Source organism: Lagopus leucura, unplaced genomic scaffold (assembly GCF_019238085.1).
Source record: "Lagopus leucura isolate 7727_CA_CO unplaced genomic scaffold, USGS_WTPT01 Super-Scaffold_100052, whole genome shotgun sequence".
In the NCBI taxonomy this organism is placed as follows: Eukaryota; Metazoa; Chordata; class Aves; order Galliformes; family Phasianidae; genus Lagopus; species Lagopus leucura.
This window is the reverse complement of record NW_024962298.1, coordinates 281,080-335,625: the sequence shown is the minus strand read 5'-3', so window position 1 is coordinate 335,625 and position 54,546 is coordinate 281,080. Positions and strand designations below refer to the sequence as shown.

The window sequence follows — 54,546 nt, the reverse complement described above, 5'->3', positions numbered from 1 at the left end:
GGGGCCGCCCCCCCCCACCCCCCCCTTTTCCACCCCCTGCGGTGCCCGCCGGGCCGCTCCCCCCTCCTCCCCTCCCCCTCTCGAGCGTTAAGGCCGGGACCCCCGCGCCCCCCGCGGCCGTTGTGGCCCCGAACCGCCCCTCGGCGGCCGTTGGTGCCGGGACCCTTCCGCCGCCCCCCGTCCCGACCCCGTTCCCAACGGCTCCCGGCCCCCCGCCGCCCCCCCGCGTGACCCCGCGTTCCCCGCGGCCGCCGTTCGGCCCCCGGTTGCGGGACGGTTCTGCCCGGGCCGGGGGTCGCTGCCCGGTTCGGTCCCGCGTTTCCCCGCCGGCCGGAGCGCCGCATCGAGCCGCTCCCGCGGCGCTGCCCGCTCCCTCCATTGTGTACACGGGAAGGTCACCGGTTCGGGCCCCGTCTGTCACGCCGCCCCCCCGCGCCTCTCCCCGCGGTGCCGTGTCGCGGCGGGTTGTGCTCGCGGCCTTCCTCCCCGCCTCCCCCCGTTCCCCCTGTGGTGCGGGGCCCGCGGGGCCGCTCCGCGCTTTGTGCGTGGCTCCGCCGTAGGACTGCGCCGCGCATTTCTGCTCTTTGTTGGCAGCGCACGGCCGCGCGCGGCGCTGGGAGAGCCGCTCGGCTCCCATTGATCCGCGCCGGGAGTTCGGCCGTGGGGGGGCTGCGGACGGAGCGCCGTCCCCTTCGCGCCCCGCTCCCGTAGAGGCTCCTTCGGCCCCGTCCGCCCGCGGCGCGATGCGGTGCTTCGGCAGAAGCGGCCCCTCGTCGGGGCCGGCCGGGAGGAGGTCGCTGATGGAGCGAGGTGCCGTGACCTGTAATGGAGCGTGGCCGGGGCTTTTGGGCTCGGCCTCTGCCCCCGGACCGCTCAGCTTTCTGAAACGCATTTAGTTGTGAAGAAACGGCTCGCTGAGCACAAGAGCGGCCGACAGACGCGTACTGCGTTGGTGCCGGTAGCGTCCCGGGGCTCAGCGGTGGCGTCGGCAGCTCCTTCCAATTGCCTGGGGACCTTCCCCCGCGTGCGGGACCCGTCCCCCGAGCGGGGCCTTTCCTTGCTTTCCCATGGCGGCGGTAGGAAGATCCTCTCTGCATCGCATTGCTCTCGGCCTCGGGCAGGCGTTCCCACGCGCGGCCACACTCTGATTCGGATTAAAGCGCTGCTGATGCAACGCGGGTGCCAGATGTAAGGCGGTAAGCCTCTTTGTCCCTTTTATCCAGAGCCTTATGTAAAGAGGATGGTATTTATGGTCCCAGGTACATCGTTTTGGGGATGCGTGGCGGCACGTGCTCAGATGCTCTTATGCGGTGCGTAAGGGAAACGTGGGCTTTGGGGTCTGCGAGGTGTGGGGCAGCTCCCTGCTGAGCTCCAGGTGAGGTCGGTGCTTGGTTGCACAGCAAAGCCATCTCCCTGACTTTGGGTTGGGAGGGAGATGGGGCTGCCCACAGCCCGGCCCAGCTGGCTGCCGGTGGGATGGCTTGGAGCCGTTTGGGTGCATGCCTTCCCAAAGCCCAGGGAGGCGGCCCGTGCGAGTTGTTCTCCCGTGGCGCCCTTATTGGGATGCTCCACAGGCACCCTGTGCGGTGGTCCGTCTCCCTGGGGCGCTGTGCTTCCATCGGGCGGCTGCGGCGGTGGGCTCCGCTGGTCCTGTGGTTAGAACGGGATGGAAGCTCACCCCGTGACTTCAGCTCTCCTGGGGTGTTTTTGTGCATTTTTTTTTGAAGGAAATGTCCATCTTGCTTCTGGCAAAAAATCTGTTTGCTAATTGCAGCCAAGGTGTTGTTTTGTTTTTGCTGCACTGAGCATCCCTCACGTGCTAAGAAAGTTGGCCTCACCTGAGCACCAGGTGTGCGGGCAGGCAGGAGGGCTGTGGGTCAGCTCAGGAAAATCTTACGGTGTTAATTAAACTCCTGACTTCTGCAGTTTGTTTCCTACTTTCTGGAGTGAGAAACAAAAAGGAGAGGAGAGAGTATGTTGTGCTTTTACACAGTGGGCACGGGCAGGCTTTGCAGCATGGGATTTCCGTTGAGCTGCCATGGGCCGCTTGGCCTCGTGGCAGCCCGAGGATGACGTCTGCGTGCCGCGCTCCGTCGGATGTGACGTCGCTTTGCGCCAGGACGGCGATGTATCGATACAAAACAAGGTGATTTGGGGACCATTTCCATAAATGTGATGTGCCCTTCCTCGGGGCTGATGGAATGGAACCTCTCTGGAAGGAGCCGACATGCTGCTGGCACAGCGATGGGAGCCGGGGCTCTCCAGCTTCCTGCAGAACGGTGCCTCTGCAGACAGGCTCTGCGGCGGGACTCCTCGTCCTGCAGATTTCCTCTGTATTCTTCTGGTTTCTACATTCTTTCTCTTTGTGCCCATTGCCACAAGTAATTAAAACTGGACTACAGCTCGAAAATAGGCCGAGTACACTTTGATGCATGATTCTAGCTTTTTTTTATTGTGTTCCATTACATGCTGGCTAATTCACAAAACTCGGTCATTTGCAATGGGCCATTAGTGTGAATTAGCAACTTTCTGATGTATATCATAGCATTGCAAATGGGCTTTATTAATCTGCGAAACACACCTATTTATTATCCTTCCCATAAGAAGGAGAAAGGAAGGGGGGGGGAGGTAGAAAAAAAGTGCTGTTGGGATTTCTTGCTCCGATCCTCAGTGTGCCGCGTTTGTCACTGCTTGCATGTCTCCTCCTGCGCTTTGCAGCCTGGCTGGCTTTTCCCAAAGCGTTCCCAGGCTGGTGCCTTGACAGCAAGAGGGATTGCAGCTGCACCTCCGGTCTTCTGCTGCAAATGAAGCCTCTGCTCGTCTCGCCAAGTTGCCCTAATTACTTATTGAGTGAGGGGAATTAAAGGCGTTAATAGGAGAAGTGGCAGCTCCTTCATTTTTGGAGTGGCAGAGAGGTGTTCTTTGTCCTCCGAAGGCTGAGGTGTGTAAGCCCTGGGGTAGCTCCAGGCGCTCTCCAGTGGGTGAGGACAGGCTGCCCGTTGTACGTGGGGCTTTGCAAGGGTGTAGCCAGACCGGTTTGCAATCCGCACAGCTGCCTTGGTTCCAGTTTCCTGATGGAGAGGGAGAACCAACCCCCAGATTTGTCCCGTATGTCCCTGTGGGAAGCGTCACGATGCGCTGCTCAGTGCCAGGCTTTGCTCAGATGACCCTTCTCCAGTGTCTGATGGTATTTTTGGCATTCGGTGGGAGCAAACTGTGGGGCGCGAAGAGAGCACCTGCACCGGGTCCAGAGCATTCCCAAGCTCATCCTGGCTGCACGTTGCTTGCAGGGGTGCAGATTTTGGGTGAGGACGGTGCTGTGATTCTTGATGGTTTTGAACCACCACATTGAGGCTGCCCAGAGCTGTGGGTGCCCCATTCCCCAGAAGTGACACGGCTATGGATGGACCCTGAGCAGTCTGAGCTGCGGGTGGGCGGCCCACAGCAGGGCTGGGAGCTGAGCTCCATGGTCTCTGTGGTCCCTTCCAACCTGAGCCATTTTGTGGTTCTGTCCCTGGTTCTGGACAGATGGGAGAGCTGAGCTCCTGGGAAGGGAGCTGCTCCCTTGTTCCCCTGCTTGTTCCTCATGGCAAGGTTTCTCAGCTCCTCTTTCCCAATACAGCCACGTGTTGGGAGCACTGGGCGCTGCATGGATGTGGACCTGTGGATCTGGGTGAAGCTCTTGGATGTGTTCAGCTCTCAGATTTTGAGTTCTGTGAGGCCGTACCTGCGGCAGGACCTCAAGACAGTGATTTTGGCCATGGGGTTGCATCCATCCATCCCCACACTGGGGGGAGGGAGGGTGAGAAGAACATTTGTCTGTTGTCCTACATGGGAGGGAGAGGAAGTGATGCTAGGTGCCTTCACGTGGCTCTGCAGGCATCAGTGTGCCTTCCATTGACAGTGTCATTTCCCAGACATGGGTTTGTGCTCTTAAAGTAGGAAGTTCTTGGATTTCCCTGCATGTTGGTAGAGAAAACCTGAGAGGTGTTTGATTTGGTGTGGGGTAGGCAGCTGGGAAACAATGCCATGGCTGCGAAGCGCCGGAACAAAGTAATTGTGAATCTGGAGGTGTGTGTGCTCGGGGCGAACGAAAAACGGTGACTTTGGTGCTGACACTCCCAAAAGCCATTTGAGGATGAAAGAAGAGTTGTTCCCGTTTTTCCCATCTCAAGACACTAGAGAAGGCCTGAGACGTTTTGTCCCTTTCCTTTCCCCCTCTCTGTGTGCCTCACACCGGTGACGTCGCTGCCGGTGACGCCGGGCTGTTGGGGCTGAGGGGCACGCGGTGCTCTGGGCTCTGGCTTTGCTCGGTGCCTCCTTTGGGATGCTGGGCTTTGTCAGCCACCCACTGGGCTCCTCCTGAGCTGTGCTGCGTGCTGGAGCGGAGTAAGCATCAGAGGGGAGAAGAGTTTTGGCTAACACAGCAAAACCTGCTCTTCAGATCTCATGCCGTGTGCCCGTATCTCCTCGTATCTATGGATTCCTTGTAGTAATTTACGTTCCACCTTGCTGCAGGGTTGTGTTTTGGGGTTACCAGCAGGCTGGGGAGGGGTGGATGCGAGCTTGAGTTCTGGTCTGAACCACAGCTTTTGCCTGCTGGTGTGCGTTACGTTGGCGTGCAGTGTGTGTTTGGAAGTGGGTGGGTGTCACGGCGGATAGATCTGCTAAACTCTGCTCTGCAGCCCTCCTGCCCCCCCGCACCGCTCGGCTCTCGCAGCTCCCTGCTTTTGCACTGCCCACGTTCGGCTTTCCCCAGGAACGCCAGCACATGACTCAGCCGCTGGCTGCCCCGTGTCAGGTTCATCCCCGGTGCCACAGCTCCGCCGGCGGAAACTTGGAGTCCCGGCGTAAGTTTCTGGAGCGCTCGCTGGGCTGCGGTGCATGCTGGAAGATGTAGTCTCGCTGGGGTGCACCTCCATATTAAACGAGGAGGCTTTGGCTCCATTTTATTCAAATGGGGCTCAGCCTGCTGGCTTCTGGCAGCGTGCCCGCGCCATCCCGCTCCAGCCGGGAGCTGCCAGAGTTGTGCTGGTGCCCGGTGGGAGCGCGGCTCCTTCGCGTCGCTGGGTGCGCCTGGCGACGGCGCAGGGCGAGCGTGGAGCCCTGCTGCCCTGGGTGGCACTCGAGGAGGGTGTCATGGCCAGGCGCCTTTGTCTGCTGCGCCTCGAGTGATGCACGGGGGAGAGCAAGCCCTCCTCCCTGCTGGATTTCTGGAGCTGAAAGCAGCAAGTGAGTGAGGAAGCTCCTTTGTGCAGATTTCGTCTCCTCTTGTGTGTGCCAGCTGGCTCTCATTCAACATTTCTCTTTTTTTTTTTTCCTTTTTTTTTTTTTTTTTTTTTCCTTTTTCCCTCCCCCATCTCTAGAGAGAGGGGGCGGGGAGAAAGGGAACATCTTAAAAAGAGATCGGCAGAAAAAGACACAGGAGTTTCTTCACAAAGATCCAACCCAAACAAGCCCAGCCGGGGGATTATGAGCGAGCACAGCGGCCCTGAGAAGGGGAACGCGTCCCCTCGGAGCTCACTTTGCTCGTAAAAGGAAACAAAAAGGGATCTGGTGCTGGGATGGCATGCGGGGAGAAGGGGCTGGGGGCATGCCTTGTGGCCAGGCCCCTCGGGCCCCCGGCTTTCTGTCCCCTTCGCCTCTTCTCGCTTCCTGAAAGTTATGCAGGGTGAAAAGTAGCAGTCAGTCGTGTCTAGGAGCCACCAGAGGCTGCTCCTGGACGGGGATGAGCCAGCCCTTCTCCGTTGGGGCAGGAGCAGCACTTCCTCCAGCATCCCGCCACCCCTCCCTGGGTTCCAGTACCACGGTGCAGGGCTCGGCCAGACCCGGCGTGCTGGAGCACTAAGAGCTGGGGCTTGTGCAGCTTCCCGGCTCTCTGCTGGGTGCTTTTTGAAGTGCTCTGTTTGAATAGTTTCCTCTAGGTGTGTTTGCAGTTGGCTGCTTGCTCCCAGAGTGAACTTTCAGGTTTGTCTCTAATACGCTGGCTCCTTCCCAGCACGGAGATGTGGATTGGAGAGGTCTCAGGCACCTAATGGAGCTGAATTATTCATGTCTGGTGCTGCGTGTGCGCAGCATTCCCAAGCAGAAAGCTGTCTCCTTGTTGGATCTGTGCACCAGGACTGCTCTTAAAATGCTGTGCTGGCAAGGCTCCAGCCAACAAGTGAGCACACGCTGCTCGTGGTGCACGGGGATCCATCCGGCAATGGCTGGAGGTAAGTGGCAGTGTGAGGCGTGGGGACCTGGACAACATTTGGGGCTGTGGGAACCACTTTACCTCCTTGTGTGTGGGTTGGCTTGCAGGGAACCACCCCGCATTGCAGTTTGGGGTCGCGGGCTGGGACGCGCCGCTTCTTCCCCATTCCTCTTTGCGGTGCCTTCAGAGCCCAGCCCGTTCCAGTTGGTCCTGTTTGAGCTCTTCCCTTCTTGGCAGGGCCTGGGCAGCCTCCTCTGTCGGGTGCTTGTGTTCTCCCCCTGTTTGCTGAACCTGTTTGCTCCTGGCTCTCTGAGGAGCCGGCTGACTTTTGGGCTCCTTCCGCCTTTTGTTGTGGGAGGTATCAGCAGCCGTGGTCGCCCATTGCTGCCGTTTGCACAGCTTCAGACCTAAGTCCTCGTCTGCTGCCTGTGTTCTCAATATTGCACCATGGCATGGAGCATTGGGGCGCTGTGGGGCCGGCTGTGCTGCCGTGCCCCTCTGCACACAGGGCACGGGGCCACGGCTCCAGCATGGGAAAGGAAGGGCCTGGGTGCAGGGTGCAGAGCGGGATGCTCCAGCCGTGTGTGCAGGAAGGTGGGCAGGAGGAGGAGGAAGGTGAGAGCAGCGCGGGGAGGCTTGGTGCGGCCGTCAGCACACACGGAGCTCCTGATTCGGCACTTTCTGCCGCTGAAATGAGAGGTCAGTGCTTTTCATTTCCAGCCTGCGTGCTCACCCCTGGCTCCTGGGGTTCAAGCTCTCCGTAATGACCTGTCAGAGAGTGGATTATTGGCTGCGCGGAGCCAGGGATGCTGTGGGGAGCAGATGGAAAATGGTCTGGCTGCGGCAGCCTGTCTGATGAAAGAATCCTTGGCATTTTTACAGTGTTTGCATCTCTGGAAACGCACCATGAAGCTGCTTTCCAGGCTCCTGCTTGCTGGAGTTTGAAGAAATCTGTGTGTATGTTGTTTTTTGGTTTTTGGTTTTTTTTTCTTTTTCCCCTTGTTTCTCTTGAAGTCACCTGTTTTTGAAGTGCTGCTCATCAATAGCAGCAGGCCTCAGGCACAGCAGAGCTGGAGGGGGGCCTCATCCAGATGGGGCTCAGGGCTTCCTCCCAGCTCTGCAGCTGCACGGCCGGGTGCGGTGCTGTGGCCCTGCACAGTGCTCCTGCCCCGCTCCGTGCCGCCCTGCTCCCTGCCGTCTCTGTGCCGTCGTCCTCCGTAGCCATGTGGCCCAGGGCTGGGATTTATTTCCCAGGGAGGCACTGAGCCCCGTGCCTGGCAAGGGAGCAGCCCCCCCAGGCAGCCCGGCCGTGGGTGGCATCGGCAGGAGAGGAATCAATCCTCCATCCCAGGGCCGCGCTCAATAATTCAGAGGGAAATGGCGAGCAGGGAATGTGTGAGTAATGTCTTGTTGGAGCCGGGAGCTGTGACCTGCCAGGGCCTCGCATCGATCGAGGGACCGCTGCCAGATGGCTCCTGCTGCTGCAGGGACGTGAGGACGGTCGAGGGGACTCGCACCCTGTCGCCGGCTGGGGCGTGCGGTGGCGGTGGGGCGAGAGCTGGGTGCGGCTGCCCCTGTGTGCCATCCTCCACATGTAACTCCTCTCTCTGCTCTCCCTTCCAGCAGCGATGCCGTCACCTGGGCAGACCCCGAGCGCCGGCAGCCCGAGGACGTCGTAGCGCTGCGGACCCCGGGCAGGAGGCAGGGAAGAGCCTTGAACCGTGAGGGGCTGTTAACTCTAAGATGTCCTTGAGCAGCGGAGCTTCCGGAGGGAAAGGAATCGATGCGAACCCGGTAGATACGTACGACAGCGGGGATGAATGGGACATTGGCGTAGGGAATCTCATCATTGATCTGGACGCTGATTTGGAGAAGGATCAGCAGAAGTTGGAAATGTCGGGCTCCAAGGAGGTGGGGCTCCCGGCGCCCAACGCGGTGGCGACCCTACCTGACAACATCAAGTTTGTGAGCCCGGTGCCGGGCCCGCAAGGCAAGGAGGGCAAATCCAAGTCGAAAAGGAGCAAGAGCGGCAAGGACAGTGGCAAACCGGCCCCGGGCAGCTCCTTGTTCACGGCCGGTGAGGGAGCTGGGGGCAAGAAGGAGGCTCAAGGACGCTCTGGGGATGGCGCGAACTCGGGGGGTTTGGGGTCTGCCGTCACCCCCAAGGGCTCAGAGAAGTCGGCCAAGGCGTCTCGCAGCGTGGCCGGCTCCAAGAAGGACAAGGAGGGCGGTTCGTCCAAAAGCAAGAAGGAAAGGAGTGAGGGTGCGGGGGCTCCGACGGAGAAGGAGCCTGGTGTGCTGCAGCCCCTGGCCCTGGCTGTGAGGGTGGGACAGTACGATGGTGGCCAGGGGACGGAGCCTGCTGCTGCCACCGAGCAGCTTGGGAGTATAGCTATTGACACAGGAGCTGCGCTCAACCCCTTGGGAGTTAAGTCAGAGCTGGAGGATGGGGAAGGAGAGTGCCGGCAGCTGAAAAAGGTCAAATCGGAGAAGGTAAGGAAGGTTCAGGCTGCGAAGGAGCGGTGGCAGTGACAGAGGTTGTTGCGCTCCACAGTGTGCTGCTGCGTGTGGTGAAGGAGCAGGAGTGGCTCCTGTGAACTTCCCTGGTCCCCACGGCCCAGCAGGAGGAGCCCGGAGGGATGCGTAGCTCTGTGCCACCTCCGGCTCTTGGCACAGTGGGCACTGTGGGCTTCCAGCCTGTTGTCAGCCACAGCAGCCTTGCTGTGTGTGTCAGAGCTGCCTGTGGTTCCCCAAGAACTTCTTTTTTCCCTTGCATCGTTTGCTGATGAGGAGACCTTCGTGTGCTGGTAAATGTGGGATCTGCACAGGTGTGTGGGGCTGACAGGAGCCTCCTCACGTGGGGTGTGGGCTTTGACTTGCAGCAACAGTCAGCCTGTGGCCACTGCCCTGCTGTGGGTGGTTCTCGTGCATTTCTCCTCTGCTGCTGCGTGGCACTGGTGCTGTGGCTGGGCAGGAGCAGCATATGGGCACACCCTGCAGTTCAATTCCAGGAGCCCTGTGGGTTGCAGTGGCAGAGTGTGCCTGATCTGTCTGAGAGCCTGAGCGGTGGTCTGAGCGCCCTCGGATGCACAGCTCTGTGTGCTCATGCCTACCGAAGCCCCTTTGTGCTGGTGGCGCCGTGCTCCTGCACTGGGGAGGTGTGCGGGATTGGATTTGTGGTTGGCGATGTGGAAGCTGATGTGTTTCCTCTCTGGTTCTGACTTGCAGATTTTGGACACCGGGGGGGGGGGAAGGACCGGGGGGGTGTTGGAGGGAGGATGGGGAGAGCTGCTGATGTCAGCAAGAATGGGGAAATGTCTGCGAAAGTAGAGCATAGAGCTATGAAAATACAGGCAGAAGGCTGGGGGAGAGAACAGGGAATGGAGTGAGTGGCTCCAGGGTCAGTCAGGAAAACAGGCCTGTGGGGCCATCAGCTGAAGCTTGTGAAATTAAGGAGTGGTGTGGAGAAGGTGTGCTATTTCATGTCCCTCCCAGCACCAAAACCCAGGTGAATGATGCTGGGAAGAGGAGCAGATGCTCTTTTGCATGATGGATTTGAATGGCTGCAAGTTGGGCTTGTGGAGGAGAAGCCCATTGGGCACTTGTGTGGGGCAACCTCTTCAGCTTGAGGAAGCTCTGAGGCCAATTCCCATCTGGGGAGGGAGAGAGGGGAAAAACGAGGGGTAGGGATCCCCCTGCATGCGGCCACCTCTTGCCGAGCTCCCCTGCCCTCCTTTGACTTGGTCTGTGAGTCCCTCCTGCATCCTCAGCAGAGATGTGGGGGACAGGAAGGGGGCTCAGTTCCTGCATGGAGCCTTGTGCTGAGCCTTGCACGTGGCCCAGCTGCTGAGGTGCAGCATTTGGGGGGAGCAGCGGTGCTGGCCAGCCAGGGGATGTTAAGCATTAAACAAAAGAGCCTCCCAGCTCTTGGCTGCTGCTCCGGCTTTGTTTTGATTGAGAGCTTGTTCAGCAGGAGGAGGTGGTTTTTTTCTTTCTTTTTTTTCTTTCCCTGATGATTGTCCAGATGTGACGCTGCTGCAAACAAGGAAAAGGCAAACAGGAGCTGCTGGAGGCTTGGTTCTGCACAAAATCTTCTCTGCATCACGTGCACTGCAGTTTCGGGCAGAAGGCCTTGTTTGTTCCCCTGCGGATGCCATCGCTGCATTTTCATCCCATGTTCTCTCTCCTGAAGTCAGTGTAGCTTTGCTCTGAGCGTGCTGGTGCTGATCTGAGGGTGAGGGGACATGGTAAGGGGATCCAAACTGTGCCTCTGCTCTGTCTCATCTCCGCCCTGGCACTCATCTTCTTGTTTGTCTTCTTTGCTAGCGGGTAGCACAGCAGGTTCACAGTGCTTGGAACTTCCAGCTCCATGCACCATTTTAGGTTTTGGTATTTCCTCCTGTGTGGGCAGCTCTTTTGCCGTGATGCAGAACTACCTGGGCAGCTTCTCTGCCTGAAGCTTGGAGGAGCCCTTGGAGCCCTTGTGCCCATCTGTACCCCACTGAGGTCTTGGTGCATGTCCTGCTGGCAGTAGGAGCTGCAGTCGCACCAGTTCCACTCTTGCAAAAAAAAAAAAAAAAAAGCCCAGAGTGGCCTTCTTACCTAAAAATTATTGTTTTTCTTGGCTCACTGCTGCACCGTGCGGGGGTTCAGCAAAGCCCAGGCTGCTCTGTGGTGAGGATGAATGGGCTCGAGATGGTGGATTTGCAAGCAGATACGGCCAAGCAGGGATGAGGCATTGTGCGCCCAGCCCCAGCCTCGTGCTTCAGCATCAGATTCCGAGCCCAGTGCCACGGGGGTGGTGATGGGCAGCGCCCATTGTGGCTTTGCTCTTCTCAGGGCTGAAGCAAAGAACACCCCTAGAAGGACATGGCCAGGTGCTTTACAGGCGCTGCGGAGCAGTCTGTGTCCATCCCCTCTCTCCTTTTTCACCGTGGTTTTAGGGCACGCAGGGCGTCCAAACCCAACACTCCGAGGTGCTCATGGCTGAGGCTTCCCACCCTTGCTCCAGCTCTTTCCAGGGATCAGCAGCTTGGCAGCCCCAGCCGGGGCCGAGCCAAGGGCAGCCAGGGAGCGCACGGCGCAGCTGCCGCCTCTTCTCGCCGCGGTTTCCTTTCTCCAGCCATGCTCGAGTAAGCCGCCTCCGGAGCTGCTGACAGGGCTGCCTTTGGAGGCCTTGGAAATTACACTGCTCGTTTCCTTATCGTCCCCTGACCCGCAGTGCAGAGCCTTCTGCTGCAGGAACAAGGCGAGGAGGGGGCACGCAGCCAACATGTGTCAAGAGCTACAAAGGAGGAAATTGGACTTGTTCACTTAAAACCATGGGGTTAGGCTCTGAGTTTTGGCTCCTGCTGAGAGGTTATTTATATGTGTGTGCTTTTTGTTTTTTTTTCTTTCTGAAGGCTGCTAGCAGTCTGGGAGCTTCAGCTGATCCCACTTCGCAAGGCATTGTAGCAGAGCAGGGGAAATCGTGTCTCCTCCTGCTGGGTTTCCCACAGGGCACAGCTGAAGGACAGGTTAGGGGCTGCGTTAGCTTCATGCACAGCTCGTTTGCATCACCGGCTCCAATTTAAGAGCTGATTCGCAGGGCAGCCCCGTCTCCATCTCACGGTGCAATTCCCCAGTGCTCTGGAAGCCGAGGCCGGCGGCTCCCTGTCAAGGACACGGCGGCACAAGCACCGCCGAGCAACCCGCTCCTGTTTGCCAAGCACGAGAGTGGAATGACAATGCAGGAACGAGGAGCGTGCGGGAGGGGGAACTGCTCCCCGTTAAGGGACTTTGCACCGGGCTCACGGCGCTTCCTTGGCTGGGAGAAGCCATAAATGCGTGGCGTTGTGCGCTCCGTGTCTCCCCAGCCTCACAGTGGCCAGAGATGTGGCCGCCATGTGCCCCTGCGTGCTCACCCACCTGCCCGGCTTCTCCACCAAAGGAGACTCCTTGGCAGATGGTGGCTGCTTTAGATGGGTCAGATGGTGAGGCTAACTGGCTTTGGTGGATTCTCTTGTGTCTGTTGCCTTGCTTCCAGGCTGACAGTGGCTGCTTATTAGCCTAATGACCCCTGCTGCACAGCACCATTTATCTGGCTGAGCGAGATTTCTTGAAAGGAAGATTCGCCGGCGTCTCCAGCGCCTTGCAGCCTCGAAGGCTTCAAAACCGTGAGCTGCTCTTACAGCCCTTCTGGGGAGCTGATGCACGGGGAGTGTGCCAGAAATAATCCACTAATGAGCAAATCTGCCGCTCCACCTGGCAGCCCACCGTGCCCAGCACTCTGCTGGCCCTCCCTGTGCCTTTCCAGGCTGCCTTGGTGCGCAGGGTTGCTCGTCCTCTTTGTGGTCACCATGCTCTGCTGTGGGCACTTAGGGCTGGAGCTGGAGCCCTTCCATAAGTACAGCTTCAGAGCATCCCTGTAACGCCACGGGCATGCACTGGCTGGCTGGCTGGGCTTTGAAAGGACGGGGAGGTGTCTGCAGCCTGCTGATGTGCTGTTTCTGATGGCAGTGTCTGCTGGAGGTATTGCTATCCCTGTTACTTGGCCCTGCCTGGGGCTGTGCAGGGAGCTGAGGGGTGGCAATAAACACACCTGGGGCTTTTGAGGGTGACACTGGGTTGTGTGCGGGCGCGCTGGTGGGAGAGGAACGGCATGCCACCAAATGCGGCGGGATGCACGCCTGGTGCTGGCAGGTGCTGCAGGTGGAGTCGCAGCTACAAATGGTGGTTAGGCTTTTTGTGTCTGTGTGTGTGTCTCCTTTTTTTTTTTTTTTTTTTTTTTTTTTTTTTCTTCCCTGTGCCAGAAAGCAATCTTGTTCCAGGAAGCTCGCTCCCCCAATTAGCGATGTAAATGCTGTGCTGTGATTTTTCCCAGGTGCTATGCAAACGAGCGCAGTCCCGCTCGCCTCCATCTCCGCTTCCAGCTGGGAGCAGCCCTGCTCATCCCCCTCACCCCGGTGAGCTGAGCCCAGAGTGGGGCTTGGCAGAAGGGGACGAGGGCAGGGCGGAGGATTGAGGCTGGGCAGGTTGCTTCTGAGGGCTGGAAAGGATCCAGTGAGGGGAGCGTTGGCGAGGTGCCAACGAGCTCTTTGAGGTGGAAACGAAGTGATCAGCCAGCTCGGATGCCATCCTGGTGCAGGGAGACCAGCACATCTGTAGGATGCCTTGTAGGGAGAGCGGCGTTGCAGAGCTTCGAGTGCTGTTTGCTCTTCTGTGGCTTGGAAGGGAGGAAAGCAAGCGTGTGTATATATATCACAGCTGTTTGCTAACAGGAAGGCTGCTTTTTTTCTTTTTTTGCTTAGCTTACATTTCAAGGCACAGGAACTCTTTAGATATTTGGTGTTTTATGGTCTTTCAGGCCGGCTATTAATACTACACTTTGTGTATGAGGGTGAAGGGAGCTGTTAGGGCGGACCTGTGCAAGAAGGCCTCTGTGTGTCCCTTTGGAGGAAAAAACGCTACAGCCACGAGCAGAGCATTCTGTAACTGCTGGGAGATGAGCCGCAGGCCTGGTGTGAGGAAAGCTGCATGTGGAGCTGCCCTCCAGTGTGCCCACGTGTGCCCATGTGGTCTGCGTGGGGTTGGTGGATCCCAGCACAGGACTCACAGCCTCAACTCCTCTTAGGTCTGCCCTGCAACAAGAGAAGGGAGGTATTCCCTGATGGAGAACCTGATGGGTGGGGGCTCAGACCCACTTGTGGGTGAGCCTTCCCACAGGTGGATTCAGTGGTCTCCAAGGGTGCTTGTGGAATTAAAAAATGGGGTTTGGGGACTGATGGCAGTTGTGCTTCTCCCTGTGGGGCCCTTCAGGTGTGGAGGACAGGGTGGAGAGGGCAGGTGCTGGATTTTCTGGTTTGAGTGAAGTGTTTTGGGGTTCCCATTGCATTGCCTCCATAGGCAGTGTGCAGGAGACCTCAGGTCAAGGGAGAAGAGGACGGAGAAAGGCGTCATCCATCGGCGTTTCAAACTCAGCACTGAAGCGATACCCACAGCGGTGGTGCAGCGTGAAACATGCCCACACTGACAGCGATCCGAGCGTGGTACGAGCAGGGCTATTAAAACCCAACCTCCTCTGGGAGCTGGTGGTCTGATAGGGGAGATGGGAAGAGAATTGCTTTCAATTTCCCATTGATCCTAACGAGCCTGCGTGGGAGACCGAGATGGCCCGGCTGCGTCGGCGGCTATTAACGCTGGCACTCAGTGCTGCGCTCAGGACTGCTTTACTTCTCAGTTCTAGGAAATGGAATCAAGAGAAAACCACTTAGGAGGATTTTAATCAGAACTTGGCAGAAGAATTTAAGGAAAGCGGAGAAATTTGACGAACCTGCGTTGCGCTGAGGCTGCCGATGAATGGAAAGGGCAAAAATGGGGGAGCGTGTGGGTGGGTTGGGTTTCATGTGGCCCGTTTAATCGGATCGTGTTAGTGCTTCTGGGTGAGGAGAACAAGAAAATAAGCCTGCTTCAAAGCGCTGGAGGCTTGCTGGCAGCTGCAGTCCTGTGGGAGCAGCTGATGAAAGTTGTCCCAGATCTACTGAAGATGGCCAGCGCCGGCCTGGGAGGATTGCTTAATTTACAGTAATCGCTGCTGTAGGGGTTGCACAGATTGGATTTGTTTGGGAATCTGTTGGTAGCAGCGGGAAACGTTGTGCGATTCAGAGCGTTGGAGGATCGCTTTGGGTGATGGGTTTTGGAGCAGCCTAAGAGGTGACCCCTTGCTCAGAGCAGTGCTTTGCTGGGATGGGAGGTTCATCTCCACCCCGTAACTTTGAGTTCCCCATAACTTCCCTCTTTTCAGCTCAAGCTTCTCATTTCAGGCTCTGACTGTGCTGCTGTTGCTTCTGTGTGTTTTCGTTGTGTGTTTTTATCATGGGTTGTGTTGTCCATTTCTTTTTGTTTCACTGGTGCTCCAACATCTGGACTGTTCTAAGAGCGCTCTTATCCAAGAGGTTAAGGGAGCAAGAACTGTTCTGATAAGCCTGCCAAAAATAATCTTTGCTTGGGACAAAGTACTGCTCTCAGGACTTCCTTGTGTAGCAGAGTTGTGGGTGAGTGAGGCGGGCAGCTGTAGGAAGGCTCTCGAGCTCCCAGGGCTTACAGGGCCATGGGTCCCCAGGGAGTTTGTCTCTGCTTGGTGGGTGCCAGGAGGCAGCGGTGGCAGCGGGATGCAGCTCATCGTTGAAGTGTGGAGTGAAAAGCCATCTGAGCAGTAGGTGGGCTCTTGGCACCTGGGAGGAAGAGCGTAAAGCTGAGCGCAGCAGCCTCAATTCTGCCCCCTTTGTTGTGTTCCTTCTGGCAGTGTTTTCCCTACACATCACACGTCCCTGTGCTGTGACTTTGTTTGACAACTCCTGCGCGGTGACAAGGAGCTCTGCTCCTTCCCCGATGAGACATGTAGGTGATACACGGCGTGTGTGCTCCCAAATTGTGCACCTGGGAAGCAAAATACGTTTGTGATGCCATATGCTTCATGGGGACGGAGCTGGCTCTGCTGGAAGAAGCACAACACGCTCTCCTGACATGTGCTGGTGTTGCACCACGCTCTGCTTCTCCTGATGGACACCTCTTCACTTCTATTTGCAGTCATCCAAAGCAATCCATTTTTAAGGTGCTGCAGAGAAAAGGATACTTGTAGGACTTAACTCTGAACCCCTTGGCTGGAGGTACTCGTGTCCCATCAAACCTTAGGGTCCGTGATTTGCACCTGGGGTTATTCCTGGTGGGAATAGCCCATCTGTCCCATTTTTGGCTGGAATACTCTCACTGATTCCGTGGTTATCGACCCCATGGGCAGTTTTGTGGGATGGGGAGCCTGGCCCAGTAGGGTCACTGGGGGACCCAGCTGGCATTCGGCCCAGCAGGGCTGGAGGGAGGGAGCTGCTTTTTGGTTCTGGCCAAGAATTTGTAGGGCTGATGGATCTGTCCTGACGCCGGGCTGCAGCACAGCTCCATCCCAGATTTATTGCTGTTGGCACGCACCCGGCGAGCTTCTGCAGCTCGTGCCTTCCTGGGCGGGGGGACAAACGCTGTTTGTTTTTTCTGGACTGAAATGGAAATCTTGATGTTATGTTGCTCATTTGTTTTGTTTTTTCCCCTATTCTTTTTTCTAAAGTCCAGTCATGCAGGTCTTGATGGTCTTGTAGCCTGGCGGTGTTTTGCTGGGAGGAAGACAGCAGCTAGAGCAGAGCTTGCAGTGGAGCTGCTTTTTTGCAGTGCTGGGTGACAAGGGCACTGCTTTTGGCTCGTGTGTGCAACCCAGGGAAGTTCAGCTTTGCTCTGGAAAGTCACGCAGGGTTCTTTCCCTCACGTCTCAGACTTTTTGCAAAGACCTTTGGATGGGCACCACCTGATGCTGCAGATGGTGCTCATTGCAGCGGCACTGCAATGGAGATTGTGTGGTAAGGGAAGCAGCCCAGTTGGAACACTCCTTTACCGCTTGTCGGTAGGTCTCCCACTGTAGCCACACACATGAAAGCAGCTGTGTTAGAATGCAGGCATCTATTTGAAAATGGGAAACTTCTCTTTGCAGCTTGGGTGCGGGAGCTGTTCGATGTGGCCATCGGCGTTTGCAGGAGGCGTCCTGGTGCATCCTCCCACACTGATGCTGGAGGGTTTGTGCAGCCATGTGGGGAACTGGGTCAGGGAGTGATCCAATTAAAAGCTATGCCGAGCAGCAAGAAAAAAGCTGGTTTTAAGCAGGCGGCCTCCCTAGGCTGCCCAAATGTGTTGGTAAGAGAGCTTTGGGCTAGGGAAGGGATGGTGGATGGATGGGTGGGATGGTTTCTTGCAGCAGTGATGCCACCAGTTCCATGTTGGTAGGCAACCTCGGGGAGAACAAAATGATGCCTGCTGGTGTTCCAGAGCTTTCCTCTGCCTCCTGGAGAGCCCAGCCTGGCTCCCTGTACTGCTCTCGCAAGGTTCCTCGCCACATTTTGGGAGGCTGCTTCCCTCAGGGCTGTGGGCGCAGGAGGGGAATGCGAGCACCGCACCCATGCCCAGCCTCACCGCCTGGGGCCAGAGGGGGGTTGCCTTCGGTAATCCTGCCTAATCCTTTAATCTGTATCAACACTGATAGGTATTAAAGCAGCAGATAAGATTCAGCCCGTGGCTTGGAGCTCAGCGATCTCCCCACCCTCTTGCGGCTAAATCTGTGCTGGCGATGCCTTCTTTTAAGGGGGCCATGCCTGTTTGCCTGGCGGCCGCGATGGCTTGAGCACCTGGATTAGCCGGAGCACGTCCTTGGCTCTGGGCTCCAGCCTGCCAGACAAGCCCATCGATCGGCTGCATCTGTTTGAGCCCTGTGGTGCTCAGTGACGGACATCTTGTGCTGGAAGGAAGCCCTCCAGTTGCATGTCCCACTGCCTGGAGCAGATCTGCCTCCTGCCGTTATCTCTTGTGGGTCCTGCTGAGTGTGAGCTTGATTTGGCTGTAAATGCTTGCTGTTTGGGCACCTGAACGAGCTGGGCTCCATCCCAGCATGCACGTGAGACCCTGGGCCTGGCTCTCCTTAGGCTTTCCCTGTATCTTCTGGCACCAGATGAAGGTTGTTAACACTGGGAAGAGTGGCTCCCAGTTGAGCTTACTGCACAAAGCAGTCCGGCCCTGTGGTTCGGCTCATCCCCCTTTCCCCATCCTCCTCCAGCTTCTCCCCATGTGCGTGGGATTGCTCCGAGTTTGCCACTGCTTCTCTCATCAGCAAAGCCATGGTTAATCCTTCCCTTAAATCCTTTAAGCTGTCAGCAAACAAACCCCTTCTTAAACTTCTAGCATGCAAGCCCTGCTGGGACAAAGCCCGGCTCCCAAAGCCAAGCTTTTATTTCTCTTCCCACATCCTTGAGCTCCTGCTCCCATTTTCTTCCAGTGCCAGGCCTGATGCCGTGGGTGGCTCGACTGCAGCATGACCTGCGGTGCTGGATCTCGGGTGTAAAAATTCAGGTTCCTAATTACCTAATGGCAGGTTCCCGGCGTGCCGTGTCATTTGAAGTCGCAGGTGAAGATTTGTTATTTAGATGGAGGTCAGCTGAGGCTGCAGCCTTTCCAGGAGCCTTACGGAGCTTTTGTTGGCATTGCTTCTGCTCTGCCTGTGCCGGACAGTGTGGGCTGGAACTCTGGGATAAAGCTTTTGCCTTGGGCGTGCTTGGCTGTCTGTACACAAACCCTCGACTCTTTCCTCAGTGGCTTTGCTCTGAATGACAGTGACGATGGCGCGTTGACCATTTGGGTCCTCCAGCCTATGGATGCAATCCAAACCCAGGGTGACACTGTTCTTTCAGTCCGTATTTCCGTAGGTGATCAGGATGGATGTGTGGGTTACGATATGCCTTCTTTTGAGCAGCTCTGAACATCCACCCTTGGAAAATGGGCGTCCTCTAAGGCACTTGCAGAACCCAAGGGAGCAAAAACCAGTGAGCTCTTCTGAAACCTGCAGCCTTCATTCCTTGACTTTCTGTTCCGTGTAATTTGGTTTCTCTCTTTTCAAACTCCAGATGAAATACGCTTTGCAAGCACTAAGCTTTGCATAACGCTTGCTCGCCGGGGTTGTCAAACAAGCACCACAAACCTTTTTCCCCACTTCTGATCCCAAGAGGCAGAAAGGCTCTGGTGCTCCCTGCGGGACGCAAAATGGCACCGTGTGCCGAGGGTTCGCATCTGAGGATTCCGCAGCAGAAGAAAAGCAAGAAGAAGGGTTAACAGAGCGTTGGCTCCCAGGAAAGCTCACGTCCTTCCCTCTGGAAGCGCTCCTGCTCACTGCTCTCCATCGCTCTTTGAGGAGCACGAGGGAGGATCAGCCTCCAGGCATTGCGTGCTTTAACACAGCCTGCTGCGCTCGCTCACCTTCCACGGGCAAGTGAAGGCTTGAACAAAAGCTGGCTGCCTGCATCCGAGGGTTTGTATTTTCTTATTACAAACAAGCTGGGTGATCTCGGCCGGGCTGCTGGCACTGCGTCTTGCAGCATATGACAGATAATCGGGCTGGCTCACCGCCCACGAGGAGGCACGGCTCCTGTCGATATGTGACCTGGAATGGCACATCGTCCACATCAATCACCGCTTCCCGCCTCTCCTTCACTGCAGCCATTCCCTTCTGCACAGCTTGGCGTGCCGTGACCCGGCGCAATTCCCGAGGCGCCCCGATCCCTGTAAGCTGGGTGAAAGGGGCCCATGGTCAGCTTGGCCGCGCTGCTGAAGTGTTTGCATCTGGTTGGAAGTGGTCGGGGTGGCTTCTGGCATCCGGGCTGCGCTTCCCAGGACAGTGGTTGGTCCCTGCTTGTCCATCCCTGAGCCAGTGTTCTGCAGTGACCGCTTTGGGAGGGCGGTGAGCCGCTTCTAGTCCCTGGGTATGGCACAAGAGGTGCTCTGGGAGCAGGGCGCAGTGGATGTAAACGGTGCTGCTCTCCTCAGAGAAAGAGCAAATTGTTTCTCCCTACTTGCTGTGTGCCTTTCTGTCTCCTGCTGCCCTGCTCCTCCTACTCCCTGCCATTAATTGCTCAGTGATTGCTGATGCAATTAAAACAAGATGTGGCTGCAGCCTCCGTGCTCCAGAGCATTCTCCAGCCTCGTAGCTCTCTCTCTTCTTGCCCCTGTACAAAAACATGGTGATGCTCTGGCAGGCACTGTGGCATCTCCTCCTGCATCTGCTAGACAAAAGCTAACCACAGCCACCCTGCCCACCCACAGGGCATCCTGCTGACCCACTGATCCCGGCCAGCACCCCACTTCCCAGCCCCAGTCCCCACTATAGGCAAGAACCCCATCCACGCAGCCTTCCCTGCATTTCCTGCCTCTGATAGCTGGAACCTCTACCAGTGGATCCAGCTACATGTTTCTGGATGGCTGAAGTTGGCAGGGTGGGGGTACAGATGCTGTCTCTGTGTTTTCAGGGAGAGGAGCTGGAGGTTAGGTGGGCTTTCTGCAGGAATTTGGAGGCAGAAATGTTTATTTTTTCCTCTACAGACCAGTGTCTATCCTCTAAATAATGGGGAATCCTCTCTTTGGGAATCTCTTCGTGCCATTCTCAGGAGGGTATCTGCTGTCCCAGTTCTCTTGGCCTTTTATTTCTGGTTCCCTCACATCCAGAGAAGCCAAATTTGCAACAAAATCCCAGTTTAGGAGCCAAAAGCTGTGGTGCGAGCACGTAGGACCCTGGGGCCACGGTGCCATAGGGTCCCTACATTGTAAGGGCAGAAGTGACAAGGATTGGATTGAACAACGTGGGATGCCCAACCTGCACACTAAGCACTGAACCTGTAGTGTTTCTTTGGGAGGAACTGTCTCTTGCAGCTCGGTGTGTGGCATGGAGAGCCCTGGGGAATAAAGCAGATGCTTTCTCTAACAGCGCATTTGCTTTATTTTAGGGATGCTAGCTATGAAATTTGCTCAAGCATAACCCAGGCTGCTGTTTTGCCCTGAGCACTGGGCTTTGTTCCATGGCTAGCTAGCCAAGATTTGGTGACATCTATCTCTGTGTGCAGGCTGAGAACTGCAAGGTCAGAGTGTAGGAACCTTCCTGGGGTTGGAGGAAAGCCCCGGGGCTGGGTGGTGTCGGCGTCCCCCTGCTCCCACCCCTGGGGATTTCAGATCCCTCTTGGATCTCAGCTCTAAGCTTGCTGCAGTCCAGAGGAGCTGATGGAGCAGCACTCAAGCATGCTTTTCTGCATTGTTTGGATGTGCAGGGGGGGCAGCTCTGCAGCAGGGAACGTGTTGGTCCCCTCCCCGATGCAGGTTATGTGGGGTGCTGTCTCCCTGCCTGCCCTGCTGGCACGTACCACGCTGCTCTTTGGCTGGCTCCTCGCTGCCTCCCCGCCTGCAATCTCCCCATCAGCCGTCAGACAGAGCTGGCTTTGTGACTGCAAACCACGAGCATCTCTCCTGGCAACTCGAGCAAAACCTACAAAGAAGAGGAGATAAGAGCCAAGCGGGCAGCTTCCTAAACGTGCAGCCTGCGAGGGCTAAGACGTGGAAATCATACCAAAACAGGTCTTTAATATTAAAGAGATGGAAGGAAGATGTCTCCTCTTGCCTGAGGGATAAATAGATCTGAAACTCCTTCTAGACTTTGCTGCTTATCGCATCTGAAATATGTCTCTCTCACCCTGGAATGGAGCCTCTCCAGGAGCCCTGAACACCCAGCTATGCTGAGCATGTGCAGCACTCTTGTTTTCTGCATCTCTGCACCCGCCAGATGGGTTTGCTGCATTTCTCCTACATCCGTGGCTGGGGCACCCTGGGACTGAGGCAAATGAGGGCACTGGGTGCGCTGAGCCATTCCTGTTCATCCTCCTGCACCCAGGAGCCAGGTGCCTGGCTTTTGCAGTCATCCTACACCGACGCCGTTCCCAGATCCCAAGCTCTGCCTCCACTGGCTGTCCTATAAATGCCACAGCTTTCCAAAGAGAACTTTGAATGTGCAGGACTTTGTGCTTGCAGGAGCATCATTAATTAATCAAGTGACTTAATAATTCATGCTCCCAGCTCACATGCCACTCTGCATGCTGCGTGGCCGTGCCATGGTGCGAGCTGCTGGGGGCTGAGCATGGGATCAGGATTTAGGCTGGAAAATTCAGGAGAAAGATGAAAGAAAGGCAAAGGAAGCACACGGAGCTGTGCTGTCTTCCAGCTGAGTGCCTGCCCCCGGCACCTCGTGTCAGCTGTGTGCTGTGGTTGGTGGGTGCTCATCCTGATGGAGGTGTGTGGGAAACAGTTGGGTTCTCCCCACCTCCAGAGGATGGTGTAGGATCAGCGTGTCCTCCTGACCTCCCTGAAGCAGCAGAGCTCAGAAGTCTCCCTCCGAGAAGGATGGGCCCTGCAGGAGTTCTCAGCCAGTTTGTCCCAAATGCATTGAGGGTGTGTGGATTTGGGTTGTGGGGCGGGCTCTGGCACGGCTGCCTGGAGTCCTGTGTCCTTCAGTTGGGTTTTGTGGTGTCTGTTGGCACGCTTTCAAGGAGCTGCAGCATTGAGGTCTTTTGGACTTGCATCTCCCCATCAGGAGATCGATGTCTGAGATTTCTCTTTCCCGTTCCTCCTCACACACCCATCCCCTGTCTTTGCTCTTTGCTGCCCCTCTCCAATAGAAAACACCTTTTTTTTTGGTTGCTTTCTTTTGCTAGAGCTGCTCTGATAATCCTGTAAATGGCTGGAGCGGGTGACTGGGTGCCAGCACGTCTGTCCTGGGCACTGTCCCTGCTTTGATCAAAGGCACGCTGATCCCCAAGTGCTGCCAGCACTGAGATAAGCCCCACCGCCCTCTGGCATGTTGTCAGCCAGCGCTGAGCAGGGCACCTGGGGGCTGTGCTGTCGGGCTTGGAGGCACCCACTGAAGCTGCCAGCTGGAGCTGCACACGGTTATCCCACCCCAGGGAGGTGGCATTCAGTGTGTGCCGTGGGATGGTGACATGGTGACGGAGCTGGGTGCTATCAGAGCTCCCAAACAAGGCTTTTGCACCTGTTGGCTTTCATTGCTCAGAATTTCACGCCTGGATGACTTAGATTATTGGGAACGAGTGAGAAAATTCATAACTGCTGGTCCTGGCGCGACTCTGCCCGAAGCAAGGTGCTTTAGATGTTGGCATCGGGCAGAGCAGCAATACTGACGTGCCGCCCTCTCCTCCCTTAGCATCCCCATGCTGACAGTGTGATGGCAGAGCTGCTGTTCCCAGGCGCTGCCGCTGCTCACCAGCCTTGGCTGCGTTCCACCTCTGTCCTCGGCGGCGGCGGGCACACATTCCTCGTGATGGGGAAACCTCCGCGCGGACACAAAGGGCTTTCAGTAGGGAGCTCGCTGCAGGGGCAGCGGCATGGGAAACGTGGTCCTGCCCAGCTCCTGCTAGAGGGCACGCACGCTGCCTCTGCATCCCCCAGCTCATGGCAAGCAGCAGAATTAAATGCTCTTATGCCGCCATGGGAGCTTGGGTCCCACATCTCCCACGGCAGCAGCAGCTGGCCCCATAGGGCAGGGCACGGCAGCATCAGGGCCTCGCTGTGCGTGGGATGGGAGCACTGCGTGCCGTTATTTCACACAGCAGATCTTACAGGGGCCTGATTCTGTGCCACCCCACGCTGGTCCCTGCTGCCCTCAGCCTCAGCAGGCACATCTCTTCACCCCAGTGAAGCAGAAGGAGGGAAGGCTGCAGCACCAGGAGATAAGAGATATGCAGCAGGGGGAATTCAGGGGCCGATCTGCCTTCTTCTTCTTCCAGCTCAGCCATATCCCCATGCCCAGCTCCCCATGGCCACTCCCCATACCCAACTCCCCACGCCAGGTCACATCCCCATGCCCACCTCCCCACGCCCCTTTTTGCTCCCGGGCTCTTGGTGGGAGCAGACAAGCGCCCCTTTTCCTGATGGCTGATAAATGAGGCTGTGTTTGTTCCAGTGCAGGGTGAAATATGAAATCCCATAAAGCCTCCTCGCTTATTAGAGAGATCGCAGTGAGCTGCTTATTATGCACTGTGGCGTAATGCAGATTACAAATGTGACCGAGCGATAATTAGCAGAGCTGGAACTGTAATTAAATGCTCCTGTGCTGCACTGTGGTTTCTGTTGCAAAGTGGAAGGAAGCTGAACAGTTTCAAAACCCACAGGTGCCCTTCCTCTCCCCTGCATGCACAAACAAGCAGCCCAAAGCGAAGCATCCCTCCTGCTCCTTGCCATGGCTTTTCTTGCAGGGGACTCGCTCAGATTTGGAACACTTGGTGTGTGGTTTGAGTTTGCTTCCTTGAGCCCCGCCAGGACCCTGCTGCCTCCTTGGAGCATCTCATCCCTGCAGTCACTGAGAGTGCAGGCTGGGCTTAGGGGACTGAGGTGTCTGCTGGTGAGGTCCCTATAGCCAAAACCTCCTGGCATCCCACAGGACACATGCTGATGGAATGCCGGATGCTTTGTCAGATGCTTTGCATTGCTGAGGATTTGGAGAGGCTTTGCAGCTCACGGCAAACATCCTTGTTTGGGTGCATGGGATGCACCGATGTGCAGTAGTGTGTGGGACAGGGAGTTGTGTGGTGTGAGCTCCTGGTGCAAGGAGTCTCTGGGCTGGATGCTCTAGAGACCCTCAGCTGATTGAAACCGAAACCTAGGGCAGCACTCAGTGATAATTCTCAGCCTGCTTCTGTTTTGAGTCTGCTCGGTGCCTTATCAAGATCATAAAATACTGTGCGAGAGGAGACGAGCAGGGGATGAGCAGCCAGCCCCAAAGCACTGCAGATGTGTGTGGCAGTTACGCCTGGCGTGTCCAAGCCCAGCTCTGCCTGTGACATGAAGGAGGAGGGCAGAATGGTTGGTGTTTGGGATCTGATTTTTGCCTGGAGAAGGGGGATATGGTCTGGACGTGTGTCTTGGGATGGTCACGGGGTGGATGTGGGAGGAGGAGGATGTTGGCTTTCATGGGACCGCACGGAGCCCGCTGCTCGTTGGGCCTGTCCTGCCAGTCGAGCAGAAGCCTGTCGTTTTTTTCTAATGAGCCATCGGGTCCAAAGCCATCGAGTGCCTGCGCATCAGAGCAGCAGCCCAGAGCCGTGCTGACCGGGCCCGATGGCACCGGCAGAAGCGGTTAGGGAAGGAACTTGGCACCCGCTTCTGCAGATCTCTCCTGCAGAAGGACCCACCCCCCTCCAAAGCTTTTGAGGGTTTCGTGGGTACGGGCGTGCCGGGGTGGGAGAGACCGACAAGGTCCTGTCCTCTGTTGGGCACTGGAAGCTCCCAAGGCTCTCCGAAGCACGGCTGCCTGTTGGTGCTTGTTGTGATCAACACGCTTCTCCTTCCCCACAGATGGAATCTCCGGTCTCCACGCCCGCCGTGCTGCCCTTGCACCTCCTTGTCCCCGTGGTCAACAACGACATCTCGTCGCCGTGTGAGCAGATCATGGTGCGCACCCGCTCCGTCGGTGTCAACACCTGCGACGTGGCGCTGGCCACCGAGCCCGAGTGCCTGGGGCCCTGCGAGCCCGGCACCAGCGTCAACCTGGAGGGCATCGTCTGGCAGGAGACGGAGGACGGTAAGTGGCGGCTCTCTGCTCTCCAGCATTCCCGTTCAAAGAGCTGTGGTGATCCTTTTCTTCCTCTGTCCCCGTGCCTTGGCGCTTCCAGGGCGTTGTGCTGCAATTTGGGTGGTCGGGACAGAGGAGCTGTGTGGGAGCAGCTTGCGGGCTGTGCGGCGGAGGGAATGGCAGGCCAAAACTTGCGTCAGCCTGCGCACTGTGTTAGCCCGTCGCCCAGACAGTGGGCGAAAATCTCAGCTGCCATTTCCCTGCCTTTCTGCAAGAGCTGACTTGCTCCTGGAGGTGCCAGAGGAGAGGCCACGCCAGCCCGAACGGGAACTCGACAGAGTTGACTTCATTTCTGCTTGGCAACCTGCAGGTCTGTCACAAAAGCGCTCAAACCCTGGGAGGCAGCAGCAATCTCCTGCTGGATTAAAAAACCCCGGCGCAGCTTTCAAAATAGACTCGACAGGAGATCAGGCTCTCGTCTCTTCTGCCAAGCCAATCGAACCTTTTTCCGCTGGAGCTCGTCTCATCTGCACACAGCTTGCTTTGCTTTCCCAGCCCCTTTGATGGGTTTGAGTTGCTGTTGGGGCTCTGCCAAGAAACACAAGGATGAATAGGTGGCTCAGCGGAGCACAGCGAGCGCTGGAACCCGGCCTTCCCTCCAGCCTCTTCGGGGACATGGGAGGGTTCTGCTTCTGGAGGCCTGAGGTGAACTCCTCGCAGTTGTGTCTGGCTTCAGCTGAGCCCGGGAGGGCAGAGGTGGCAGAGGATGGGGCACCCAGAGCTGGGTGGGACCTCCCACCCTCCTGTGTTCCCTTCTGCTTGCTGTGGAAAAACCCATCTGAATGTAGCTAGCAGGGAGCTGAGTGTGTGGTTTCTGCTGCTCCCGAGGCAGGAGAATGCCACGTGCTGTAAAATCGGGCCCAGGGGACCCTTGTCTTAGCTGGTAGGGATACAGCCGTGTGCATCAACACTTGGGAAGCAGCTGCTGCTCTGCTTGCCCCAGGGCTGTACCAGGAAGCCAGCAGGGAGAGCGCTGCATGGCGGTAGCACCACTGGGGTCTGGGGTCCTGCGTGACTCCCTTGGCCACAGGCTGCAGTCTATAATACCCCAGGGCTCTGGTTTCTGTCAAACCCCCAGGGGCAGTGGTGATGAGAGATGGACCTTCCGTTAATTTTTTGGAGGATGGGCATCAGAAGAGGTGCGTGCTGCACGTGCAAGGAGGAACAAACACCCCGACGGGAGGCAGAGGAGCAAACAGACTCCTTGCTTAGCCAGGAGGGATCGAAGCGCAAGCAGTGCGCTCTGCTCGCTCGCAGGGTGGCTGAGCGCTGAGCGCTGTGTGGGGCTCCAGTCCTCTGAGGAAGCAGCTCTGCTGCTGCTTTCCCACATTGTTCCAGCCAAGCTCCACAGCCTGTCCGCCTGTCCGTCCGCATCACCCCTCGGTGTGCAGCCCTGTCTTCAGCCCCTGCCTCAGAGGCGCGCTGCCTTTCCTGCGGCTCGCCTATTTTTAGTCTGCAGTAATTCAATGAACTTGTGTGGAGATCCTTCTCTGCCTGCCTCCGCTGCCTGCTGCTTGGCTCCTGCTGTCAGGAGCGATGGCTTTTACAGCGAGCCCTGCACTCCTGTCACGCAGAATACAAATCTCACCATTTCCCCTGGTTGCTTCCAGTCCGCCACATCTGTCGGCCCCTGTAGGAGCAGCACACCGCCTGCTCAGCTCTGTGCACCTGGAAGCTCAGGGTGAAAGCGGCTCTCTGGTGTCCTGCCTGGTGTCTTGCTCCCAGGGCAGTGGTGCTGGGTTGGGGGCCATGCTGGAGCATGGATATTTGGATTCATCCCCTTCCAGTGGGTTTGCCTTGCGACTGAGGATGCAAAGCCTTGCTTGGAAGGGCTTGGTTATGCAGAGGAAGGCAGTGTGGATCCCTTTTTGTAGAAAATGGTCTCAGGGTTGTCCTCACGGCCAGGAAATCAGGGTGAAGGCGTCACAAAGCCAAGGCCCACCAGTAATCCTGCATCCTGAGAAGGACAAGGAAATCCATCCCAACTGCGATGGTGCTCCCACGAGTCTCTTGATGTTCTTCTGCCTTGACCGACACGTCCCACAGTCACACCCAGCTTCCTCCTCTGTCCCCAGCAGTGGCCCCTGCTTCTCTGTGCTGTCCCACTGCCGCAATGGTGACACCTCCATTCCCCTTCACCGAGCCCATCTTGTGCAGGGAACGTGCATTGTTAAATGCCTTTCTCAGGAGCAGCTGCCTTGGCAGTTTCCCTAATTCTGTTAGGTGTGATTTCGATCTGCAGGAACTATTAACTGATCTAATTATACTAGAGAGCATCACTCCACTTGCTGCCTCATTAGCTCCCGGCTCTCCTCCATCCTGCTCGCCAGTGTCACCAGCAGGGTGGCACGTCCTTGCTGCGCTCACTCAGAGCAGTGACCAGACCCAAACCGCACAACAGTGCCGTTTGCAGCCCCAACAAGCCAGCGTTCGGGATTCAAAGCTTCGGAGCATCGAGCAACATGGCACAGCACGACAGAAACCACCGGGCAAGGGACATCCCCTCTTGGGTGCTGCTGTCCTGATGCGCCCCAGCTGGGGAAGCAGCAGCCCTGGGAGCGAAGCAGCTGCTCACACTCTAACAGAGAGGAGAGGGGCTTTATCATGCATAATTTCCTGGTACTCCCGCAGCGTTGCTGCTTCAGATCTAATATTGGCTGGCAGGATGCTTGACAGTGCAGGGAGGCAGGGAGGCAGGGAGCTCGAGCAGAGCTAATGCACTGCTTATCACTCTCAAAGCACTGTTTATTTCAGCATCTGTCAGCTTTGTATGAAGGCTGTTTTATCAACAGGTGAGCAATATTCTGCTCCAGACAGGACTGTTGCTGGTGTCGAGCTGCCTGAGGCGTGTACGTCGCTGCCCTAGGTGATAGCAGCTGGGCTCCCGCCCTCACCGCCTTGCCTGGATTAGAGGGCTTGTTTACAAGGAGGCTCTTGAGCTGCAATCTGCTGTGCCACGCTTTGTGGGAGCGCGCTTGGTGTTGGTTCCTCTGTCTCCCTTCTCCAGGAGGACGCATTGAGCAGAAGAATCCCATCCCATGGTTTGTGGCAGACTGTTCCTCATGGTGAGAATGCACCTGGGTGTAGTCCCGTTGCCTTGCAGAAGGCTCCTGCACCTGCAGGTTAACAGCGAGGTAGCAGAGCTCTCCGCAGCTGTTCTGTCTAGCATGGGAGCTCCTGGATGGCAGCGTCTCAGTGGGATGGGGATGCTCTGCGTGCGATGGAGCCGCTTGTTCAGCCCTTGAACATCAGAGGCAGAAGGAGTTGAAGCCGCCTGTGTCCGTAGGGGAGAGCCAGCAGGGCTGGGAGCTGAGCACTGCTCTAATTAGGGAGCTGATGTGCTGGCTGTGCTGGAAGTTAAACCTTCCTCGCACGCAAAGCTTCAGCCTGGATCTGTCCCAGCAAACAGATACCCCACTGCAGTGCCCAGCTCCTGTCTCCTCAGACTGATTTCTGGAGGAAGGCAGCCCAGCTGCTCCAAAACGGGAGCTTGGCCAGCAGGGTGCTCTGCACCGCCACGCTCACCTCTTTGTCTGCACGCACTCTTGCAGGGTTTCCTCACTGTGCAGCACCTTGCATCCAAACCACTGCCGCCTTCCTTGGGAGCAGCCTGGCAGTGTCACCCTCCATTCATCCTCCTTTCTGCGCCCTGCTGCAGTGACATCAGCATGTGGTACTTCCCCATGAAAGCAGGTGGGGTTGGCTGCACAGTGCTGCAGCTCCAGCCCTCCCAAGGAGCGCAGAAAGCACCGTGCTCGGCTGCCTGGTGCAGAGCTCATCACCTCCAAGGGCTTTTCCAGCCAAGGACGGAGGCTAAGGGACTGCTGGGACATCGGTGACACATTACCCTCCAATGCTGAGCGCAGGGCATCGCTGCCTGCCCTCGCGTCCCAGAGCACCCGCAGGGGACAGCGGGTGAAAAAAGCTGCTTAGCATCCATCCCTGTGCTTTAAATTGTCCTGGGTTATTGGCGGCGGATTAGGAGGGGATTTGGGATGATTGGTTGCAGCAGGTTAAATATAGGCTGGAGCATGGCAGAGGGCTTGCTGCTGTGCAGGGAGGAAGGAACAGCCCGTGCCAGCACTCTGTCTTTCATCTCTCGGGGGCCACAGCTGCGTGAGCACCTCTCCATTTTTGACGTTGTCCTTCCAAAGCCTGCAACTGGCTGCTGGCACCTTCTGAGCGAGGCCACGGCCCGAGATTTACAAATGTGCTTCAGGCACAGCTGTTGTGGGCTCCCTGGGCTCCATTCATCTTCCAGGGCTGTGCGGCCGTATATCTAGATGCACTGGTCTGCCCTTCTAAATGAGATTTCTATCTTCCAAGTTTTACCTTGCTCAGATAAATGTACTCAGCACAATGGACTCTGCTCCTGGTCAAATTAGTTATGCAGTAATCAGAGCAGTCCATTGCTGGGAGGAAATACCCACTTGAGTTTCACTCTGCTAACGGCCTCAGAATATGCAGTGCAGTCACTTGCTTATCTGCTCTTGCAGCTTGCAGAAGGTGCTAGCATCGGGTGGGCTCGCCGGCTAGATGCACACTGGGCCTTCCCTGCTTGCAGCAATGGGAAGAGCCGTGGGATGCTGCAGAAGACCCCAAGAAAGAAGCACAGGAGCCAGGCAAAGCAGCAGATAAATCTTTCACCAAAGAAAGCCCCAGCTCCCATCACCACCCTGAGCCCACATGGCGGTGATGCCGGGCTCAGCTTGCCATCTAGTGGCAGTCACGCCCCCTCCTTGGGGACATGGGGTTTGCAGCCACAGCAGGGCCTTGTGGTAGTTACTCTGTGCAGGTTGCTTCCCCCACTGCAGGCTCTTGAGATGCACTGGGAGCCTCTGTCCACCCCAGAGCGTGAGACATAAATGCCCCTTCCCCTGTTGCCCAGTGTCCAGGGAAGGGAGAGCGGTGACCCTGTCCCCTTGCCTTGCAGGTATGCTGGTGGTCAACGTGACCTGGAGGAACAAGACGTACGTGGGGACGCTGCTGGACTGCACGCAACACGACTGGGCACCTCCCCGGTAAGCACAGGGCTGGGTTGAGCGGCTCCCAGCCCGCCTCGCCCGGGCACAGGGATCAAACCCACACGTGGAAGCATGGTAGGGCCGTGGCACAGTAACCCCCCGTCCTTCTCTCTGCAGGTTCTGTGACTCTCCCACCAGCGACCTGGAGATGCGCAACGGCCGGGGCCGAGGCAAGCGCATGCGTCCCAACAGCAACACACCTGTGAACGAGACGGCTGCCGCCTCGGACAGCAAAGGGACCAGCAACAGCAGCAAGACCCGGGCCGGAGCGAACAGCAAAGGGCGCCGCGGGAGCCAGAACTCCTCGGACCACCGCACGCCGCCCAGCGGCACGGCGGAAGACGTGAAGGCCAGCCCCTCGTCTGTCACCAAGCGGAAGAGCAAACCTCTCTCCGACATGGAGCTCAACTCCAGCTCGGAGGACTCCAAGGGCAGCAAACGCATCCGCACGAACTCGATGGGCTCGGCAGCTGTGCCCCCCACCACGGTCAAGGTGGAGCCAGCTGTCCTCGACCGCAACTGCCCCTCTCCCATCCTCATCGACTGTCCCCACCCCAACTGCAACAAGAAGTACAAGCACATCAATGGACTGAAGTATCACCAGGCCCACGCGCACACGGACGATGACAGCAAGCTGGAGGCCGACGTGGACAGCGAGTACGGCGAGGAGCCCTCCCTGCACGCCGACGTGGGGAGCTGCAACGGTGCCTCCATGTCACAGAAGGGCTCGCTTTCGCCTGCGCGCTCGGCCACCCCCAAGGTCCGCTTGATGGAGCCCCACAGTCCTTCCCCATCCAGCAAGTTCAGCGCCAAGGTCCCCAGCAAGAAGAAGCTGGCAGGGGAAGGAGACACTGACCCCGGTGCCCTGTCTAACGACGGCTCCGAGGATGGTCCCTCGGTGGCCGATGAGACGAGCAACGACGGCTTCGACACGCTGGAGAAGAGGTGCGTGGATAAAGACAAGTCCAAGAAGGCATCTGGTGCTAAGCAGGAGAAGATGCCTTCCAAAAGCTTGAAGTCTGCCAGACCCATTGCCCCTGCCATTCCCCCGCAGCCTATTTACACCTTCCAGACGGCCACCCTCACCGCAGCCAGCCCCGGGTCCTCCACAGGCCTCACCACCACGGTGGTTCAGACCATGCCAAGCAGCCCCCAGCTCAAACCCATCCAGCCCAAACCTACGGTGATGGGAGAGCCCTTCGCAGTCAACCCTGCCCTCACCCCTTCCAAAGAGAAGAAAAAGAAAGACAAGAAGAAGAAGGAGCCCAAGGAGGTAGAAAACCCTCTGACTCCTGGCAAGGTGTGTAGGGCGGAGGAAGGGAAGAGCCCGTTCCGGGGGGAAACGAGCGACCTCGGGACGAAAAGCGAGGGACTGCTGAACGGCTCCTCCGACCCCCACCAGAGTCGGCTTGCTAGCATCAAGGCTGAGGCGGATAAAATCTACAGCTTCACCGACAATGCCCCAAGCCCCTCCATCGGTGGTGCCAGCAGGCTGGAGAACGCCAACCCTGCCCAGCCCATGACCCCACTGCACGTCGTCACCCAGAATGGGGCGGAAGCGAGCTCAGTAAAAACCAACAGCCCGGCCTACTCGGACATCTCTGATGCCGGGGAAGACGGCGAGGGCAAGCTGGAGAGTGTGAAGGCAAAGGATCCAGAGCAGCTTGTCAAGGATGGAGCCAAAAAAGCTCTTTTCCCCCCACAACCTCAGAGCAAAGAGTCTCCCTATTACCAAGGCTTCGAAACCTACTATTCCCCTGGCTACCCTCAGGCAAGCCCGGGGCCCTTGAACCCCAGCAGCCAGGCTGCGGCCGAGACACAAGCCTTGAAGCTGAAGAAGGATGAGGAGCAGGAGAGCCCAGAGGTGAAGGTGAAGAGCGAGGGCGTTGAAGAGAAGAAGGCAGAGCTGGGCAGCTCCAGCCAGCAGCCCTCTGTCATCCAGCAGCGTCCCAACATGTACATGCAGTCCCTCTACTACAACCAGTACGCCTACGTGCCGCCCTATGGCTACAACGAGCAGGGCTACCACGCTCACCTGCTGAGCACCAACCCTGCCTACCGGCAGCAGTATGAAGAGCAGCAGAAGCAGAGGCAGAGCCTGGAGCAGCAGCAGCAGAGAGGACTGGAGAAGAAGGCAGAGCTCGGCATGAAGGAGCGGGAGGCGGCTCTCAAGGAGGAGTGGAAGCAAAAGCCGCCCATGCCCCCAACGCTCACCAAGGCCCCCAGCCTCACCGACCTTGTCAAGTCAGGGCTGAGCAAGGCCAAGGAGCAGGGAGGTGCTGACATGGCCAAATCCGTCATCATCCCCAAGCTGGAGGACTCGTCCAAGCTGTCAGGCAGCCAGGTGGCTGAGGGGCTGAAGGTGAAGCTGAGCGAGGCCGGCCACCTTGGCAAGGAGACTGCAGAGACAAAGGGAGGCTCTGAGTGCGGTCGGCAGGCAGAGGTGGACCCTGTGCTCTGGTACAGACAGGTAATGTCAGCCCACTGCCCATTTGGTGGGCTTTCCCCGTGTGTTTTCCAGGGCTGTCACTGCAGAAAACGCGCGTTGTCCTCTGATCCAAGGCTTGTTCCCATCATGAAGGGACTCCATGATTTTCCATGGCTGGGGGCCACCGAGGGGAACATGGAGAACCTGGGGAAGGGGTGATGGCTGTGCTGCTCTCTTCCCAGTGCTCAGTGGTATGGGGACACACGGGGCTGGGGGGGGAGGGAGGCAGCTCCCTGACCTGGGTGTGGTTCTTGCAGGAAGCAGAGCCCCGGATGTGGACCTACGTTTACCCAGCAAAGTACTCGGACATCAAGACAGAGGATGAGCGATGGAAGGAGGAGCGGGACAGAAAGTTGAAGGAGGAAAGAAATCGAAGCAAAGAAGTGGTGTCCAAGGAGGATGGGAAGGAGAGCACGAGCTCCGAGTGCAAACTGACCCCCACTGAGGAAGCTCGCATGGTGGGGAAGGACCCCAGGCCCAGTGTCCACGTCCCTGTGTCCTCCCCCCTCACGCAGCACCAGTCCTACATCCCCTACATGCACGGCTACTCCTACAGCCAGTCGTACGACCCCAACCACCCCAGCTACAGGGCCATGCCCACCGTCATGATGCAGAACTACCCAGGTAGGAAGCCACGGCCATCTCAGGGGCAGCCGTGCCTGTGTCCCGGCCCAGACCCGTGGTGATATTGGTGACCACGCTCCAGGAGCCAGCGGGAGGGGCACAGGGGAGTGATGGCTGGGGTCTCTGTTTCACTCACTGGAATGTGGGCACAGCTTGGTACAGAGCAGCACACCTCTCCTCCCCGTGCCCTGACTGCTGCCTTTCCCCCGCAGGCTCGTACCTTCCCTCCAGCTATTCCTTCTCGCCCTACGGGAGCAAGGCATCTGGGAGTGATGACAGCGACAAGTCTCGCGCCAGCCCCAGTGTCAGCTGTAAGTCCAGCTCCGAGTCCAAGGCCCTGGACATCCTGCAGCAGCACGCCAGCCACTACAAGAGCAAATCACCCACGGTGAGAGTCAGCAGCTTTGCCTAGCTCACAGGAGCTTCTGGAAGGTGCCTGCAGCCTGGAGGAGCTCCTGCTATAGGAAGTCTGGGGCTGTAGGGTAATCACACAACCCAGAACTTTTTGGAGTGGATGAGCCAAACCTTCATGCAGGGCTGCTCCAGGGAGGCACTCAGCCCTGCAGCTGGTGGGTGGAGGGGCAGAATGCAAGGGCTGTTCGTGTCCCGCAGCAATGTAGGGCCACCAGGCAGCTCCTCTCTGAGTGGGGAACAGGGGGGCTCTGAGGCAGCCCCTGCTCTGGGGCAGGGAGGAGCTGCTGGGCTGAGACCTGCTGGTGACTCTCACCATCCTTCCCCTCGCTCTGCTCAGTGCTGAGTGCACCCTGTAAGCGAGGGAGATGGGGATGCTGTGCCATCAGGGCAGCCCTGGTAGAGGGAAGCCCTGCATACCCCCGTCCCTCAGCGCCCGCTGCTTTCTCCCCCACAGATAAGCGAGAAGACAGCTCAGGAGAGGGACCGCAGCGGCTGTGGGGTGGTAGGGGGCAGCGGGAGCTGCAGCAGCATTGGAGGAGCCGGCGGTGGGGAGAGGAGCGCAGAGCGGCCCCGGACCTCACCATCTCAGCGCCTGCTCTCCACGCACCACCACCACCACCACCTCGGGTACTCGCTGCTGCCGGCACAGTACAACCTGCCCTATGCAACAGGTGAGAGCCCTGCAGGCCCTGGGGAGTGCTGGGCGGCGTGAACCCCGCTCCTGGCCTGGCTGCTGACCCCCCCCTCTCCCCGCAGGTCTGTCCTCCACAGCCATCGTGGCCAGCCAGCAGGGCTCCGCACCCTCCCTCTACCCGCCGCCCCGCAGGTGAGGACGGTAAGGCTGCCGTGGGGGGCTGGGCTTGGCCCCTGGGCGCGGGCTGAGCCCTTGGCTCTGGCAGGACGTGACGCCGGGACCGGGCTGTGCAGCAGGCATGTGACAGGCTCACATGGGGACGCGCTGGAGACTCCGGTAGACATCAGTTGAATGGTGTTGATTGTTCTGCTGGACGTTCTGCCATCGTCTGAGGCAGACTCTGTCCTCTCCCCCGTCGGACACACACTGAGCCCCACAGCCCTTTGGTGAGTGGCGAGCCGGCACCTGCGGAAGTATTTATTCTCCTGGGCTCCGGCGCTCGGGATGGGAGCAGATCGCCCACCTGGTGCATATGAAGAGGAAACGGAAGCACTGAGGTCTCTGGATGAATTTGCAGCCTCGCCGTGGGGCTGAGCAGCATGGGGCACGAGGCGGTGGGGCTGGGATGCTGCCTTCCGCCTCCGCGGGGCCACGGCCGGGCCGAGCCCTGCGCTACAACAGTCTCAGGGAGCTGTGGGAGGTGAGCGGGGCGGCCACAGCCGTAGCCGTGGGGTCAGGCGGCCTCGGTGCCCCCGTCGGCCACAGCCACCCCGTACGCCTCTCACAGCCCCTCGCCCCGGGCTGGGCGGCGGGACCCCCACCACCTGCCTTGCTGCCGGGGTCTCTCCCCAGTGCCTTGCGTGGCCCGGCCCCACGGCTTCCCCCTGGGCTCCGAGCTGTGCCCCCCGGGGTGCCGCTCCCCTCGCACCCTCCCCTCTCCCATCGGCTTCCCCGGGCTGCGGGCAGAGCTCAGCGAGGAACAAGCACACTTAGGCTCTGCCCAGAGGCACGAGGTCGCTGCCGCCGCTCCCTGCACCCGAGGACAGGGGCTTTCTGGTCCTCTGCCTGCCCGCCGCCCCCCGGCCAGCGCTACCTCGGCCCCACTGTCTCCCCCCGGGCCGGGGCCGCAGTGCCGTCTCCGCTGTGCGTGCGCGAGGCACCCCGGCCCCAGAGCCGCTGTACCGGGATGCTCTGTACATACTGTAAAAAGCAATTGTTTGAAAGCTGTTGTTTTTGGGTTTTGTTTTCTTCCCGTCCCCCCGCTCTCCCACCTTTCCCAGCCCGAGGGATGCCCGGCAGCGCGGCGCTCCCCGATGCCTCCCAGCTTGGCTCGTCGCTCTTCCAGCGGTCGCTCCAGAGGCAGCGGGGCCGGGGTGCTGCAGGATCACCCCAGGGCCAGGGCCGCCCCGGTAGGGCCAGCGACCGCAGGCGGAGCAGAGCGGGGCTGAGCCGTTGGTGTTGATAGCTCTCGTTTCCATTGGAGTTGCTGTGTTGGGTTTCATTTCAGTCTTCCTGATTCTGCCCTTCTGTAAAGTGTACATTATTACCAAGTTCCTTGTTTTTTATATATATATATATATATAAATATATATATATACAAACTGTACTCTTCTTGCCTTTGTACATTTGGGCAAGGAGAGAGAATAAATCTTTTTAAGAGACAATCACAAACCTGTGAGGGTGGCTTCTTCTTCCCCTCCCCGCTCCCCTGCACTGCGTTGGGGGATCCACAGGCAGCCCCTGGTGCCCAACACGGCGCAGGGACCCAGCCCAGGGCTGAGACCCATCCCTACACCACTTAAAGCCCGGAAATGCACTACTTAAAGGGATAACTGATCAGGGACTCCAGGAAGGTCAGCTGCTGAGAGGCAACAGGCATAATTAAGGCTTTAATGGGCAGCAATTACATAAAGGGATGGGTGTGTTGGAAGCAAGGCAGCACTGAGCTTAGGAGCCAGTCCTCGCCCTTCTGCCTGGCCTGTGGGGAGGGATCACAGCCATCGGTTCCACTAAGGGACTTGGAAAGGGATGGCAGCCCCCGTGCCGTGCCCCTCGAGCCCACATCTGCCCTGCTTCCATCACACTGGAAGGGAAGGAGGGCAAAGAGATGACTTGTTCACACCAGCTCGTATCCCTGCTCCACCTCTCTCCCCTTTTAGAAAATACTGAGCACGATTACAGAACGGCTCAGCTTCTGCTCTGACGAAATCCTTTGCAGGACAGCAGGAGTGAGAACGGCCCCACAGCCAGCCCTGGACTGAGACCCACCACCACTGGTTGCAGGTGATGTTCCCACCACTCCTCCACCCCACAGGAACCGCTGCAGTACAAGGAAGGCTCCGCTCTTGCAAAAAAGCAGCCCCAGCTTGGTGAAGTTAATCTGAATGCCCCTTTTATTGAACGCAGTGATAGTGCAGCAGTAACATTGGACAGAGTAAGACTGCTTAAACAAAAGCTGGAAGAGGAAATAAAGTTGGGCCTTTTTTCTTTAAAAAAAAAAAAAAAAAAGAAAAAAAAAAAAGACCAGTTAAAACAGCATTGGTTGCCCCAAAGCAGAGACGCAGAGGGGTTTTAATGTAGTGTTAAAGGTTAACTCACGCCTCCTCCACACGTCTAACCCCCAAACATGCCTTACTTTTAAGAGTGAGTGAAAACCAAGAGGTGTTCGGTCAGATGAGCGCACGCCACACATCAGGTGATGGGGACAGACCAACAGCCAGGAGAGAAGTCGGGCTGACGATGCTGCATCTACCGCTGTGCTCCCTGCGCGGCCCAGCGAGGCCTCGAGGCCAGCATGGCACACAGCTGCAGGGCAGGAGCTCCTATGCCAGTTGATAAACATCTTCCATTTACTATTTGGTGATTACATGTGTGTATATATAGTTCTCTAGGCAACACGTTTCAATGAGATAGTCAACTCTGAGGATACACAGGCCAATCTAACAATGAGAAATGCAGTTTCAGTTCAACAAAAGCTCGTTTTCCCTTTCCTCAAGAAAGGAGATGTAACCCTCTCTCCCCTCAAAAGGTTTCCAGGTCACGCTCGGGTCCCCCGCCGCAGCTATTCTTCATCAGAGGAAGAGTTCTGGTCCAGGGGATACACCATGAACATCACGTCTGGCCGCGAGGGGACAGAGGGGTGACCAGGCCTCACGATCTCAAAGCCCAAGAAGCTGAAGGTCTTCAGGAGCGGCGCTACCAAAGAGAAGGAAACGTGTTACCACCAGGAGCCTCCTCTGCAGCTGCCTCGCCCCGCGAGCCACGAACTCCCCTCCTAACTGCAGTGGGGATCCACAGCCATCCTGCAGCACGCCGATGCTTTTCACTGCATTTAGTTGGGGGCCGCAGCTCTGCTCAGAACAGCCATCCCAGCTCAGGGCACCGCTGGCCATCAGCTTCCAGGCACAGCCAGGTTTAAGAGCAGCACCCCATGCCTTATAATTAAAAAACGAGCAGAACCCAGCATCACGTGTCTCCTCCACTACAGAGGTCACCCACGCAGCCAGTGCTGGCGAAACACAAGAACTCGTTCAGCTGAAAATTATTTTTGGCATCCTAACATGGAGTGACATCTTCCTGGGCTCAGTGCGGCTTAGCTGCAATAGCAGGCACTGCTCTGGGGAGCGCAGCGCAGCTTGTGATGTAGCAGAGTAAAATTAGAATTAAGGCTGGAATTACTCCTGCCACGGCGATTTGCTCCGTTATGAGCCTGCACCGAATGAGACCCGAAGCGACACATCCACAGCTCTGTACCTCACCACAAATCTCCTCCGACTTCCGTGCTCTAATCGCTCACCCAACACATCTATCTTTAGGTCCTAAAGCAGCCCCCTTAAGCCGTAAGCATCTCCCATTGAGGTAGGATTACCTGCAGGCCTAGGAAGGGCACAAGTGCTGGGAGATCTTTAAAAAGGAGAAGGGCATCGGAGCAACGAGCTACCAGGGTTCACGTCCTGGGTATTAAGCTCTCCAAACCACAGAGGCTGGTGCCAAATACCATTCCTCCCCCAAGGAGGAGGCTGAACTTTCTGGACAAGGAAACACTCCAAAAAAAAAGCAGCACATGTAAGGATTCCTGCAGGAAAAAGCACCCCCTGAAGCCCCGGGACACACCAGGTTTCTGCACAGGTTCAGCAGCACTGCTTTAGATCTGAGGGCTAAATCTGACAGCAGGGCCAAGCTCTCACCTCTATCTTCTCTGCTTTTTCTGAAGCAAATAAAGACATAGCTGACTTTCATTTTTTCTTCAGCAAATTCCAGCAGTGCTGATAACCTGCCAAGGAGCAAGGAGAAGACAAAAGAACATCAGCAATAGGAAGTCCTGTCCCGAGGAAGCCACCGAGCACCATCCGTGGCTTGGATGCTGTCAGGCAGAACGATGACTTGTTTACAGATTGTCCCAGTGAACAATGGGTGCCAAAACAATGGGCTTCCTGCCTTCATGTCCAAGCCTGAATCCGAGTCCCCAGCACCCACCGACACGCAGCAGTGCTGCACCAAAGCCTTCGGAGCTGGGGAGCTGGACACGGCAGCCGTGTGCATTCATTCCCTCCGCTGGCAACGCACACGACCCGTGGTGCACAAAGCTGTTCCTGCACACATCACCCGGCTGGCAGAGCCGAGGAGCCGCACGGCAGAGCCCAGCTTCCTTCCTCTCCCCAGGCACGGGCCCCTCCTGTGGGCATGGAGCAGCACGGAGCCCCGCCGCCATTTGCAATGCGGGCTGTGAGCACGGTGACAAACAGGGCTGGAATCGAGATCTAATTAAACAGCAGTCAGCAAGCTCGCAGCACGCTGAGGGAGATTGAATTTGCCAGGATTTCGTTAATATGGTAATGAACTACTTTAATTATAGCCTCCACTCGGCTGTTTTACCCAGCTAAAAATAAGCCTGCGGCATCGTGCTTGAAGTCATGAGTGGGGCTGGTGAAGGCCCCCAGGAACCAGGGGCACACGTGGGGCCAAGCGCAGGGAGTACAGCCAGCCAGCCTCAGAGCACAGGAACCAGCACGAGGCAGCAGGAACAGCACGGGCTGAAGGTACCCAAGGAGCCTTTGTTGTGATGAGCAGGAGCTGGTCACACGTGCTGATGAAGCCCGTCTTGAAGTTCAGAAGGGCTTCAGGGGGCTCTGCGCAGGAATCCAGCAAAGCCACATCTACGCCACGGTGCTCCCCTCCACAGATCTCCTACAGCGTGCTTGGCTGGGAGTAGCTGCTCTGGAAGCTGCACTTACACAAACTTCCCAGAGCAGAGCTGTCTGGACAAAACACGGCCCTGTTCTGCCAGCAGAGAAAAATCAGAGGCTCTGGCAGAGCTGGCAGCCTGCGTGGCAGCAGCCCAACAGCAGAACCACCTACTGATGAGAAGGAGCACAGCAATATAATGGAGCTTTTCCCCCCTGGAAGAGAGGAAAATACTTGCCAAAAGCAGCTTGCCAATTGGCCAGTGGGATAAAATGTTCCACAAAGTATGCAAAGAATCACTCCACTCATTTCTTGAGTATTTTTCATTAGCACAGGGCCTCTGAAAACAGTAACCCATCCTGAATGGCCACCAAGGGGAAGAAAATATCCTCATGCTAGTCTCCCATACATACATCTCTGAGGACAAGGTGTTAAGGCCATCCTTTAGGTGTAAAACCAGGGAACAGAGCTGTTGTATGTGCAGCTCACCTCCCCATACACACCGCATCACAAACATAAGCAAAAGGCCACAGGCAAAGCTCTGGGACCCCAGACTTACCCTTCTTTGCTTCCATCAGCTAATAACCCATCAGGGATTTCCACAAAGAGGCTCTGATTCGAAAGCACTGCATCCCAGGAGGAAGTCTTCACCTCTGTGACCTTGTACTGGAAGTGGACAACATGAGGCTTCCCTTCGTGCACCGGGACATCTTGGCTAACAGTGATCTTCTCATCCTGCACAGGGAGGGAGCAGAGCTCATGACATGCACTGCAGGGTGCAGACACACCACAATGAGCATTCAGGCCTTACAGCAGGGCTCAAAATGCGTTTTCCTGCTCACGTGAGTGCAGTTCTGCATGTTAGCCCTACACTCAAACCCTGGGCAGCAAGGGACCATTCAGATCTTGGAGGGCAGTTTGTCGGCGACTCCTGGAGCCTGAACCAACATGCTAGAACAGCTTCTGCCACTGCAGCCTGACCACTTCTGTCACCCTGCTCCCCAGCACAGTCTCTTTGTTTAAGGAACGACCACAAGCTGCTTCCCCAGACCTTACAGCCAGCTGGTATGGCAGTGGATTAAGGGAGGAAAAGACAGCACAGAGAGAATCCCAAACCAGACAGAAGCTACACGGATTGAAGGCTGTGGCAAGGTCTTTTCCAGAGACCACAGATGCACGCATGCCCCCCTAACACAGCTCCAAGCAGGATGCCAAGCAGGCAGCCTGCCTCAAATTCAGTGAGCAGTTCCTAGAAAACAATTTTGTGGTTAAATGCCATTCCTTCTCCTGACAGTTTTCGTAGGCAGCAGGCTTGCCCAATAATAACTTCCACATTTAGCTGTGAAAAGCCCCAGTGAAACGACCGGAGAAATTCATCAGGCCCCAGAGTAACACTGTCAGCTGCAGCTCAATTGTTGTATCAGGGCAACGGAGCCAGCTTATGAGCTCTGAGATGCAGAAAGAGCACCTCAGCTTCTTATCTTTAATTAATATATTCCACCTATGCAGCACTGACCATAATGCCCACACCTGAGAAAAGGCAGCTCGGTTTGGATCCATGGTATTCCTCCTCACAACCAGGAGGGCAGGGGACGTTTCCTCAGCTGTGCAAGCACTGCAGAAACAAGTGGTTCAGCAGGAAGACTTCTGAGAGGGTTTCCAGGCTCCTCCACCTCATTTCCCACTGTTTTACCCCCTATCACCACACATGCAAGCAGTCAAACCCCCCTGGTTTTGCTGCTGTGCCAAGAAAGAAGCTGCTGAGCAAGTTAATGCTGGTGACATCGGCTCTGCATGTAAATCAGGAACTGCCTGCTGCTGGTCACCAAAGCAGAGGAAGCTGCTGTTTGTTTCAAGTGCACAAAGCTGTGTGCTGAAAAACAAGTTTACACTTGGTCAGAATAAATATCCTGCAGGAAATAAACCTATTGGCTGAGCTTGAAACAAGTCTGTGGGTTTTGTGATGGTTTTCAGCCAAGTGCACCCAGAAGCCTACCTACCAAGAGCTGCAGCTGGAAAGGGACACCTGACCGTGGCACAGAGCCAGTGGCAAGAGTCAGAGCACCACAGAGGTGCATTTAAAAACAGCACAACAAAGGGATTATGCACACCTTTCATGGGAGCCTTCTGCAGTTTTTCCTGTGCACAGAAAGTCCCTTCATGGAGGAAGGGATCTCTCAAGCATGAGAAGCTTACAGCTGCTTTTCTCATACTTCACAAAAACAAGAAGAGAAGGAAGTTGAGAAAAGCAGGGGAGGGGTGGCACATGCACTGGTTTGTGTGGGAAGGTCTGCAAAGCCTGCAGCAGCAGGGAAGGGTTCCCAGAGCCTCCCAGCCCTTCTGCAAGCAGAAGCCAATCACTTTCAAAGTTCTCTCCAAGCTCTGAACCTAGCAAGGTTTCCCATTTACATGGATTAACAGAACCAGTTCCCCTGGCTCTGTGGGAACTGCATTTATGCAGCCCATCTCAGGCAAGTGGAATTTTATTCCTGTCAAAATAGTGACATCCCGAGGACAGAAGCTGTTCCTGTGAAACAGTAGCCCAGAATTCTTTGGAACATGCTCACAGCAAAATCCTGTTTGTGCAACAAGCATCCAGTTTTCGCTCACTCACCCCTGCAGAATGTCCCCGCCACTCTGTCTTTTATCCCAGCTGCCTGCTCTGCAACCCCAGGCTCCTTTCTGGCAGCTCAGAGCCACAAGGACCAGCTCCCACTTGCTTATACTTCACCGAGTGCAAAATTTTCCATCCCAGTTGCACTCCTCAAGCATCTCAAGCAGGACAGGGGGAAAGCCCTGGGTGCTGGCAGAACAGGGAAGAAGGATGTTAGGATCTTTCTGTGTTAAGGCTCTGAATGCAAGAACACCAACAGCTATAGGGAGCCATGCTGCTTAATTCGTAATGCTGTTGTGTGCAGGCACTGTGCTGCAGACTCGGGAAGAAGGCAGGCTCATTCAGAAAGGTCATGCCTTCAGCTAGAACAGCTGATACAGCTGGAAAAAGGGCTTAAGCTTTTGGGTCCAGACGCCTTTCCATGTCACACTGCAGCACCACTGACTTGAGCAGGCAGCAGAGAGGGGCTCCCACAGTGACCCACACCTGGAGTGGAACTTGAAATTGCTCTAAACGGTTTAAAAACACAATCTGCTCCACTCTGGGATGAGCTCTGTTAAGGAAGGGGTCAGTTCTCAAAGACTCTGGTAACAAACTGGGTTTTATCAGCAAAACAGTGATATTTCCTCATGAATTTCCAGAGGAGACTGTGTAGCTGTGACCTGGAAGGGCCTGCATCATTTCATCATACCAAGTCTGCTTGCCTCCCACAGGGTAATTAAAATCAAGACTAACACCTATGACAACACTGCTGTCTGAGCTGCTAAATGTGCAAGCTTAGCATGAATTTAGGCAACTTCATCCAATAGCACTTCACAGCCTGGTCTGTGGAAAACAGCCCTCGTCCCAGAAGGCGAGACATGCACCACTGTAACACAACAGAGGAGATGCACAAGCACCAGTTACTGCACTAAAGAGCCAACCCAGGTGGAAGCCAAAAAGATCCCTTACAGCACAGGTGGCCACAGAATGAGGGGGACACAGCACTCTTAGGCAACTCTGCAGAAACTGTGATCCCGTCCCTCCCTGCACGCAGGAACGCTGCAGTGTGAGAGCAGCCTGCTGCTGCCACGAAGTTCAGGTGGCTCCCAGGCCTGGACAACGTTACCTCCTGGAGCAGAGCACAGGGAGGAGCTTACCAACCCTCACCCTCTGCATCTCACCTTTCTGCTTCCCATTCCCCTCTCTTTGCACAATGTCTGAGAAGTTGCTTCATGGCTCTGCAGCTGGAACAGCCTCTGGGAACGGGGCTCACCAGCTTTGGCTGCACACCTCCGAGAAAAGTCTATTAAGAAACCAGCAGTACTTAAGCAAGACAGCTGCTGGCAGAGCTGCTGGAAGAAAATGAGCTGTTTCCCCACATATTATCGCAGAGTTATTTGTGTTTGTTCCCAAAAGGAAGCAAGCAGAGCTGTAATGCAGATATAGGTCATTATTTGGACATCAGATGTTGCTCACCTTATAAATCAGAGCTGAAAGAGAAGGATCCCTGCTACCCCCTCGCCCACCGGGGATCTTCGACAGTGGGTGAGGGGCATCAGGAGCACCACAGAGGCCCCGGAACGATGTGCCTGCAGCACTGCAGCTGGGGACAGTTACTCAAAGGTAAAATACTACTGCAAGAGAAAGAGAGGACAGCAGTTAGCAGGGATCAGGTTTCCAACACTCCAGCTCAACCCCAAGCCGCTCGTATTGCTGCTTCCCCAAGACACGGGAGGGCACCCACGGACCTTCCACACCTGCAGGTCTGCACTAAGCCACCTGGCTGCCCACACTGTGAGAACAGCAGAGCTTTGCTGGAGGCAGAAGGGCTCTGGTAGCCACAAACCCAGAGAGCGTGCTGAGCCACCCCTTGCTAATAAGGGACGGCTGGGAGCCTGCCAGGAGCAGATGGCTGAAACGCATGACCAGATGAGCACACATTTTCTACAGACAAATATCTACAAATAGACCAACAGGGCTCAGAAGGAGGAGGTTTAAAGTTTCACGTTTTTGAAACAGGGAGGAGTGAGAGGGCTGGTTCTTCAGATGCCTCCAACACACTGCCCAACATCCCAGCTGGCATTTCCACACACGCGTGAATTATCACACAGCTCCCTCAGCCCGATCCTATCATTACAAGCTCACCCCACAGACTTCGTCCTGAAATTGTTTTTTATCAGCTTAATACAAGTGAAAGAAGCTCCCCTTGCAATCTCAAAGACCCCTCAGGATCACTCTGTGCTTTACAGGCTTTACCACTACCCTAGCTTTCAGCACGTTCACAAAGGCAAGTTATTTTGCTTCTGGAGCATTATGTCCTTCACCAGCACCAAAAAAGCCCTTTCTCAAGGCACAGGGCAGCAGCAGCATTCCTGTAACCAAGCCTGCAAAGCCAACACAAAGAAAGCAGCCCTTGCCCAGCACTGCCGTGATGCAGCACACCAGCACAGAGCTGTATGACCACCACCCTGTCACAGCTTCCCGAAAAACAGAGCGAGGCTGTAAAGGACAGGCTCCATGCAGGCATCTACAGCTGGCTGGCTGTGCTGAAGCTTCTCAGGTGAGGCGTTGCTCTGCACTCCTGCCCTGCTCCGTGAGCTCAGCACCCAGGGAGCCAGATCACCTGAATGGCTTGAGCAGTGTGCAGGGAACGGAATGCACACCAGCAGGTTGAAAACAACCAAAACGCTTGTGGGTGCCAAAAACAACTTGCAAACGCAGTTACGACACAGGCTAGAGTCCTGGCTATCTACCCCACACCAAAACAATCTCTCTGCAGAAAACACAAATATCCCTCCTTCAGCTTTGCTAGACAGTGCTCTTCTGCAGTGTTTCCACGTGGCCACGACCTACACCAGATGCTGCTTGCAGAACAGGCTGCTGAACCCTCCAGAAGAGCCATGAGGAACTCACGCTGGAGATGGCTGAGGGCAGAATCCCTCCCGCACGCCCGGCTGCACTCTGTGTTAATACAGTCCCTCGGCACGGCGTGACTGGGGCCATCAATGGACCAGTGTGTATTCAGTAGTAGTGGATGTGGAGAGGCATGACAAAGCACTTTGCTGTGCCATTCCCCACCCCCAGAAAGCTGCTGGCAGCTTTGTTTTTCCCTTCCCTCCTCCCTCACCCCTAGTTAACAATGTACTATTGATAGCTCTCTCCAACTTGCAGCCACTGCATCGAGAAGCTGGATAATGAAGTGCAGTCGTGGGGGAAAAAAAAAAAATAAGAAGAGAGAAAGGCAGCGGTTCTCATGCAATGCAGCTCCAGCCACTTCCCAGTTTTGCTTCCTCCGGCACATGCAGGAGGCAGAACATAAGCTCCCTTCTTCAAGGGCTCGGCCTCCGGGCCCGGCCTCACCCAGCCGGCACGCTGCCTCACCTCCCACCAAGCGGCCCTAACAGCAGCACGGGGCGCCAATCGAAGGACTTTTCCTTCTCTCCCACGCAGCGGTCCCACGAAGAACTTCACACCACAGCCCGACAAAACCTCCTCCTCAACACAACCGACGCAGAGCACAAACTGCACAGCGCTGCCATCCGCGGCCTCTTCGTGTTCGCCGTAGCAAAGGCGCTGAGCCCCCCGGGCTCCTCCGGCCGATCAACGCGCAGAGCTCCGCGCCCACGCCGTCGGGTGTCACCTCGCAGCGGACACCCGCTCACCTTCCAGCCGCACACCTGCAGCCCTGCACCTCCGGGGCGCGCCGCGACGAGACGGGCCGCTTCCTTCTGTCGCGCTGAAGAGCGGTGCCGGGTGCCGTTCCCACGCAGCCCCACCGCCGGCCCCGTGCCGACCTCCCGGTGCCGAGGACGCAGGGACGGCTCCGCTAACCGCAGGACGGCCGAGCGCCGGGCCCTACAGCGCGGGCCGCCCGGCCGCCGCCTCCCGCCCACCTCAGCGAGGGAAGGCCGCAGCCCGCCGAGGCCCACCCCGCCGGAGCTCCTCGGGCCCAACGCCCTTCTCCGTCAGCCTACGGCTCCCCGAAGAGCGCGCAGAGGCTCGGCGGGGCCGCGCACCTGTCCTGGGTGTTTATCATCCTCGGCTGCCTCCGGCTAGGCTCGGCTAGGCTCGGCTCCGCTCGGCTCCGCACCTCCTCCCTCCTCCGCCGCCGCGCTCCGACTGACCCCGCCGCGCGCCGCGCCCCGCCCCCTTCCCCCGAGCGCTTGACCACGCCCTCTTCCATCGGCCACGCACATGTGACCACGCCCCCTCTCGTTGACCCCGCCCCCTCCAGCGCGCGCCGGGCAGGCCGGGAAGATCCACCGCCCCAAACAAAGGCGGCGCGCGCCCCTGCCGCGCATGCGTGGTGCGCTCCTCCCCTCAGCCCTGCGCTTCGCGGGGGTTGGGCGGCGGGGAGCCGAGGCGGGTCCGGCTGCCGTGGGTCCGTGGGTCGGTGTGATGCGTGACAGCCTGCCTGGTTCGTGGTAATCGAACTTCAGAGGTGGCCTGGGGACCTGCTGACCCATAGCCTGGATGAGTAGGAGCCAGAGGGACGTAGAGACCCGTAGCTCAGGTGCATAGAAACCGGAAGGATGTAGAGACCACAGTTCAGATGAGTAGAAGCCAAAAAGAGCTACAGACCCGTAGCCTGGATGTATAGAAACCAGAAGGACCAGATGTGTAGGAGCCAGGAGGACAAGAGAAATGGGAATGTGGCCATCAGCATGCACAGCTGCTTGTTGCAGGGCTCTGCACGCTCTTGTGATGAGCAGGGGGATGTGGAGCCTGCAGAGCCGGGCAGTGCAAGCAAGCTGTGGGCTGTGATGGGTTCAGCCTGCTGGAACAGAAGTTCCTCAGGCCCCTGGGAGCTGAGCTGGAGCACATCTGGGGAAGCCTCACACCTACTCGCCCTCTCTCACGCTATCTGTCCCGGTCCGTGGGCTCGCAGCCTGCAGGCAGTGCTGCTTCAAGGCTCCCTGGTTCCCAGCGCTGCAGCGTTGCGTTGCTTTGGCAGGAAGTGACCAGCTGTTGTGCAGAAAGCTGGCCTCCAGCCAGAGCCTGAGTTCAAACACGGCCCAGAAAATGGCCTTTCCCCCTTCCTCCATGTTTAAAGCCTTGCTCACAGCCGTAATTCTATTTATAATACCCAGGAAAAGCAAGCTGAGACTTTCCCACAGTGGCTGCCTTGCAGGCGATTGTTGTTCGGGAAGCTGGAATGTACACGATATTATTTTTGAATCCCCCGGGAAGGGTTTTATTGCGCGTCCCTTCATGTCCCCATCTGTGCCACGGAACGTTTTGCTGAGCGCGAGGTCTCTTGCTGCTGTTTGCGGCTCTGAGAAGCTTTGCTGAGATGCTTTGGGTGTCTCTGCGCCGTGGCATGTGTGTGTCCGCCATCCCCAGTGCCTCTGGGTACTTTGCAGATGTGCTGCTAGGATGGTGATTCCGCCCGTCTGCCCATTTCCAAGGCACTTCTCACCTGCCAGTGAGGTCTGTGGCACTTGTGGCTTTTCCATTTACCAGCACTGCAAAGCAGTGAGCTGCTGTTGTTCTTAGGGCATTCCTCTGTCCCCTGCTTGCTGTCCTTGCTGTGCAGCAGTGAGGCTTTTCTGGTCACTGTCATCCTTCTGCCTAGCAAACTGTCCTCTTTTCTCTGTTCTTTTTTTCTCACAAGCCATTTGCAAGCAGCTTCCCAGCTCCCAAAGCTTTGTGCGTTGTTTTAGCGTGGCATTCCACATGCAATCCAGCAGAGCATGTTCCTTTCCTGGCCTGGGAACACTTCTTGTGCTGCAACCACCGCGAGGTAGGACTGGCACCTTAGAGCAGCTCTGCTGTTCATTGTGCCAGTTTTAGGATTCATCATCGCAAATTCCAGGTGATGATGTCTGCAGGCCTTGGTGTTTAAGAGCCTGGCAGCCTCATGGTGCTGCCTAGGGTGGAAGATGCTAGGTGGAAACAAGTGAGGAGATGACAGGAGGACAGCTGCTTGTCACAGCCTTCCTGAACGTGGGACTGACAGCAAAGATGCTACCCAGATGTTCAAGGCTGAGAAGGACAGCAGGGTCCCTGTGGGAAGGGAGCATCTCTCGAACATTTGCTCTGCATTCTTCCTTGTCATCAGTCCTGGCCATGAGTTTGTGTGAGAAATGGCCATAAGCCCGTTCACCCCTCTGACTGGCTCCATGGCAATGCAGTCACAGGCTGACCTCACAGCCACAACCTCTCAGATAAGGAAACCCGTGCTGCTGGTTGTACTAGGGAAGCTGTAGCCTTTCCCTCTGCCTGCTCCCACAGTGAGTACCGCATGCTTTTCCCTTGGCTGTGCCCTCATCACTGCGACCAGAACCTGAGAGCCCTCAGTACCGCATAGCTGGATGTGTCAGAGGCGTGCTGCCTCATGGAAAATATTTAGGATCAGAACTTTGAAATTAAAGATAGAAAAAGATCGATAGCTCTCCAAGTAATTAATGCCCTTTAGTTATTTAAAATCGTCTTTAGGAATGTGCCATTTGGAAATTTCTAGGGCTGAGAACATATCTGGGAATGCAGTTATGTCTTCAGCTGCAGCCTTTTCACCCTGCTTTTGTGACTGCTTGTTTTCTATGTTAGGATCTTGTTTTTCTAGGGGAAAAAAAAAAAAAAAACACAAAAAGAAATGCTGCCAAGAAATTTTGTTTTCATACCTTGATCCTCCCAGGCTGCCAGTTTGGCCTTCCTGTGCTGACATGTATTGCATTACCAGCGCTGCAGCACCAGCAGTGTTCCTGGGTTTTGGCTTCCCGTGTTTCTGGGTGAGCCATGGATGTGCTCAGGGGAGTCGGTCAGCCTGCAGGGCTGTGAGGCTGGAATCGTGTCTCAGAGTTCTCGTGTGATTGTCCACCTCAGGGTTGGGTTTTAATGGTTGAAGCAAGCCATGCTGATGCAGTTTTCTGCTGCTCCTTCATATTCCCGTCATAGTGAGTTGCTTCCCTGGCAGACCTGCCTGGAGCTGGGGGTCAAAGCTGAGGCACGCTGCTGCCATCCATGCCTCTCTGTGTTTTAATGAGCTCTGTCAGAATTCGTTACTTTGCCATTAAGTGGTGTCAGCGCAGAGTTCATGCATGAGCTAAGTTGAAAATCTGCTAGGTGTGAATTAGTGATGAGAGAAAAGCAGGTCAAGGAACACGTTGTTTCAGAGCACGCTGAGCTTCAAGCTTAGCAGAGGCGATACTGGTGCATCCAAGGTCTTGAGCAGGCAGACAAAAGAACATAGGCGGGGGATGAGAGCTGGTGACAAGACGTGGTAGCCCATCCATCAGCCCGCCATGGTTCTGTGTGTCACCAACAAGCAGTGTGCTCTGAAGATGCTCTGGGCCAGCCCCCAAGCCTTTACAGGCATCGGAGAGGGCTCTGCTTGCATCAGCGGGGTGGTCATGTGGTGAGGTGCTGCTGTGAGAGACACGTGAGCCCCCAGCAAGCCTGCACAGTGGCAGGATGTGTTGCCCTGCAGGGGCAGGCAGGGTTTTACTTCACATACTGGAAAAAGACACTTCCTCCGTCTGTGATCACTTGGCATAGCACAACCTGGAAATGAGGTGTGATGGAAAAAATAAGCCACGAAGAACAAAGCCTACAGCAAAGGCAGGAACGTGTAAGTGAGAGGTTGGGGCATGTGGCTCCCAGCTTGTGGCTGTGTCAGCTCGCTTCCCTTGGTTAAAAAAAGGCGTCTGTGTTTCTCTGCCCCTGTTTGCTGTGATGGGAGGATGCTCACAGCTGCTTTTCTGCGTCATCTTGGCCTCCCTCTTCCTCTGTGCCCGGAGCCTTTTTCTTTGGCTGCCTGTGGAGTCCGTTCGTGCTGTAGGATACATCCAAGACCTCCTGGTGCAGGCTCTGCTGGGTGGCACCAAGTGCCAAAAATGAGCCCTGGAGAAATATCTGAGGACGGATTGCTAACAAAGAGAGAGGAGTGCTTTGCTGGAGGGACCTGCCTGGGGAAAAGGAGGCCTTTGGGAAGAACAATATTATGTTTAAAACAGGAACATGCTTCCTAGTGTGCAGACAAGTGTCATGCAAGCTGCCTTGTGTTGTGGCACACTGATGGGTGCAAAGGAAATGCTGTGGCTGATAGCAAAAGGACTGGTGGATGTGACATGGAAAACAGACGGGCTGTGAGGAAGTGTCTTGCTCTGACACACTGCACATCTGAATCCAGCTAGGTCTTTGTATTGATTTTTGTAAAAGCCCTTTCAATTACTTTTGCAATGAGCTCATTCTTTCTGGCACATCTCCTCTCCCTTGTTCACTTAACACGGGCTTCGTCACACCTCTCTTCAGCCCTCTGCATGTGAGCTGGGAACAAGCAGCTCTGTTGTTGTCCTCAGGGAAAAACAGGCACCTTTGGGGCATCTCATCCTGGCTGCTTTTCGGCGCCGTGTGGCAGTGTGTTGAATGGAGCCGGAGGTGTTTCTGATAGAGCTGTCTGAAGTCAGCCAAAATCCGGCTGGCGTGCTCCGCACCGGCACAGCAAGGCTCACTCAGAGCCTTTCTTTCTGCTTCGGTGTTTGGGTTTCAGGCATGTTGTGAAGCGATGCTGGAGGCTTTGCCTTGGCTGTTGGCTGGGCAGCCTGGTGGTCCAGGAGCACGGATTCGCTCCTGGCTGCAAAGCGCCTGCTTGCTGAAGCTGCTGGGAACAAAGAGCTGAGGAGCTCACGGACCTGTCCAGGCAAAGAACCTCCTCTGTTTGCTCTAATAATACTGCTTTTCTCAATTCTACACCCCCATAATGATGTGTCTGGGCCTGTTTTAACCCACTGGATCACTTGGAGGCTGCAGCTGAGGTCTGGTACCCAGATGTTTCCTGAACCTGATCTTGCCTCCGTCCCATCCTGTGGACTGCTGGAAGAGGTAGCACCATTCCTCTTTCCCTTGCTCTGTGCACATGTGGGCTTGGGATTGCTCTCTACAAACCCCAAACCCTCATGCTCCTATTTGGCTGTCCCATGGTTATTTCTGCACGTGCAAGGGCTTCTGCTCGGTGCCTTTCCATTCCCATGTGGTCAGATTCATAAAGCTGATATTTCTGTGGCCCCACAGGAATTTTCAGGCTCAGTGAAACCACCGCTGAGGCTGGCTGCGTCTTCACCCTCTGGATTGCTTGGGAACGGAGGCGAAGAGAAGAACATTGTCCTGAAAAGCCACGTGCCTCGCTTGCAGCTGGGAGCTGAGGCACGGCTTCTGACTTTGCTCTGCAGCCCCTCAGCCCCTCTCAACCCAACCCAGGACACTGATCAACTTGAAGCTGCTGATTTTCTTGTCATGGGCTCCTGTATGTATTCCAAATGCTGTTGAGACTACTCTGTGGGTATTTTTAGTGTGAATGACTATAAATGGGTGTGGATACTTGTCTTCTACAATTTTCTTCTTTAAGGTTTAATGGATATTTTGCCAAGAGATGAAGGTAGATTGTTTATTCATGACACAGGTTGCTAAATTGCTTGATGCAGTATGAATGTGCAACCCTTTCCATTGGCTGTCTCAAAACCACCAATTTCACTTTGGTAGTGTTTCAAAGTTGCTGCATTCTGTGGGTTTTTTTTTTTTTTTTTAGGCGTTATTTAAATTACTTGTATAAAATTGCATTCTTTATTTGAAACAGCCCCAGAAATCTCTGTCGGGCATGCAGAGAGTAAGAAACCTCTTGTATTCCGGAGGGATAAAGTCTGCATTTCTTAGGTAGGCTCCTTTTAAGGTGGATGATGAGCAGCTCTGGATTTTCATCTTGCAGAGAAAACCACAGACCCTTTCTGGGGCTGTCAGCGTGCAGAGCAAGTTGTAGTGAGTGTAATGCTGTGGGAGGCAGGAAAGGGTTTTGGGGGAAGACCTCCACCTGCTGACAGTGCTCTGCCCAATGCAGCCCAGGACACCACTCACCACTTTGTCCCAAGGGCACATCACTGCCTCACAGTCACCTCGGTGTCCCCAGCACCCTGCGGCCATTTCTGCTTCCAGCTGGGTGCCCCAGCACGGCTTTGGAGTTGTTCCTTCCCAGCTGCAGGACTTCCCGTTGCTCTTTGGTGAACTCTGTGATGTTACTGTTGCCCATTTCTCCATGTTTTGCCTTGTGGAGATGTCTGGGATGGTGCTGGCAGCTCCCCTGCCCGTGCGGCTCCTGCCCCGCTGTGTGTGAGCGCTCTCCCTGGCAGGTTCTCTGCAGGGGTGTGTGCTGCACGTTGTTTTCCAGCATTGTTAGGAGAGCAATGGGAATCTGGTGTGGATTTCTTAGCTTGGAACACATTCAGATGCCAAAACGTTTCATGCTGATTACCTAGCAGTTCTCCTTGTTCCAGGGAAGTGTTGTTTGAACAAAGCTTTGCACTGAAGAATGGAGAAAGGAAATAAAAGGAGGGGGAAGGAGGAAAAAGGCCTCCCAGGCTCTGTACAGCTTTGCTCTCAATCCAAACTCAAACACCTTTGCCGTGTAGGTGCATCAGGCACCAATGAGGAAACCAAAAGACTCTTCTTCAAGAGCCACATCTGCAGTTATTTCCGGTGCTCTTGTCCTCCCGAGCATCCTGCAGTCCTTGGGGCTCTGACTGCAGGCACTGAGAAAACCCAAGCTTAGGAAAAATCAAGGAAGAACGTCAGGAAATACCCATCAAACAGCTGAGCAGGGGATTCCTGTGCTTCTTTGAAATGCTGATAAAAAGCTTTGTGAGATACCTGCACGGAGGAATTTCCCAAACAGGGCACTGGAAGCTTCACACCACAGTGCACGCATGATGCTGGAGCTCCCACACGTGCTTGGCGTTTGGATAGTGATGTGAGACCTGCTGGGAGCTGTCTGAAGTCCTTATGGACTGCTAGCTGGTAGAAGGGCACTGTGTGCTGTTGAAAGGACTCGTGAAGCTGCTCCAAGGGGCAGTTGTCACTTGGATCCTTTGGATCCCAGCTCACGTTTGCCTCTGCACGTCCTCAGCGTGCAAACAGGGCTGAGGGAGAGCACCCTGCCTCCTCCTGTCCTGGATGCAGGGATGGCAACGGCGTTGTGAGGGACTGGCAGCACCCAGATCTGCCTCCTGCTGTGATGTGGCTTTGGGACAGAGCCAACATGCAGCCAGGCACCCCTGAGATGCAGCAGGGCCATGGGATCCAGCCCTGGTGGTGGCAGCGTGCAATCCTGCACATCTTCACTGAAATTTGGGTGCCCGGCCATCATTGCAGCACCTGTACACATCTGAGCTGCCAGGTGAAGGGGCAGGTTCTTAGGGACTGGCAAAATATCCCGTGTGCCTTTCAGTGTTTTCCTCTTTTTTTTCTTTTTTTTTTAATTACACTTGGAGCCTTTTCTGAGCACTAAAACCTAAAAAAATATTTGGGAAAATATTAAAGTGCCACTTGTGGATCTGCCAGACTTTGTTTGCCTTGTTTTTGAGGGAAGCTATTTACAAAACCCTGCTTTTGGGTCCTTCCTTCCCCAGATCTCTGCTGGGAACTGCTGGTGCCCCATCCCACCACGGAAGCTGCGGGCTGGGAACACAGCAGTGCCTGCCGCTGGGGAGGTAACGCCGCGAACCAGCCTGTGCATCTCGCAGCCTTTTAAAACATTTCCAAACCTCCTAACACAAACCCAGATCCCTTTCCAAACCAGCCCCTTGCAACCCTTCCTGTCTCACAAAACCGCACCGATTTCCAGCCAGAGGAGCCTTGGGGCTGCCCTGCTTCACCCACCCCGTCGCTTTTGTCCCTGCCTCGCATCTCCCCGCAGCGGGCTTCAGACGCCTCGCCTCGCTCCCGCAGGCTGAGAGCAGCGTGGATTTCCTTCCAGCGTGACGGTTGGGGTCACTCTTTCCCAACGAGCGCTTCCCTGCCGCTACGATCAGCTCAGCATCGCGTCCCGCTGACGCCCAACCGGGATTTCGAGCTTTTGGGACTGCCTTCCCTGGAAAAAAAATTAGCTACGTCTTTGATTTTAAATAGTGGAAGCGTGCGGGAATACGCTTCTTCGTGTGGGTTCAGAAGTTTGCTGAAACACTCTATGAGCTGCCTGGATTTCTCTGAGCCTGGATCCAGCGAGGGAGCTGGAATCTGTTCACTGTGCAGCACTGTGCAGCTCACAGTGTCTGGATCCATCCCTTGCCTCCCACTGTGGCCTTTGTCAGTGTCCCCTCCTGGGCACGCCAGGAGCCCAGTTAACCTGAGTTAGTCTTGTAACCATAGTGCTTGACTGAATATTGCTTGAGGCCACGAACCTTAAAGCCAGGGGAGAGCTGCCTGCCACCTCCCTACCTCTCTCCCCATCCTTTTGCTCTTCTCAGCCCCTTCTACTGTGCCCTCCATCCCATAACACCTCCCTGCTGCAGCCCAGCCCAGCCGGGGAGAGGATTTGGTGCTGCTGCACTGTCAGCTCAGCCTTGGGGTCACCCTGAGACTGGGCTTGATCCCAT

At 56.4% G+C, this 54,546-nt stretch overlaps 2 protein-coding genes across 4 annotated transcripts; one reads left to right on the top strand and one right to left on the bottom strand.

Annotated features, from left to right (window-relative positions):
• The first annotated feature begins 6,827 nt into the window (after positions 1-6,827).
• On the top strand, positions 6,828-36,075 carry ZNF609 (zinc finger protein 609). 3 transcript variants are annotated; one of them, XM_042885633.1, is made up of 10 exons: positions 6,828-7,153; positions 7,820-8,689; positions 24,944-25,169; positions 30,154-30,241; positions 30,362-32,714; positions 32,990-33,356; positions 33,569-33,744; positions 34,225-34,441; positions 34,527-34,596; positions 34,698-36,075. In XM_042885633.1, exons 2-10 carry the CDS (start codon positions 7,940-7,942, stop codon positions 34,753-34,755), a joined length of 4,305 nt encoding a protein of 1,434 aa, XP_042741567.1. In that variant the 5' UTR covers positions 6,828-7,153; positions 7,820-7,939; the 3' UTR covers positions 34,756-36,075. The 3 variants fall into 3 exon arrangements, with proteins under 3 accessions (XP_042741567.1, XP_042741568.1, XP_042741569.1); XM_042885634.1 differs by having other exon boundaries at positions 6,829-7,153; positions 34,670-36,075; XM_042885635.1 differs by lacking the exon at positions 6,828-7,153 and having other exon boundaries at positions 34,527-36,075.
• A 699-nt stretch (positions 36,076-36,774) lies between these two features.
• OAZ2 (ornithine decarboxylase antizyme 2) lies at positions 36,775-46,290 on the bottom strand. The gene is given in 6 exon segments (XM_042885710.1): positions 36,775-37,599; positions 38,592-38,677; positions 40,148-40,323; positions 43,661-43,741; positions 43,743-43,818; positions 46,201-46,290. Coding segments are annotated over 6 exon segments (573 nt in total). The 5' UTR covers positions 46,221-46,290; the 3' UTR covers positions 36,775-37,465.
• Positions 46,291-54,546: the final 8,256 nt, after the last annotated feature.

What these genes read in the sequence shown, in the direction of transcription:
- ZNF609 (XM_042885633.1), top strand. Translation starts at nt 7,940, where the DNA reads ATGTCCTTGAGCAGCGGAGCTTCCGGAGGGAAAGGAATCGATGCGAAC. An exon ending in CTGTGCTCTGGTACAGACAG is followed by an intron (nt 32,715 to 32,989) that starts GTAATGTCAGCC and finishes TGGTTCTTGCAG; the next exon opens with GAAGCAGAGCCCCGGATGTG. An exon ending in CAACCTGCCCTATGCAACAG is followed by an intron (nt 34,442 to 34,526) that starts GTGAGAGCCCTG and finishes CTCTCCCCGCAG; the next exon opens with GTCTGTCCTCCACAGCCATC.